The sequence below is a fragment of the Pyxicephalus adspersus genome, chromosome Z, assembly GCF_032062135.1.
Source record: "Pyxicephalus adspersus chromosome Z, UCB_Pads_2.0, whole genome shotgun sequence".
Lineage (NCBI taxonomy): Eukaryota > Metazoa > Chordata > Amphibia > Anura > Pyxicephalidae > Pyxicephalus > Pyxicephalus adspersus.
In genome coordinates, this window is record NC_092871.1 from 21,021,093 (window position 1) to 21,093,181 (window position 72,089).

Sequence of the window (72,089 nt, forward strand, 5' to 3'; positions counted from 1 at the left end):
CTCTGTGGAACTTGTTTATGTAGTTTAGTCATAGTGTATATGTAAAACAGACCACAGTATTCTTGCTGTGTGTTAGATACATTGAATATCAATTTCTTAAAGTGGACCTGTCATCTGATATATGTTTTCATGATTTGTGCATTCTTGTGTAGGTATAAAACTAACAGAGATTATAGCACACCAATTAGCAATAATTTTATTGCCATTCTCTCTGTATGGAGCCATCTTTGTTCAGGTATCATCCAAGCTCAGCATTTACTTTCTGGATTTAGAGATGATAAATCATGCAACTCCTGTTTTTTCTGCAGATCCCAGCTGTTTTCACAAAAGAATAAGGCCCATTTCACACTCCTGGTATACAACCGTGTAGTTTCATGGAAGAGGCAAACCATACTGCAGATAATCAAATTTGTACACAACTGTCAGCGTGGTGCAAATATTCAAATAACTATGTGGCTTAAAGTGACTTGGCCACCCGCATGCAAAAAATGGTTCCCAACCACTCCCATTCATTTGAATTAGAGAAGTTGAGACTGTGATGCGACTAACTGTGGGTTTGAAATGGGCCTGACATGGATCACCCCCTATTTACAGCTTTGTTACAGCTATCTGTACTCTCTTAAATTGTTGTAGTCTGTTAATTAGGGAAGAGAAGACTAAAGCAATGCTCCCTCTTGCCTGCAACAGAGCAATTACATAATCTCAATCTAGGAAAAAGTCTTTGATGTTAGCTAAAGATGAGATATGTATTAGTAAAGTGTGGATATTTTATTAAAAAAAAGTATATTATTGATGCTGTATATTGTGAACTTTTATGTATTTATAAATGCAAATCATTTACTGAAGGTCTACTTTAACCTGTTCATAGATATCAGAGAATGGTCAGAAGTCAATGTGAAATTTAGATGTGAAACAACTTTTTTGGCACCAAAAAAGTTCCCCAAAGGAAGGAATAGTCAGAAGCCTGCGTGCTTAGCCTGTGCAGGAAAATCCATTAAAACCATTAAAGTGGAACTTCCTTTCCCTTCAGTGATGTGCCATCTACCATCCTACTTGCTGGTGCTGATACCTTTGCCCAGTTCTCATCTAGGTTCAGAATATTTGGCCAAGCCAGAATAGTGTAAATCATACCTCCAAACTTTTGGGGATAAGGAGGAAGGACACAATCCTGACACCCCACCTTTTTCCGACCACCAGAGTGCAGTGCCTCTATATCCGGGACAACTGAGTGGTACCTGCATGTGTTGGAGTTCGCTCAGATGGTGGAGTTGTCCGTGTGCATCCCAGTGTAAAATTATAATAAAAACCTGCTTTTCCTAATTTGTTATTTCTAGGTAAATTTCTACTTTAAATAATAAACTTTAAGGAAAGTTTAAACATTTTGACCTTTGATACTCTTTAACTTCCTCAACTATACGTCACCAGTTCCTCTGCACATTTACACACCCATAGTAAGTATTGATATGCATGTAGTTTTTATAATAGTGGCACCATTTACCTCTTATGACATATTGTTCAGGGTACAGGGCAGACACAAAGAAGAAAATGAGGGTGCCAAGGCTACGAAGTATCAATATTCATAATAATATTCATAACAGGATTATCAATAATGTGATAATTCATGTATAGTGCAGCCATTGCCATCCGATGGTCTGTGAGAAAATTTTGGTGGTCCATGACACATGGCTCCCCATGAATGCGCAGTCCGGATTCCGTGGATTTAGCGGTCCTTGAAGTCCGAAAGATTGGCAACCACTGGTATAGTGTTTTCATGTATATAGTGATAAGGTTTTCCTTACACACTGAATAATTCAGAGTAGTCTGTGCTTCTGAAAAAGCTGAAAATCTAATGTTTCTGCCAATCATATGGACACACACATTTGATGGAAGTTGAATAACATATCAGTATAATCAAATATAAAACTGAAAGTGAGAGTCACCACACTCACATATTAAAACAGGACTTTTTATGTGGCATAAAAAAACTTATTCATGAAATACAAGATAATTCTTACAATACCTTAATTAGACATTCATTAAAACTTAAAATCAAAAGTGACCAAACACGCACATAAGAGATATGTACAGTTAAGCACCCCAGACATGTAGTATATTTAGTAGTAATAGCAGAAGCAATAATAAATCATATAGATCTTCCACATTTATTTCGTAGATAGTCAGTGGGGGTTTGTTAGTCGACGCGTTTCACGGTGGAATATTGCTGCTTCATCAGGAAATTTAGTACATAAACAGTGGAAATAGTAAAAGAGCAATTCAAGTTCAATTTAGATGTACATTTAGTACTCTTGCCAACGATCCCATATTATCCAAGCAATACTCACATCAATAAATGATCCCAAGGATGAAAAATATAATAACCCAGCAGGATATGAGGAAGACGAGGGACAGGGGACAGTGTTGTGACAAACTTCCGGGGTGCATTGGGACCTGAATTAGCAACATGCTGTGTTATTTTATTTTATATTTTTTTATTGAGGTTTCACAATAGTTAACAATGGTACATAGAAATTGGAATAAGGGTTGCTGTACAGAAACACTTTAAATAACAATTAACAGTACATTGGTATCAATACACAATTAAATTTTAAACAAACAATTATTATCATACATGATAGACGCACAGAACAGGGTTTACTCGACATCTATAGGAGGAATGTTTTCCATTTCTCTGCCTAACGTGTTTTATTGCACCCGTCTCTTTCTGCAATAAAGGCCTTTGTGATTCCAATTTATTAAACTTGAACTTCTGCTTTGCACTTGAAGTTGGACTTTAAATCCATTTCCTCATTATTAATAACTTGTATTTATATAGCAAAAAACCCATAGTCATGTCACTCATAGGAGCTCACAATCTAAAGTCCCTAGAAGTGTCATATGTCCTTAACACAGTCTATGGCCAATTTTGAGGAGAAGTTAACTATCCTAACTGTATGTTTTTGGGATGTGGGAGGACACTGAGAGCATTTTATTATTTAATTATTATTTTAATTATTAAATACATACAAACTCTATGCAAATAAATCCCTTGCCATAAATTCTGCATTGCTCCAGTTTTAACAACATTGTAACTCTTCTCCCTGTCGAATAATAATTTGTTGGATTATGGGAAAATTTGCAGTTATGATTTTGGTCACTAGAGGGAGCCCCTCCACCAGCCTGCCTTCAGACACCTGTTCATAGCACTGGGAGAAGAGCATCACAGGCTTTGCCATTGTGTGCATTCACCTGCCATGAATTGACACAGGATGGAGCTGCTTCATTCCCAGGCCTGCCCATCACCACCCACTGCACAGTGCAATCACAGCCAAGACTACACCTCCCAGAAGTCCTTGCTGTGTCAGGGGAGGATCCAGCTCTCTGCCTGTTCCTGAGCAAAGGTTGGGCATTAGGGAAGCAGGTTTATGTTGAGAATAACCAGGGTTACACATTAAATCATTTTCAGCATGCACAGATAGGAGAAGAGCTGCCTGGCTACCAAAGGCTTGGCTGTCACAAATCCTAAGCCACCTTCCAGAAGAGGGAAGGGCCAATTGCATGTCTAATGAGACTTTTTTGGGTCATTGCAATTATCTGTTCAAGCTGATAGGGAACTACAGTTTATTTGCATGCCTGTTCAGGTGAGATAGTTTCCTGAGTTAACCCTTAGCATGCCAAGTGTCCATAAGCAGTGCAAAGTTTTGTCCCTGGATTTTTTATTAGTAAATGAATGATCATGCTATTTACAGTGATTATTTTGCCTTGTGTATGTATGTGTTATGGAATGTTGTCACCTTTTCTGTGGCTGTTTTGGTGTATTGAAGGAGAAGTCTTGAGAGTTGTGTAGGCAGACTTCTTTTTGAAAATGCTTGTTGCCTGGCTGGAATTGTATTTGTCTTGCTTTAGTACCTTACAAAGTCAATGCTTGTTTCAACTTTTGGTGTGCTTTACTAAATGTACATGCATTGCTATTTGTGTTGAAATGTGCTGAGTTTCGCAGCCTATTTGCATCACACAAAAATGTAGTGCACATTGCATTTTTAAAGCCCACAGTATGGCAATGCTGAGTCACATGCTGCCCAATGCATTTTAATTACTAAGTATGTCTATTGAGATATTAAACAAATGTGCTTTGGGTTGTTTGCAGGAAGTATGGTCAAGAGTTCCAATCAGAACACTCGTGTTAATTTGCAATGGTGTTGTTACCACTGTGCATTATAATGCATTTAATGCGCAGAACATACTTTTCTGTATTTGGGGTTTCATAACCAAAGAATGCAATGTTAGGTCACTAAGGTCTTGTTTCCATTTTTGCAATAAAATGCATGAATGCAAAAAATGGAAACAAGACCATAGTGACCTAACACAAATGTTAGTGTGATCAGGACCCTTGACTACACTTCCATGTAAATGACCCCAGAGTATTAAAGCTAGAATGGGTACCAATAGCCCTTTTCAAAATTTAGGTTAGCAAATTTAGTTTATGTCTTTCCTTAGAGCAGAGATTCCCAGCCAGGGTTCCTCCAGAGGATACTAGAGGTTCCTCAAGCCACAAGCAACGTGGACCTTTCAGGTCATTTTAAGCAGTGCCAATGGTCTTTTTGGCTGTAAGGATCTGTAAGGGCAATATCCGTTCCAATAGTCAGCAATGTAAAAGTCATTCTTCCTACTGACCACCCCAATAATGTACTGTAAGTGTAGAAGGGGTTCCCTAAAAACCTGAATGGTATTTCATAGGGCCCCATAATAAAATGGTCAAGAAAAAAATAAGGTGACTGTTATGGATAACAGAAAATATTTTTTATTTATTTTTACTAAATTTTATGTATTTAGTAAACAAACACAATTGTTTTAGTAGCTCAATACAAATACTTAAAGTATTTAGTAATTAAAATAAAACACCCAGCCTGCTCCTTAAGCTATGTACACATGTGCAATAATTATCGTTGGAAAGGAACTATCCAAACGCCCGATAATCGTTAACAAAAAAAGTGAACAATGACAGGCCGATGAATGAGAAATGTCCCTGGAAACGAGCAACCGTGCCAGCAGATTCGTTTGGGGCGACGATCGCTCGTTATCTATTGTGTGTACGGTCGTTCGGTGACCGTGCATGTATCTGGGATACACTTTCGCCCTTACATGTCACTTCCTGCATCGTTCAAACGATCGTATCTAGTATGTGTACATTATTGGTGGATTATATTTGAACGATTGTATCGTTACAGCATGTACAGAATTGTGCAGAATACAACTGTTCAAAATAATAGTTGATTGGTTGTTAATCGTTCGTTTTCTAACATTAATTATTGCACAGTGTACGTAGCCATAGCATTACCTTGCACATTCACCCCCAGCAAAGTGCATACTCAATACTCAATGTGTAGGCTGTCATTGCTGATCTCTTTTTTTCCCCTCCTGCTATTTTTCTGGTTGTCATACTGCTACAATGGTTTTAATACCTAAAACAAGTATGTAGGTCAGGAGTTCTGACCTCACCCAGCAAAACATACATGCGAAAAACAAAGTATTTATACAATGCCATAGTGTGAATACAATGTTATTGTACGTAGTTATACTCAGAAGTGATTAATAGCACATACTTGCTGTATGATAAATTGCTGCTACATGATGAATGTGTTTGTGACCTTATGCTGCTCTTCCATGTTTAATCGTAAGCAATATTACTGGCATGATTTATTATTATCTTGTATTTTTATAGCGCCATCATATTACGCAACGCTGTACAAAGCCCAAGCACAGGGGAAGAACCTGCAACTCCATGCAGATAGTGTCCTTGCTCAAATCTGAACCTGGGACTTGAAAAGTTGGCTATTGAACAATTTATCAATTTTAACGTCATTTTGGTTGCAAAAAACAATACTTGATTGCTGATGCCATGAAGCAGATTTGGTTTCTTGAAGAGTAAAATTGCCAGCAGAATCTTTATATCCAACATCTCCGGCGGTGTCAAATGCCCGCTATTTGCTGTGGTTCAATTCAGTCACTATGTTAATTATAATGACTAAGAGACCACATAAGACTGATTCAGTTATACCGCATAAGCCCCATACAGACATGTGACAATTGTTGCTGGAAACAAGTGACAGATGAATGAATGAGCACTGTACACACAGCTGCATTATGTTCTTTGGAAGGAATGCCCTATTCCATAGGAGTGTCCAGCTGTTGTTCATCAGTCCGATAACATGTCAGATTTTATTATTATACAGTGCCAACATATTGCACAGCACTGTACAAAGTCTATAGTCATGTCACTAGCTGTTCTTCGGAGGGGCTCACAAACTAATGTCCCTACCATAGTCATTTGCCTATAATATAGTCTAAGATCAATTTTTGGGGAAACCAATAAACATAACTGTTATTGGAATGTGTGAGGAAACTGGATAACCTGGAGGAAAACCACACAGACACAGGGAGAACCTGCAAACTCCATGCAGATGTGTCCTGTCCGAGATTCGAATCTGGGACCTAGCACTGCAAAGGCCAATGTGCTAACCTCTGAGCCACCGTGCTGCTCTTGGATTTTCACCCAAGATGATCCGTGACAATTGTCTGACATATGTACAAACTTGTTTTAGGGCTCATTCCTAATATAGGGGGATGTGGTGTCTATAGGGATGTATGTACATACTATATATATGCAATGTAATGCTCTGCATTCAACACACAAATATAGTGCATGGTATTAACAACGAATGGCAACCCAGCCCACCGATTCATGTTATATTATTAGTAAACAGGATTTATATAGCGCCAAAATATTATGCAGCACTGAATATTAAATAGGGGTTGCATATGACAGACAGTGACACAGGAGGAGGAGAGGACCTGCCCCGAAGAGCTTACAATCTCGGAGGTGGAGGAAGTAAGACACAATATTGCTGCACATGGCATTAACATTAATGATGTGCTTCCGCATAGCACTAGTGTAAATGAGAACAAACTGTTAAAGGCAATAACCCCTATTCTTAATATATAGTAATGAAGGTATAATATATATTTAAATAAGCTGTATTTTTATATATTATTGTATAATGTATGCTCTAAAACAGGGGTGTCAAACTCTGGCCCAGGGGCCAAATCTGTCCCGCAACGTCCATTTTTTTTGCCCCCTAAAGGAATCCTAAATATGAATTGCAGCTGGCCCACGGCTGCATAAAAATAGCGCTGCTACTACAATACCCGGCATTATTCGGGTCCATAGCCCAGCGGGCTCTCTGCCTGCGTGGCCCTGCATTGGACGCATTTTATTGACGCAAGTAATGCAGGGAATTGTAGTAGCGGTGCTATTTCAATGAAGAGGGAGTTCCAGCTGTGGGCCCCTCATAAGATTTAGCCCACCTTAATTTTTTCAATAAATTTCAAGGTTGGCCCGCAACTTTGTCTAAGTTTTTAATTTTGGCCCTCTGTGTATTTGAGTTTGACACCCCTGCTCTAAAATAATATATTGCAGATAGGTCTCCTAGATTGTAAGCTCTTTGGGGCAGGGTCCTCCCCTCCTGTGTCACTATCTGTATTTGTCTGTGCGCTGCGTAATATGTTGATTAATTATTAATAATGAAAGTCTAGGATATAAGCATATCAATTCTGTAACAAATCCCATAAATTCCAGCAGGTGACTTTGACATTGTTTTTTTTTTTAATTGAATACTTCCTGGGTCTGCAGAGACCGCATGGCACAGCCTGCTGGTCACAATGTGCAATTGTCTGGTTGCACCACTGACAAAACTACAACTCCCACAATGCCGCACGGCAGAAGCAGGGAGGTGAGGGGGGTGGCTGTGTATCTGTTCTGCTTGGAACAGCTGACAGCCTGTGTAAGGTGAATGGAAACCATTACCCCAGAGAAAGGGGCTGAATTCCTGCAGGTAATGGGGGTGACATCTCCCATCTTCACCTTGTCCAGGATGGGATACTGTCCATGATGCTACATTCCATAAGACAACTGTGCTGATATTTTTTACAGGCGAGAAACCGGCTCCTATTGCTGATCCTTACATGCTGCATCTCTCTGTAGACTGGTGTGCCAGGCGTTTAGAATGGACCTAGCAGGTGAGCCTTCATCACAATTATGTATATTGTTGTTACCTTTTTATTTATAGTATAGCTCGGGGCTGAAAAGGGAAAATGATGTGAACCTATTCTGTAATAATAATAAATTCTAATATTATTGTCAGACACAAGATCTGTTTATATTGGCTGCAGAAGCCGTCACGGTCTTATTTTGCTCTGATTATATTAGGCAGAGGTTATCTCCCTATATGAAATACAATCGGCATCACATGTCAGCGTATTAGATTGGTAAACCAAATCAATAATCCTCAGCCAGGAGATGTTCTAATATAAGATCTATGAAGCAGCACTGATAACATCCAGATATCACTAAAGGATATAGAAGCTGCTGTGATAAAACTAACTAATCAAGAAATCTCTCCGTATAAGATATCGGAACCAGCACTGGATGATCCTGATGGTTGGAAGTTCTTCTGTGTTAGATCCTTTTGGGTATATTTTTTAATGTTTGCTCACCAGACTGTTAATAGTAATATTTAAGGCTACCAGAAGATCTTCATGTTTGGCATCTTACAAATGTAACCCTAATCCCTTAACTAGAAGCTGTGTGACAGGTAGACCCGCCAGTGTCACACACCAGCATCGTATTTCTTTAGATCAAATAAACACAGACATGGCGTTAACTCTTTCACAAGGTTGATTTGTACACAAGCTTACAGGTAAACACAGGCACAGGTAAATTGGTGAACTTGATACTTATGCTGAGGATTTACCTTATGATTTTCTTATTCCCCACACAGTACCTGTTTGAAGCTCAAGGTTTGCTGCTCCGGGATTTATGGACCATTTGAACTACGTTTATTAGTCTTTTTTTTTTTTTTTTTTGACATTGACCCTGCTGAGAAGTTTGGACCAAGTGACCTGGACATGTTCATCGATTAAACAAATTTTTTCAGCAGAATGTTTTTATTTAGAAGTAGATAGTGAGATGACCGATGGAGGCCTTTTGCGGGTTGTTCGGGAACCATTTCATGGACAACTGGTCTTGGACGTCTTTAAATGTTTTTATGATGGACGTATGGTCTTTGTCCACGCTTGGGATTAAGATGGAGTGAAGTGGTATCCTACCTTGAATGGCAGGTATGGATGGCCTTCCGAAACCTGAACCTATGTTGTGGCAAAATTCTAAAGACCCAAAGGAAAATGGGATGTGGCATGATGTACAGAGTTTTGGGGTGTCCAACCCTTTGTGGACCGCCGTTTTTGACTATGAGGCCACGGCAGAGGAGGAATTGACATTACGGAGGGGTGACCTGGTGGAGATCCTCTCCAAGGACTCTACAGTCTCCGGAGATGAAGGATGGTGGACAGGAAAGGTTAAAGACAAGGTGGGCATATTTCCCAGTAACTATGTGGTCAGTGACCTGAAGTATACAACTTTGAGGAATGCCCCAAAGGATTTCCCTCACCCGCTTCAGATAAAATTTGAAGAGCTGGAGTTGGAGGAGATCATTGGCGTAGGAGGATTTGGGAAAGTCTACAAGGGAATATGGAGAGAAGAAGAGGTGGCAGTAAAAGCAGTACGCCATGACCCCGATGAAGACATCAATGTCACAGCTGAAAATGTCAGGCAGGAGGCCAAGCTCTTTTGCATGCTACGACACCCCAACATTATAGCTTTGAAAGGGGTGTGCTTGACGCCCCCTCATCTATGCCTAGTCATGGAGTATGCCCGAGGCGGACCATTACACCGGGCTCTGGCAGGAAAAAAGGTCCCAGCTCATGTATTGGTCAACTGGGCAGTGCAGATTGCTCGAGGCATGAAGTATCTCCACGATGAAGCAATCGTACCTGTCATTCACAGAGACTTGAAGTCCAGCAACAGTAAGTATTGATTAAGAATAACGCTTTTTAGTATCCTAAATGGTATTTTGCATGGGGGCAAATACTGCCACTCCCTGTGCACAAAGACAATCAGGTAAAATGTTTCTATTGAAATGGTTCAGGCAACATTCTTTAAAGGGCACGTAAATACATTTGCCAAACAATGTTTTGGTTTGTACAATTGGTATGTGACCGCTGTCCTATGGTATCTAAGTTACCATATATACTTCCCTATGGCAGTGAAAAGAGGACCCAGAGCTTTGATAGGTTTGCAGAGGCTAGCTTTGCATCTTTGTGCTGCCATAGGGTGGAATAAATCCACATCTCTATGCCCACTACAGTAATGGACACTAACCAGTTGTATGTGTGCATTGTCATTCACTTTGAATATCACCCCAGTGCACATATATAGTAACAACAAACACACCTGCACTATAGAACACAGCAATGCTTTGGGGTGTGCTGACAACCTCAAAGTGAATGGAATGCTTTAACGCAATTTACATAAACTTGCTGTGGATTAAAGCGAAGCAATGATGAGAGCGGGACAGGGTAAAATGTAGCCATGACATGTCAAGCACAGCAGCTTACACCTGTGTAACCAATCATTATTGAGCCTGGTGCTCTTGTGGGCAGTGTTGTAAACTCAGTACAGTTCTTAGGTCTTGTTGCAAACTTTTAAGAGCTCCACTCGGTCTTATGTATCATTCAGGCCCAATCCACAAACTTTACCTTTTCAAATCCTTTTGAATTAATCCAAAAGTACTCACATTTTTTAAAATTTGGATCTCTAGTTTGAATATTTAACCTATAGTGTAACAAATGAGATCTGACTTTTTCACCTTATCTGCCAGAAAGATTCACACTTGCACTTGAAAATCACAGATTGAATATAAAACTAACAATTTGATTGATGGCTGTGATAAAAAATATAGTTCTTAAGTGAACTATAAACATAGTATAAAAGTGAACATAAAATACCTCTTGTTACAAAAGCTTCTTCTTTGTCCATCTTTCTCTGATTGTTTTTGTTTTTATATGTTACTGGGTCTCAATTCTGCAGATCCTAAGGCTAAGTTCTGACAATTGTCAATCAACTGTCCAGGAGGCAGTCTCAGTGGTCAGTATAGAACAGAATTTCCCAGCCTTATTATTTGTCAAGACTTAGGGCACCCCAGCTAAAACTAATTTTTATGTCCGTGAGAAAATTATCCCCACAATGGTGATTGGAGCACCACCCTTACAGACAGCTAAAAATATCACTGGTGTCATGCAGGTGGCTTTGACAAGTGGCATTGGACCCAGAACTAGGCAGGCATCATCAGATGGAAGATAAATCAGCTGCAGGTTAAGGAACCTTTGGAAGTCTCAGGAGGAACCTTAGGGTTCCATGAAAGCCTAGCTGAGAATAGCTGGTATAGACACTGTCCCTTTACAGGGGATGCAAAATGGCAAATGTCTGTAAAAGAACGCCTCGACCCACTGATACTTACCTTTCTAACTCTCATCCTCTGCTCCTCCTTTGTGCTGCCAGCACTGTGTGTCAGTTAGGGTCAGACACTACGAGGATCAGTGATTTTATTCCTTTGGTGATGTGATGGTGTTCTGTCCTAGTGATTGGCTGTAAGATGCAAATTCTGTTATATCAGAGGACGTGCTTTCCCCTGAAGTGCCAGTTGTTGACACCTGCTAAAACGTCAGAAGAAGCGCGGAGGAACACTGGCAGTAGAACAGTAGGGGGCCTTAGACAAAGTTAATTACTTTTTTCTATGAGTCCAGACTTCCATTTCTAAGTTCCTTGTTAAATTATTAGTTAGCCTACCAATTCAATAGTTTTAATACGGGAAAAAGCTGGCAGTAAGTAATATCAGAGTATAATTACTGTTCCTGCATGCTTAATAAAAAATCCTATTACAAAAATTCTAAAGCCACTGGATGAGCATGACATCCAGACAACTACATATTAAAAATGAGAGGGTGACGTGCAGTTTCCTAATAATAACACATTCTGTGCCAACTAAGCAGGCCACAGATAGCCAGGCACAGTGGCCCTTGTGGCAAAAGCGACAAATGGCTAGTTTGGGTCATAGACTTGCCATTTGCTGCCTCAACCATTGCTGTATCATTTTTTCTTTTTTCCTGCTGTAAGGGGAGAACAGGCATTCTTTTAGTTTAAGGACAATATACGTCCTTAATATTTATAGAACCTCTGCCCCAGAATACGTACATACCGAAATAAAATGCATAGGTCGAGTTTGTTATTCATCAGCTGTACTCGAGTCTTTTACTTCCTTTTTACAAAATTACGCTCTGATTTCTTTATGGGATGCAATGTATACAATGTTGGTTTCATTGTAATATACTAAACACAGAAACACACTACTATGTATATATTTTTTATTATCTGTAGACATAGATGTATTTTAAAACAGCCATCTCGAAGCATGAACTGGCATTCTCAGAACTGTAACCTGTTAAACATAAACTTCATAGTCAAGTTTGTTATTCCCTTGAAAATAATTTATTCCTACATACAACAGCCTACCTAATTTGATGTCAATTTCCTGCAAAGCAACACTCATATTGGGAGATGGAGGTGCAGCTCTGGAAACCAATTAGACTTTATAGCTATTTGCACATAGGGGAATATGTGATAGGGAACATGCTGATAGGAGGACAAAGAAGAGCTAGCAGTGTTGATGGTTTATTAGTTTGTTTCTGCTCCTTCCTTGTCCAATCAGGTGGCAGAAAGGAAGATGACACCACAGTATTCCATAATTCTAAGGATTAAAAAATCTGTACGGTGCAGTAACATGTAGTAATAGTTGCCTGGCTATAATTCTGACATGCATTTGGCTTTATATATATATTTAGATATGAAATTCTGCTATTTTGTGTAACACTCATGTTCAGCTTTTTCTGGGTCTGCTAGACACTGACATACAGCTAGAATTTTTTTAGAATGCAAACAGCAATGTAAGCCCCCCTTTATCACAGCTACGATTTGTTGGTTGTAATGGCAGAATAGAAATACTCCCCCCTGAACAGCATGGATGTGGAGGGGAAGGTCTGCAAATAGGTTTACTAATTTTTTTTCCTAAATGTTTAAAATTTGGTCTGTAGTGCTTATTAGGGCAGAAAACCCTCTGCCAGCTCTTAGATATAATTGACCTTTATGAACTCGATCAACTGTCTGTGTTCTGTATGTATCTCATGCGGAATGGTGAGCAGGATTTTTTCCAAATGATGCTTTCGCTTTGTTCTATTTAGTTAAAGTTACTTTGAGGTACTTTTACTTAAGAATTTTTACTCATTTTTTTAGCTCATTTTTTAATACCCAGTCATTTATTTTCATTGCACATCCATGGGTATTCAAACTGAACACAAGTTTATCCTATATATTATCATTATTTAGTATTACCTGGTATTTATATAGCACCAACGTATTACATAGCGATTTAGGATATCAGTATTCATATCACAAACTCTGTCTCCAAGGGGCTCACAATCTAATGTCCCATCCATATGCTTATGTCAATACCACAAGATAAGGCCAATTTAGAGGAGAAGCCAAATAACCAAACTGCATATTGTTGGGATGTGGTAGGAACCCACGCATACATGGTGAGAACATAAAAACTCTGTGCGGATAGTGTTCTGGCTGAGATATGAACCTGGGACCCAGGTGCTGCAATTGCATTATTTACTACCCTTTTCTAGTGCTTTAGTAGATTGGTCCGATATTGGTGTATATTGAAAGGGTAATATTTAAGTACACGTAAATCCAATCATTAATAGGCTTAAACATGCTTGTCATTTCAAGAGGCAATTTTCATAATTTTTAAATCTGCAGCTTTCATTAAAAAAAATATCTGATGGCAACATTCTGTCCCCGTCTTTCAAATGTGCTCCTACATTGCCCCAAAGTCACAGGTTTCCAACAGAGACCTTTGGCTGGTTCAAACACATTGAGCCTGGTTTATCAAAGCTTTTCAAGACTGGAAAAGATAGACCAGTGTTTCTTTACCTTTTTTTGTTTTTTTGGGAGGTGGGGACCCTCAAAATAACTTTCAGGTCCTCAGGGACCCCATGCCATAACTATTATATCCAAAGATCACAGCAGATTGGTTACAATTACATTGCTGGCTGGTGGGAAAAATTCCATTGTTACAGAGATCATTTGCATCAGTCAACCTGACCTGAGATGCATAAATTGTTCAAAGAACCCCTAGCAACCTCTGATTGAGAAACACTGAGATCTGAGTCTATCACGGCAGAACTTGTAGAAGAACAGGTAGAACCTGGAATGAGTTTTTATAAAAATTATGTGTTGGAATGTTTTTAATCCTGTACCAGCAAACCTGGAATTAATCTGGTCCATGATTGCAAACATTCCAACAAATCATTTTTGAGAAACCCATTTCAGGTTCTACCATCATAGTCTGTCTTCTCTAGTTAATAGGAGCTTTAATAATTCAGGGTCATTATGTTGGCATGGTCCACTCTTGCCCTGAGAAATGCCATTGCTGGAGTGTATGCATGTAAAAATGAAGTGGCTGAACAATGGCTAAATGAGATTTAGAACTAAATTGAAAGCATGAAAATGAAGAATACAAATAATAACACTTTGAATGTGTTGTTGTTTTGCAAGATAACTATTGTTTGAACTTCAAAAAATCTTTGAAATACAAAAATAACATCCCTTGTTTATGATGCTCAGGAAAGTAAAATAATTTATATGTACAGAGTTTTCATCTACTATAAGTGTCTGACCCAATATCATTACGCCCCCATAGTGTAGCTATAAGGGGTTGGGTTGTGAAGAGTTTAGTGTCTGTTTTATTCTGAGATCCTAAAAGACAGCTGAGCCTATCACACCTATCACTCCCACATCTTATCCCTGCTTTGTTGTCATGGAAACAGTCAAACAGTAGAGTTGCTCAGGCCTCCAATATAATACTTATATATACATAATACTGTACTTCAAAAATGCCACTGCAAGTAATATAGTCCTCATGTCCTCATTATAACAATATATTTACCATATTTTCCTGAAGTGCTGCTTTTAAAACTGCAGAGCTTTTACAATATATCATTGTACAGACCATGTATACATATTCTATAAGTTGCTTTGTGATTTGTGTCACACCATAACAAAGTGTTATAGTGTGATTTGTGTATATATATTTTTTCCTATGTGCGTACTATATGTTTGGTAATTAATTAGCTCATAAATGACATTCCTAATGAGGTGTTAGGCGACATTCTCTGAAAGACAAATTGGCTTTTCAAAATGGCCACTCGCACTTTGTGGGAATGACAGATGTACCTAAAGACTATTGGCCTGTTGTGGAGTCGTGTATAAATCATTAACAGCGTTTGATATACATGTGGTGATTGTGTACGGATGGTATTTAAAGCCCACCACCAGGCAATATTCTTTTTAGAGGTATAGCGGTAGTCTTTTATCGGTGTAGAGCCGTGTTTCTTGACCTTTTTAACATGGGGTAACCCTTGAAATAACGTTCAAGTCTTGGGTAATGTCTGGTTTTGGTTGCTGGGGGGGAATGCGGAAGTTAATACTAAAGAGCAGGCTGGTTGTTTTATTTTATTCACTAAATATTTTAGGTATTTATATTGAGCTACTAAAAGAACTGTTTTGTGTTTTATTTTGTTTACTAAATACATGTAAATATTTTCTTTGCATTCTATGGCAGTGTTTCTTGACCTTTTTAACATGGGGAACCCATAAATTACCTTTAAGATGTTTAGGGAACCCCTGCTACAATTACTAAATCCACAACTTACAATACATTAGTGTGGTGGTCAGTGGGAAGGATGTCTCTTACATTACTGGCCAGTGGGACGAATGTCACCTTTACAGATGGGCAAAAATATAATTGGTGTCACCTAAACTGACCTGGGATGCACAAATTGCTCATTGCTCAAGGAACCCCCAGCAAACTCTGGAGAACCAGAGGTGTAGAGGTTTGTGTTGTAGTGATTTTGTGTTTGTTTTCTTCTAACAGCCCTTATTATTATTATTTTTATTTTACAGTGTTTATATAGCACCGACATACTGTGCAGCGCTGTACAGTATTTGTAGTAATTTACCTAGCTGTCCCTCAAAGGGGTTCACAGTCTAATGTCCCTACCTTAGTCATATGTCATTACCACAGTTCAAGGTCAATTGTCGAGGGAAGCCAATTAACCTAACGGCATGTTTTTGGAATGTGGGAGGAAACCGGTGTGCCCAAAGGAAACCCACACAAGCACAGGGAGAGCATGCAAACTCCATGCAGATAGTGTCCCGGCCGAGATTCCTTAAAGGATGCTTTTGGATTTGATAGTACCCATTCTACCATTCTTCTGGCCCCCCACCAACACCAGTGATGGAGTCATGTCCCTGCCCCATCTGTGCTTAGCCATCAAAAATGAGGTCTGTGATGACACTGTGGCTCTGTGTGTTGTGAATGACCAAGTGTTGATGTGGTTAGGGACACAACACCAGCATTGGTGTCTATCGTACATCTTTGATATCTGTGGGGGGCACATTTTAAGGTGAAACCTATGAAAAAAATGATTTCAATGTATAATAGAAGCAAGCCTACAAGACAAAGGAAAACTGCTCCTAAGCTCTTTACACCTAAGGATACTGTGGTGAACAGTAGGCAGGATCCCTAAAGAAAGAACCATTTCTCAACATGGCATCCTGCGGTGCAGGCTATGGAAAGTAATCAGTTTTATTGTACAGATTTTAAGTGGCTTTTGAATGGGGACAAGGTCTTTTTATTACTCATATGTAGTTACTGCAGCATATACTGCTGTGTATTTGGAGTTTACAGCACCTAATGTGTATAAGACTCATTTTCGCTGCATATATCCCTTTAACTTTCTTATCTTAAATCTATCTTTTATGGAAATTACTAATGTGTAAATGTTGGGGGAGTGCTGCAGTGTGAAACTCTTGCAGTCTGACCAGAAATAAATCCAAGGCTTTCTTTTCACCTCTACTGTTTTGATATTCTAAGTATTGTATGTTCAGCTGACGTCCATTTTTTGTTGTGCTTGGCGTGCACCCGTGTAATAATTGCATTCCTGTGTCCCTATTATAGTAAACATTTGCACTGCACTGATTTAGTGTTTATTATGGCTGAAGGGCCTGTGCCAGCTCTCAGGTGTGACTTTCTGATATCGATCAACCTTCTGTTCATTGTACACGTGTCGCGTTCACTAGTGTGAGCACGAGTCGTTTCCTGATAGGCACAGGTAATGTAATAAGACAGCTGGCTTCTTGTTAAAAATTATGCAAGCACCAAAGAACACTTAAAATTTCCAGTTGCAATTAAATTCACCGAAACCTGAAAAGTACCAGTTGTGTTGTTAGGGGTAACCTAACTTGTTGTTCTCTCTATTCTAATAAATAATCCGTGTTCATGCTTTTAACAAGTTTCCAACTCTGGCTTGTAGGTGGATTCCCAAATAGCACTTCCAGGTACAACAAAGTTGTTTGGACTAGTTTGCCATTCCACTGAAGCAATAAATGTCAAGGCTGTTCAGGTTTTTGGAACCTGTTTCCAGAAAGTTCTAGATATACATACCCTAGCAAGTCTAGTAAACTGGAGATTAAAATTTGCAGATCTTAAACTTCTGGTGGTCTACTACTTTCCTCATTCCCCTATATGGTATCTTCATTTCATTCCACTGTAGTAGCAAGGTCTTGATATGGAGAGAACTCTCCCTACCTTATGCTTCATTTCACTTCTCTTTTAGGTGCTTTATGGGAACTGTGTATTAAAAAAATGCATTTTTGTAATATCTTTTAACGCAGTTACCATAAAAAAAAAGAAAATGCTTGTTCTTAGTCTTCATTAGTAACACGTGTAAAATGCACATGCATACAATGCACTACACCTACATTTTACAGAGGTATATTTAACCTTAGGCCCCTCTCACTTTAAACCTAATTTAACCCTCATACTAACTCATATTTTAACACTAATACTTACCATACTTTGTCTACACTGCCAGTACCCTAGTTCACTGTACCACTATAGGACACCACAGCTATGTAGGGTTTGGAGAATGGAACTACAATGTGCACTAGTGAACCTTTTTGGAATTGTAGAATACTAAAGAGTCTGATGGAAATTGTTCTGTCCAAACAATGCGAAGGTATGAGACACAGGCTGCTGGAGAGGAAAATATCTCTTTTTCTGCAGGGACCTGTTGTTAAGATTTTTGGGGCAATAACTGTATCGTTTTATACCTCCCTGCACTAGGCTCACCTTCCTGCAAAGGTAGATACAAGTTCTGAGTGCTTTCCTAATTTTAAATTAGTGATCTACAATGAAAAGTTAATCTTTAGTTGACTGCCTGTGGGCACTGAGCTGTACCATACAATTATCTCTGTATGACGGTATTTGGTAAGTCTCAATACACTGCACATGGGTTTAAGTTCTTGAAATAGATTCTGTCCAAATCACTAAAAACATAAATGTGACAATAATAGGCATGATCCACTGTTGTCTTTAATAAAAAAAACAGTATTTTGCTGAAATTGCTTACTTTGATCTCACTAGACACATGGAGCTTCTCACAGTGTGCAATAGAAGATGCAACAAGTTGGATATGGAAGCCCCATTTTCTGGCTGGAGGACATCCAGTATTGCCCAACTCTTTCCTCCTCAGCTTGACTGTCACTGGCCCACCTCTTTCATTTACTGGAATTTACTTCTTTCAATCGTGGATGCTTAGCTTTCCATATTCCTGTTCTGAAAGTTATGTATGGAACCCTGTTTGCCATGATCTTTCTACATTGCAAGCACAAAGAGCCATTGGTGTCACTGGCTCCTAAATATGTTATGTAGTCAAATAATTGCATGTTAATGAGGGGGGAGACAAGGACGAACAAAGGCAAAATATAAGCAGATTAAAATTCATCTTCCTTGGCTATCTCCATTCTGCACATTGCAGGGAATTCATGTCAAGGTGTAGTAGTATGAGGGGGAGGTGTGTCCTCTGGCCTGTTCTAGTATCAGTACAAGCTGACCTTTCACACACTCCTTTCTACTGAAACCTGTTTGACTTTCTCCTTTGTAGTCTGTCCCAGCATTAACCTCTTCAGTGCTGTAGTTTTCATTATTTTATTGGCATTCTGCATGGCTTTCTTCTGTCGGAGTGTGTAAACAAATTGGATGTTTATTGTTTGATCAGAAGAAGCAGAAGCCAGTTCAGAAACAGTCGCTGATTTTAATACTCTGCCAACAAGGGTTAATGGTCTTCCTGTCATTTGTGTATATCTATCCAGTATTTTGCATGAATGTTCTACACAGCTGTGTATGTGTGTGTCTGTTAGTGTGCCTGAACATGAACAACCTGAATATCTGGATATGAATGGCAGGGCTAAAATTGGAAAGGCTTTGTTTTGGACTGTAGGTAAGGGCCAAAAAAGCCAACTAAAACAAATCTTGGCTTATTCAGTAAAAACAATGAGCACTGGTGATTTGTTGAGTGTGGTAACACATAGGCCCTGATTTATTAAAGCTCTAGGCTGGAGAGGATACACTTTCATCAGCGAAGCTGGGTGATCCAGCAAAACTGGAATAGATCTGGTCCAAGATTGAAAACATTTGCTAACAAATAGCTAATCCCTTTTAGGAAATCCATTCCAGGTTTGCTGAATCACCCAGCTTTACTGAATAAAGTGTATACTCTCCAGCATTTGAGAGCTTTAATAAATCAGGGCCATTGTAACCAATCAGTTTACTCACAAAGTGTAGTTTTTTTGGAAGCTGGGTGACATTGACTTGAAATCCAGTAATCTGATGACTGTTGACGTGTATCATGCAAACTACAAAATATTTTGCCAACTCTAAAAATATTATTACACTATTACAGCAATCTGCATTATTTTTACATGCTGGCAGAAGAAGATAAAACAAGAGTTGTGCTACAAACAATACTGTCAAACAAAGTTGGATACATTTTGTGGGTAAATTTTAAAGGAAAATTTCAGCTAATAATCCACTGTCTGGAAATTTTATAAACTGCCAATACTATTAAGAAATTGCAAGTGGGTGAGAGAAATTCTAGATCGGTATGTCAGCACATTTTCGGCACAATGCCATTGGTGTCACTGGGTTGGAAAATTAAGGGTAATCTCCCAATTGGTGACAAAGTCTAACTTAGGTCCCGTTTTCCTGTTTTCTCTTTCAGTCCTAATACTTGAGAAGATCGAGAACAATGACTTATTTAATAAAACCTTGAAGATAACGGACTTTGGTCTAGCCAGGGAATGGCAAAAGACCACGAAGATGAGTGCTGCTGGCACCTATGCTTGGATGGCCCCGGAAGTGATTCGTCTGTCTCTCTTCTCCAAGAGTAGTGATGTGTGGAGGTAATGGAGCTTGCCATTATTACTCATATACGCTATGAATGCTACCATAATGTCTATGTTCTTTCACTGTATTTATTGCATTTACCATTTTGTGCATTCTTGTGAATATTTCAAGATTCAGAGAGACCAACAGATAGAAAGCTCAATGTGCCAAATGCAGAAATCAATAGCAATCTTTTTTATTGATTTGTCTTTTCTAAATTGATACCCTATTGATTGATATAGGTCAATCCAGTTAATGCCACATCATGGCTCATGGCAGTGTCTTTTCAAATAAGCATGGGTTGTACAATACTTAAAGCCCAACTCGACCTATTTTCAATATAAATAGGAAAGGGTAGGAACATCCATTATTATTTGCTATCTCTGTTCCAATAACTACTTCTCCATTCATTTCTTGTCTAGCTTATCATAAACACAGAGACTGGAAGGGAGAAGAAACCTTCCTAACAGAGTCAGCGTAGAAGTAAAAACTTGACAGAAATATTTTCTCTACCAAAGTCTATGTAGAAGAAATAACTTTGACTGGAGTTGGTCTTTAACAATATCATATAAGTATAAGACCAAAATTCACCTTTCTATACTTGACAATAAATAAATGAGAAAGCTGTAACCTAATATATGTTGCCAGTTAGTCACTCCCTGGTCCTAATTTGATGAATTGAACGTACCAAGGACACAGTTGTCTTAAAAGATTCATTATCTCGAGAAAGAAACAGGATGACTGAAACCAAACCCTGTTCTATAGTACCTAAAGCATGCCGTGGTGCAGTTTAAAAACATAAAAATCTGACTTTTACATGCATTACCACTGTGAAATGTAGTACAAAGTGTATATTTATGAATAGGCAATTTAGGTACATATATTCTTATTTACAAATCATTGTGGTACATGCAACATTAATAACCAGTCCATATTACCTTAAATCAGAGCCTTGAGCCATTTTAAACATTTAAAATCCAGCAACACAGCAGGCACTATACGGATATATCACCCTAAATCACTAACTAGAGACTAATTTGTTGGGCCCTCTAAATTGATTTTGCATTGTAACCAAGGACTTTACTTCTGAACCTTGGGGTAAAACCCTCACTGTGTAGCTAGGTAAGGCATGTCCAATGACTTCTGAGTAACAAACTGCACTCAGGATCAGAGTGAAATATTAGGCTTATCTGGTTAACCAAGTTAATGACATATGCAGTTAAGCAGGAGTTTTCTTTTAAAAGTTCATAAATGGCTATCTAATTTACGTTAAGGTCATGGAAAGAAATGCTCAGCTTTCTTTTCTCAATGCTGAGTAGACATTTATTGATTATCAGATATATGCAGCACTCATAGTTTCTGTCCTTCACTGAAATGTTTTTCAAGCTAGGAAATGAAACCCTGCAATTTTTGTATGGTCCTAAAGTTCAGTACTATATTCACTTTGAACAATAGCAATGCTTTTTTTTTAACATTTTCATTTTCACAATTTGCAGTTCCAATTTTAGAATACATGGATACCTGACCTTCACACTGTATGTGCACACTCCTGAAAATTGAGTTTAGCTCTTTCCACATAAGGATAACGTTCCTGCTAGAATATACAAAGATGTTTTAGGACGCTTGGACTCTTCTACCTTTGTGATAAAAATTTTCTATTCCAGTGTGACTGTTCCCCTGTACACAATGCTAGGTTCATGATGAGTTTGGTGTGGAGGAACTTGAGAGTTTTGTACAAAGCCCAGTACTCAACCTAACTGAACACCTTTGAGATGAATTGGAACATTGATTATGAGCCAAGTCTTTTCATCTAACACCAGTACCTGATCTTGCAAATGCTCTTATGTGTGAAATAGACACAAATTCCCACAGACTTGCTACAAAAACGTCTGGAAATCCTTCTCTCAGCAGTGGAAGCTGTTATAACTGTTAGAGTGGTTGGGGGATAAAAACTACACAATAATGGTTATGACATTGGATGTCCAGCAAGACAAAAAGGTGTGACAGACTGGTATCCTGAAATGTTTGGTCATATAGTAAAGGAAGGACGCTGAGCAGAATATGGAGCCATCAATTAATGTTGCACAAGCTCATTAATATTCATCATTGCAAGGCATTAAAAATCCAGCTTCTTTGGAAGAAGGCTTATGGGGCACTTATACAGAACAGTCATTAAACCTATTTATATGTCAACAGACAACAAACTTAAACAACCCTAATGACAAACATTTTTCCACTAAAAAATACAGTGAAGTATGCTGTGTGTTGTGTAACATGTAAATACCTAGCTTTACTTTTTGTCTTTCAGTTTTGGTGTTCTCCTCTGGGAACTGCTGACTGGGGAAGTTCCATACCGGGAAATTGATGCTCTAGCTGTTGCCTATGGGGTTGCAATGAACAAACTGACACTTCCGATTCCATCAACTTGCCCAGACCCATTTGTTAGGATCCTAGAAGGTAAAAGGATTTTATTACTTTAATGAACATAGAATGATAGCCCTCAGACATATGTCTGCTTCCAGACATGCCTATCTGTTTGTTATGTGGCTAACCACATTGCCATGCAGTTGTTGTCATTTGCTGGCCACCAGATTCTGCAGGTGTAACTTCATATATTTCTAAAAGGGTGGCCAATCTCCCCTGTAAACCACTTGCAGTGGGTAATACAGCCAGTGCAAGGGAGGATAAGATATTTTAAAAGTCCCCGAATTCTTCCTATTATCACATAGTTTTACTTTAAAGCAAAGAACAAAATACAGAGACCCAAAGCAGCAAATCAAAAATTATCTTTCATTGATTTGACTGTAGTAAAAAAAAAAAATATATGTTTGCTGTGGTTCAATTTATTTTTATTGAATTAAAATGTTTGATTTGACAACTGAACTGTTTTTTAAGCATTATTAGAATTATCATGTCCGTAGTGCTGTAATCATAATGGCCTTAGAAAATCTATTTGACATTTGGCTTATCCAGGAATGTCAGATGCCTGATGTGTCCCCCGCCATGCACCGTGGTTCCATTCTTCAACCCCCACTGTAAAACAAAACTAAGCAGTGATGTAGAGGTTGGAGGATGGAAACACGTCAGGATAGACAAGCATCCAATATTCTGATGTGTTGCATACTGAAGACACTGATGGTAGCTACAGGGCTAGATCCAATGGGGGATAGGACATGCAGATGGCCAGATTATACTCTCTTTTTTTCTTCACTTGTTTCTTTAAAGACCAGAAGGTATATTTAGGGTAGCCTAAATATATTATTAAATAAATTTGTTGGTTTATGTAATGGTATTGCCAATATTTTATTTTGGTTACAGCATGCTGGGACCCAGATCCTCACAGCCGCCCCTCCTTCTCCATCATTTTGGATCAGCTGACCACTATAGAGCAGTCAGCCATGTTCCAGATGCCCTTGGAATCCTTCCATTCTCTGCAGGAAGATTGGAGACTGGAGATTCAGCAGATGTTTGATGAACTTAGAACCAAAGAGAAGGTGTTTGGAGTTGTATATCTTGCATGTATTTCAGATGTTTAGATTAAAAATAAAATGTAAATGTTTGCTGTGTGATTCCTCAAATTCTGAAACAAAGACATGGTAGTTAACTCAGCTTTTGTAAAAAATATATATTTTTTGCATTTGCCTCATTTCCGTTTTTGATTTATGAAATGGTTTTTGAAATGGCGAAAAACATTATTTTTAGCAAGCACAAATATATACATATTACTTTATTCATACAAACCCCACACTAGGCACACGTAAATGATGGCAACCATTACAATCTTTTGCCCCTTATATCAATTTGCATTTATGTTAGTAAAAACTTATGCAAGAATGCAGTTTTGGAAAGTGAGTTGTGATCTTGACTCCCATGACTTCTTTGCATTGCCAGGTCACTAAGAACTGCTCTTTAAATTCTGATAACCTTGCTTCTTGTTAGGAGCTGCGTAGCCGGGAAGAGGAGCTGGTGCGTGCAGCCGAGGAGCAGAGGAACTTAGAAGAAATGCTTCGCAGAAGGGAGCAGGAGCTGGCAGAGAGGGAGTTTGACATTGTGGAGCGGGAGCTGAACATCATCATGTACCAAATGTACCAGGAGAAACCCAAGGTGAAGAAACGGAAAGGCAACTTCAAGAAGAGTCGCCTAAAACACAAGGATGGCAATCGGATCAGCTTACCCTCAGGTAAACCCACATCTAAGGGGTGTTTGTTTAACAATTCCTAATAGTTCATATTTTGCAATCATTGAAAGTATCTGTAAGTCCCTTCCCACTGGTGTGTTATGGCAACGCATACTAAGACATGTTACCAAGGAGCATGGCAACATTCCTGCTCTAAATCAAATGTCATTTATTGTGAACATACCTAAATGCACTGTACAATGGAGCCCGATGCATAATTCACTTAAAAACATAATTTTTTTGATTCTCTGCCATGTCATGGTAAATCCTTGCCTACTTCACTTGTCCAGTGAACTGTACTCTGTGACACTACCCATCAAGTAAAGCCTTTTTCCCAAAAATCTTTAGCTCACACAATGTGGCCTGTTCATTCTATCTATTGATCTATATTCCAGCTGTCCTATATTACTTGTACATTTGAGATATTCTCCAATGTACTGCATTATTGTTGGTTCTTAAAAGTTATTAAAAGAAGATGAGATTAAACAACCTCTTGATCTCTAGAAACAATACAGTTACACACCTGTCAATGCATGAAGTAACTATGTGCTATCATCTACCTGTGCCTTAAAAAATATCCATGAGCTCTTTCCATTTTGGCTGTGGGTTGCGTTTCTCACAATGCATATGTGTTTCTATGATAATTTTGATAATTTTAATTTGACTGGACACAGATATGTAGTGCATAGTTTACTTTCGACCGCAATTCATTGTGCTGATATTGTGCACAAGGGTGGAAACCTTCTCCACACTGCCCAAAAAATGTTTGGCATCAGACGTAACTATGGTAAAGTCATATCAGATTACTTGTAATATGGCATTTTACACATTCTCTTTGCACATGCATTTACTTACTGACTTGTTTTGTGTTTCTTTAAATAATTTTATAACCAAATATCACAGTGATGCTGCACTAGTAATTGTTTCATTTTTTATTCATACCAAAGCTGCCACTGCTTCAGAAGTAAAATATAGGCGGGTGATGGGTAAATAATGATTTTTCTTTTCACTGGTGGATAGAGCGAAATATAACCACTTGTCCTTGTGTACATGGGCATTTGTGGCTTTTCACCTCAAACAAGTCAAAGGGAATGAAAATCAGCTAAATGAATCAGCTGAATCAGCTTTAAAGCAAGTCAGAAGCCTCCCTGAAGAAACTCAGAGGCATCTCAAACCTCTTGCGTCTGACAGCACATTGCATTTGCCCATTTACAGAAGACCTGGAGTATGATAGAAGTTGGATCTCAAAGTTCCTTCACTAAGCACAGTTTTATCTGCTCACACATATGTTCCCCTGCACCCCACCCCTGTGTCTACCCACTGCACATTGGCCTCTATGCATGTAACACTTATCAGTACATGTAATCCTAAAGTACATTTAATGTGCATTTTTTAGCAGCAGTCTTTTATTCCAATGTGTAGGGTCATTCAGGTTCAGTTATATCATCTCAAGAAATAAAATTACTATTTAAGCCAGTGGCATGGGTTTAAAGTAGGGTTTCCTTTACCATAAGTATTAAAGCTGATCTCTGGGTAGAGCAAATATAGTCTTAGTACAAGAGACGTGCTGCATTTTGGGTGGTCATTGGATTCCACCAAAATAACCACCAAACAATGAGAACATAGCTAATATGTACCTTGGTAACTGGTGGGTTTTATTTTATACTGATGGCATATTTTTATTTATACTGGTTGGATAACAATTTTTATACATGTCTTTTCTGAGTGTGCAAGTCTTGTATTCTTGCAGTGCAAAGGCTAATGGCATGGTAATGGCACAACTTTATTATTATTGATACTGTACTTGAAGCAGGCGTCATTGTTCCATATATGCTGCTGTATATGAAGCAACAATAGTAGCCTGGAATTCCATACATGCGTTATCTTGATGAGAAAGCCTCTGCCAACATCCACAGAAAAGTTGTGTGAAAACACTTAACAACATGGCTTTATGAAGGATATTATACAAAGCAGTTTTGCTGAAATTTGGTCACAGAGGTGCTGATCCAGCGATCTAAAATTTTAAGTCTGTACTTTTCTTCTGGCATATAGCAATGGCTTTGTAACCTGTGGCATTGGAAAATTCTTTTTTATATTTATTTACCTTTAAAAAAAAAATAACAGCCTCAAGCTTTTTGCTATAGGTCCATACTTGTAAAATGCTTCTGAATAGCCTATGGATTGGAGGAATGAAGAGTGCACCCCTTTAATTTAGGTAGTTCAGGTGTTTCCAGTGAAGAATACTGTTAATGCTGTGTGATCCTGGTCATTTGACCATAATTTTTAGAGCCCTAACTCCCTATTGAACACCTTTGGGGTGACTTTCACTGGGAATTTCAATTGTGAGCTAGGTCTTCTCAATCAGTCCCCGACCTCATAAATCATATGCCTTTTCTCTGGTAAATGTAGTGGCAACACAGTTGAACTAATTTTACGTACAGTCTTTTTAAAAAATGTACATAAAGATTGTTCATTAAACTTAAAATGCAAGGAAATGTTGTGCACATGAATGTTAGCCTTCTATCTTATTCTAATATGTTTAGTGACAGAGCATAGATAAAAATGATACCCATTCACATAATTTAAAGACACATATGGCTTCTGAAACTAAGACCGAGACATGCATCATTCTCCATTAGTGGTGGGGGAATATGAGAAAGAGTTTCATCTCTTCTCTTTCTGTAAATTACCAGGAGATAAAAAACTATACAAAAACATGTACACATGAATGAATAGTAAAGTAATAGGTTGTACTATGAAATATATGGATTTTTGTAAGTGCTTTATCTATTTTGCTTCAATCTACAGGGTTTGAACATAAGATTACGGTACAGGCATCACCGACTCTGGACAAGTGCAAAGGGCAGGGATCAAGCAGCTACAGCCCACCAGGGAGCCCTCTGATTATCCCCAGACTCCGAGCCATTCGATGTGAGTTTTTATCCATACACCTATTAGTCTGTCATTTGCAATCCCTATTTAATGTACAGCGCTGCGTAATATGTTGACGCTATATAAATCCTGTTTATTAATAATAATAATAATAATAATAATAATAATATATATATATGTTAAATATATGCACTTTTTATCCACTCTACCTGTCTAGATGACAAATTAATGTTTCTAAAAAACTACAATTACCAAAGCAGTCAGTCATTTACCCGTACTGCATGGTAAAACATATTGGAAATGAATGAATATGTCAGCACCTCTAATACATAGAAAAGCAACTTGTCAATAATATCTGCAATTTATTACAAATCTATAGAAACATTATATAGTGTAAAAACATTCTTTATCTGATTTTATGGTTCGGTAATCCTAGGGTTATTCTAAATCCTAGGTGTGACTGGAGTGCTGGTACCTTATATTTTTTTAATATGAATATATTGGCACAATCATATTTATTTTTTCACTTGCTAACAACCAACAGGCATGGTTGTAATGAGTGTGAAGTGGGGATTTATACATTAACTCTAGTTATGCAGCTATGTTATGTGACAATTTGGGAAACTGACGTAATAGTAGAATTTTGTGTCTATATATAATGTGGTCACTTGCATTGATTCTGTGCGTTAAGGCTTTCCATGTCCTCCCCATAGGCTGAAGGCACTTGGAGAAGGCAGCAAACAGTGGTCCAGCAGTGCACCCAACCTTGGAAAATCGCCTAAGCATACGCCCATGAGTGTGGGTTTTGCAAGTCTGACAGAAATGGGTAAGATTCATGGATTGAATGAAAAAATTATGCTGAATAAATTAGCCATTTTTTAACCATGGAACTATAGGATACCTCCAAACATTACCAGGGGTTTCTTGAGCTATGGCTGCCTGTCCTCTCCCCTGATGGTACTTGCATAGTTGGGGGTCCTAGAACACAAACATGACCCCACTTTTTATCTATCTATGTGCTCGGAATTCAGACTACCACGGTAAGACATTTTTCACATGTCTCACATTGGACTGCAGGGGCATTTTTTCAGTGAATTTATTTTTCCAATGAATTTATTTTTCCAGTTAATTTATTTTAGGACATTATTTTAGGGTTCCTCTAGGATAAAAGTTTGAGTAATGCTGGATTAAACATCACACCATGTAGAACAGGTGCATAGGGTGAATTTATTTCACATTCAAACAAATATAATAGCTTGCAATTTCTTTAATAAGTGCTCCCTCTAGTGGTCAGTTTGAATTATGCATCTAATCATCAGAACAATTCACAAAGCTATTAGCATTTACCTGTCTCAGATTTGTATATAAGATTGTCACTAAAAATGTTTGTTTTTAGTCTGTTTATGCCAGTCATTCAGTCTACCTAGCCAGAAATATGGATGTTTGGAAGGTCCCTGGGGCTGAAAAAGGAGCCTATTTGTCTGGCAGTATGTGTACAGTTAAAATGGCCTGTATGCTGAAATTTAGATCATGAGAACACTTCCATGGTTCATGCTATAAGACTGCTGTCTTTACTATTTGGCGGTAAACATGGTAGCATTTCAGGTGCACCATTTACCACAGAATTTACAGGGACTTTGTACAGTTTAGTAGTTTTAGTAGTAGTAGGAATTAGAGTAGTGTTTATATAAGATAGGAATAGACAGCAGATCAGTGTATTCTGGAGTCTTGACTGCATTGCATTTAGTTATTTGGTTAGCAACACTAGGAAATGTAAAGTAAACATCCACATTAACCCAATTTTTAATGTGTCTCTTCTAATAAATTCTAATGTCACATTAAGGTAATCATGTTTTCTTTTTTTATTTTTGTCAGTGCACCACACTGAAATTAGATTCTGAAAATCTTTTAACCAAGTCCATTTAGTCCTTTAATACCATTGCAATAACTGTTAGATGTGCATATACACAGTGATGGAGAGAAGCTTTAAAATAATATTAGATAAAAAAAAGTGCTGGTGTGTTTTCACTAATGATTCACACAACTTTAGTTTACTTGAGTGTATTGGAAAAAAGTAAAAACTCCACATTTTTTTTAAAATCCTGGGTGAAAGGATTTATAAATAGTGTAAAGGGGGGGGGGGGTTCCATCATGTTCTCTTTTTGTATTTGCACATTAAAGTAAACAGGTCAATACCATCCCCATCCCCTAGCAGTATATATTCATCTATCTTTGCTCCCAAGCTTCTTCCTTCAGCTCCCTTGTTGGAAATCACACAGGGCTATGGACTCCTTTTCTCCTTTTCTGCCTTAATGTGACTGTATCAATCACTGTAACATGGGGGAAGGGGGTGAGTCCCATGATCACTCATGCCTGAAGGGTGGAGATAAGTGTTTCACCTTACCCTGACAAATGAAAAGTTCACTTTAAGCCAAAAAGTAACTTTACAACCTTACTGATAAGTCAGTACTAGTAGCGCCTACACATCTGCTTTAGCCAGTTGGTTATAACATTTTATTTTTCTCTTTCCAGAGGAATATGCAGATAATGAAGGCTCAGTTCCCCAATCCCCATACTCCACGCAGTCCTACCTCACCCTGCCCCTCCAGTCTGATACCAGGAGTAACAATGAAGATTCAAGTCTTTCTGCAGCATCATCTTCAGACAGCCCCAAGCGCAACTCCCAGTCCCGAAGAAAAAGTGAACTGGTGTTGTTGGGATGTGCATCTCTTCTGGCAGCTGTAGCACTTGGCACTGACTTGGCAGAGTTGGTCCCGCAAGAAGAGAAAAGAAAGGGCATTTTTCAGTGGGCTGCAAGGGGCATCAAGCGTAGTGGTAATTCTCCAAGCCACTCTATGTCTAAGGAGGAGCCAGTCATTCCACCCAGTTCAGTTACACTCATCTCATTGTCTTCCATCTCAGACTGTAACTCCACCAAGTCCCTTATACGCTCAGATAGTGATGACACTGGACTGGCCAGTGATAACGTGCCCTGTGGGCAGCTTGCGGACGAGGAGCCCAGTAGGGATCAGGCTCTCCTTGGCCGAAATCCCCTAGTGGACTACAAAGTGGAGAGTTTTAAAAGGGACCCCAGGCAGTCCTTGACGCCCACTCACGTCACAGCCACCAGAGCCAATTCTACAGCAGCCAGGGGTCACAGAAGGACTCCATCTGATGGGGCCATAAGGCAGGTAACACCGGGTCATAGACGTTCACCTTCAGATGGCAGCACACCCCCACAACTATGTGACGCAGGTCAGTTTGAAATCCTATGGCACCAATGTTAAACAACTGCTTGTAATTTTGCTTGAATTTGCCAGGAATAATATAACAGCCAGGCAGCCAGCTTTTGCAGAAAAAAAGGTCTGCAGCTTCCATATTTTCCTAAATCACATTATTAGGTATTTTAATAAATACACAAAAGACACCCAATTTACATTGTCTGTACTGGTACTATCTGCTTCCTTGGACACCAATTAAGATATGGCCTGGTTAGCTACAGGCATGTGAAAAACAGTGACGATGTTGATAGCCAAGCCCCCCCATGTATCATTTTTTCTTTCCACCTTAGTGCAATAGGACAATGCCTACATGAGATCATGACAACCAATTCTGCTCTGAATTTAAGGCAAGTGTAGAATAGCATTCACATCACATGAAGCTGCATGAGGTGGACTTCACTGGCCGGAAAAACAGTTATTTGTGAGATTTTGCAGGAGGAAAACAGAAAAAACAGCAAGTGCACATGAACTTATAACTAATGCAGTAGCAGGCACTGTGTCAGGGAATGTATTTATACAAAGGATTCAGTGCCCAGTAGCCCTTAATATGCCTTGTTCATTTGTCTTTTATGCTATGTATGTACACAGACTGTACACAGTGTTCTCCCTGAATAGTACCTTTTAATAAAACTTATGAAGGTGCTGAAAGGTCCATATTAAACCCGGAGTTTTTATATAAATAATTTGTTTTGTCTTCCTGTCCCATAGGTTCCAAAGAGCACACTCCGTTTCCACGTTTGCCGGATCCCCACTTCATATTCCCACCTCCAGCAAGGCGTAAAACCCAAGACAAAGATTCAGCAGTTGAAAGACCGACCACCCTAGAGTTTGCTCCCAGGCCTCGCCCTTCTGCTGGCCGCCCAAGACTAGACCCTTGGAAATTTGTGTCCCTTTCTCGGACTCACAGCTCATCTCCACCCGGCAGCGGAGGGGATGGCAGCTCCAGTGGATCTGCAGATGGTGTTCAGGTTGGAGGAGCTGAGGAGACCCTTCTAGACATGGAGGTGGAAGGACAAAGATTGGACAACACTGTCCCGCTGTGTGGGGGTGGGTTCCTGCCACAGACTGACCCTTATTTTAATTTGGGGGCAGATATTTCCTAATGCAAAAGTCTGCTGGATCAGAGCATTATTTGAAGGAAAGAAGCACCCTTTTTGAATGTATTTTGAAGTTGTAAACCAACGGGTATAAACAATACTCATAACTGATTAAACCAAGTGGGGTACCCCTACCTAGTTCTGTAGTCAGTTAAAACTGAAGGTGTCCGTAAGCAAATTTTTAACTGCAGGTTTAAGAAATTACCAATTAGTCTTATGGCTGTGTTCCTCATGGTGATTCTATTGGCCCCTCTTTAGATGAGGATTTGATTTTTATTTCTGTGAAAGCGACTGAGCCTCTGCTTGCCTCACCTATGTTTACAGCTTATCCTTACCACCTGCCTCGTTTTGGGGGGGGGGCTTGTTAGATCTTTCTGGACCCTAGGATATCACTGGTTTAATCTGCCTGTAGCACGGCAATAGATAAGGGTCCTGTCAGTTCCAGTAACTTAAAAGGTATCAGACCTGCCATGACCTGCTCCATTAATGTCTTAATGGTGACCGAAGTATTAATAAAGAATTTGACCACTCTTGCAGTGTATTTGACATAATTGTTTGTACAGTAGTGCTATGCAGTTACTCTACAGATTCCAGATTATTTTATTTACATGGTTTAGAAATATGCCAGTATTCAAGTGCCAATGTGTATAAGAAAGAAAATATACCATGTCTTCTATTGTGGCTTCCAACCTTTGAGCTACCTTTGAAATAGTTTTTAATGGTCTCTTAGTGGTTTACCCTAAAATACCTAAGGGAGATTTTTAAACGTCATCTTTTTTAGTTTTGAATAGAACTTGAAGTAGTTAGAACCTTATCAAAATTTTTTTGATTGACTCCAGTTGGCGAATTCACCAAATGTGGTGGATCTGCGCAGCCTTTCACCTTTTTTTTTTTTTTTTTAACATGAATGAACCCTTGAAATAACTTTCAGGTCTTAGGGAACCCCTGCTATAGTTACTATATCCATAGCTCTCAGAACATTACAGTAGTGTGGTGGTCAGTAGGAAGAAGAGACAAAATATACTTAGACTGAAATGGTTTGCACACAAATCCTTAGGGATTAGGAGGGAGCCTTAAAACAGAACTCAACTTTATAAACAAAGAATTGCATGCAGGCATGTTCTTTATTGCAGGGACTTGCTGTGAGATAAACTTTATAGGAACCCAGTACTGAGAGAAAGTTAGATGCTGCAAGTGCAAACTGCATTCCGAAGGTACAAACTGTTTGGCTACCTCCAACTCCATTCACATTGAGTTAGGTCTTGTCTCCATTGGCTTTGAGCAAGCTTCAGGCTGTGTAGTAAGAAAAGCACAGCATGCTTTAGTTTCAGAAACGAATAGGGCAACATGGTTTTGATACTATACAAAGCATCATACTGCGTGGAAATGCTCAGTTGCTTTTAATGGATGGCTTTTGCGGTGTGTTTCAAATGACTTAGAAAATGGGTATGCCAATAGCAATGGAGACCAGGCCTTACTCATTTAGATATGGAGACTACTCACAAGTCATAAGAATTATTCTTTAAACCTTGGCCACATCAGAAACCCAAAAATATGAAGGTTTTAGACCATTATGGCAGCCAGGAAACTGGAATGATTGAAAAGAGAGAACAGCTGCGACATTCTACTTACGTTTTTCTGTTCAGATTTATTTTATAGTTTCCATTGCTGCACAGCTCATAAGTTTGTAACCAGTCAAATGTAATTTATTTGTGTTTCTAAACCAATTTCATAGTATTTTTAACAAACATTATTTAAGGGCTATATTTCAGGACTTGTGTGACCGATTGCCGTGTATGGTTATATTTTAATGTAGCCCACAAGCTAAAATAGGTCAGAGAACTCTGGTCTGTTTGCATTCTGATTCATTTTGAAAATATCTAGATAAGCTTGGAGTAACTGAGTGTTTCATTTTGTTTTTTTAACTTTTAGTGCCGAAATGATCATATTAATGCCTACTGGTTCCATTGTGATTGTAACTAGACCCAGAATTATCTCCTGTAAGTTCCACAACATCTACAAATCTGCCAGTATGACTTGTATAAAGGATCTGTAGACGGCTGTTTTTATAAAATATTTTGTTGATGGACACTGATGTCCATTTATTCAGCATTCCTTAAACAAAACTGCACATACACTTTTACATACCCATTTTCCAATTCCAAAATGTGATGAGCCACTATATATGTTTTTTGGAAAGCTTTTTACAAAACCATGGGCATGGAGTGTGTCACCTCTTCTCTGGGAAGGCTTTGCCCATGCTTTCAGTGAGCCTCTATGGGGATTTGTGCCCACTAACAACAAAGGATAAAAAAAAAGGATATTTGTAATGTCAGTTACTGATGACGAAAAAGAAGACCTGTTTACAACTGATGTCCCAATGATGTTTAATAGGCTTTAGGACAGGGCTCCTTGTAGACCACTCGGATTTTTCAATACCAAACTCAATAAACCATGTCTTTGTGGGACTTGCTTTGTACATGGTCTTGCTGGAACAGAAAAGGTCTCTCCCAAATTGTTGCCATACCGTTGGAAATAAAAAATTGTCTATAATGACTGGAATTCTGTAGTATTATGGTTAGGTTCATGGAATTGTGCTGCAGTAATGCATGTTATGAACAATGCACTGATGAAAAAGCTGCATGTGCTGCCTTAACACAATACATGTTCATGCACGGCATAATGCAAAGTCAATTACTATGTACTAATTGTAATTGGCCCTGTTGTATCCTTTTCCAGAAATACCTGAATTTGATAAATGAAATCCACATACTTTTGGCTATAGTTTAAGACGCCTGTACAAAGTAGGTTGGAGGGTCATGTAATAACTGTGAAGAATATGACGGTATAACTGCTCTCTCTCGTGTCTTGTTCAGTCATTGTTGGCCTTTTTATTACAGGCCTTTTTAAACCTTTGGGCTGTCATGCAGATCATTTAAAAATTACTATTTACAACGTGAATGACTCTATTACCTCCATTAACTATATCAAAATTGTCAAAACTATGTGATTAAATTTGAGAGATGGAAAAATTGTAAAGTGCTTATAATTTTATGGTTTTGATGGTGAGGCTGGGAACATTGCTGTTTTTTTTCCAATCTTCTGTACATATTACTATCCCTGTATGCAATTGTTCATATAAGAAAATTAACTTATTGCATTTTGAAATATTAAATATTCTGAACCATGTGCTACATGTTCCCTCTATGAACTCTTTGATGATTTTTTTGATTTGGTAAAATATTTGAATTGTGGCTACTTCTGTACTTTCAAGACCTTATTTCCACTTATTTTCCATATGTTCTGGTATAGAGACCCTGTTGGGTCTCTAAGAATTCAATCCAGCACACAAATGTAACATACTCGCCTCTCTAGCAACCTAGTTGTCATGCCTTCTCTCTGTTTCAGTGGTACAGCCTCTGCCAGTCACCTTGGCATTCAACCCATCTAGAAGTCTTGGAATTTTTTGTCTTCTGCCACAAGTCATAGTTCCTTCCTTGTATCTCATGTGTACCATCTTAGAGCTGTAATGACAAAAAGGTCAAAGGAAGTAACCATGGCGTGCGGCACAGGACATAAGCATTGGACTCTCTCAATATAATGCTGAAGACACTATGTATGTTGGGAGGTAGGAGACACCGGCCTTCATAGAGGTGAGTATACCACATATAGCAATGAATTTTCTATATGAATACTATAAAGAGTTCATAGGGTCTCTTAAAAATGAAAGGCAATCCATCGCCACAAAACTGACCATGATTCAACAAACGTAAAAAGTATTCCTTTGTCTAAAGTGGTGGGTGGAACCATTCAAATAATTCCTATCTGCCCCTATGGCTAATGGTTTAGTAGCATTTTGTCCTATATAACAGAAATATATGGAACACAACTATACGCTATGTGGATTAGGGATACATAAAAATACAGATAAAACTTGTATCACAATAATGGTAACCTGGGATCAGTTTTGCTTTGCATTGGTATCTGGGGTTTGCCATTTCATTTCATTTTTATGACTATAGACATCACAAGCAATTGAAGTTCATGCATTTGTCTCAGGAGCACAGGGGAACTCCTGTTTGAAAATCTGACAAACTATAACATTTCTTTTTATCTATAGCAACCGATCATTTTCCAGGTGTCATTTCTGCAGCTAACAATGAAACAACAATTGTAACTGTCACGGCACAAGAACTGTTATTTGGCATTGCGGAGGGCCTAACTTATCAATGTGTACTTACATAGAATGGATAACGTCTATACCAATCAGCATCAGATACGTCCAGAAAGTTTGGATCTGATTGGTGGCTGCAGGGAAATAACTTCAGTTTTTAAACCAAACAATTTATATTGTTATATATATGATATATATATTTCTTCTTAATATTATTACAAAGTATTTATATAGCGCCAACATATTAAGCAGTGCTGTAAAGGTCTATTGTCATGTCACTAAATGTCCCTCAAAAGGGCTTACAATCTATTGTCCCTACCATAGCGCAGAGAGTGTCCTGGCTGGAATTTGAACCTGGGACCTAATGGTGCATAGGCCAGAGTGCTATCCTCTGAGCCAGAGTTTGTAATTCTCACCTACCAACCAACAAGTCCCTCTCCTTTTTATTGTTAACTGAACTCATAATGAAGACATGGGAGAAAGAATGAGAGTTCTTTTGTATGATAACCCCATACATGAGACCTTGGGTGATTAAAAACAGTTACTTATAGCTTCTTGCATAAATAACAGAGGGAAGAACATGAGATCCTTAAAACCCTTACATCCTATTTACATCGTCCTTTGTTAATGTATGTTGCATTAGGCAGCCTATTCATTTGGCTGCCAATGCTCAACAGTGGGCAAAAACCTAAACATGCACCATTATTTGTTACACTGCGCACTATGACGCATGGTGTATGGGTCATTGCAGTACTGTACGTGTTACTGCAGTCCTTAGGTGTGAATGATTCTTAAAAACACATTTATATACCCTAACTAGGTGACGTTTTGTGTTGAAGAATTGCGTAAGGTATTCAGCTATAATGGTTTTCCTTTTTTTCTATTTCAGTGATTCTGATTTCATACAGCCTTGAGAATAGTCTCCAACTATCTCTCTACATGCAAGCGTGCTGCACCATGTACTAAGGGACCCCATTTCTTCCTAAATATCAATCAAATACAGACACAAGTTTTGTTTATCATTTATTTACAAAAAAGAAAGTCCTACACAACATCCTTATATTCTGAGACCCAAGAACGAGCTACAATTTCACTTAGTATGGCGTGGGGAGCATGTCTGTCTGAATATGGTTCCTGGTGATGCTGAAAGTGCAGAGCGTTCAATGCGGCAGTCTTAAGGTGCGGAGGCGATATATTGGATCAGGCATCACATGTGCATCCACTTTTCTGCAAAGGTCTTCATCATTCCTATGAGAAACCTTGAATGTGAAGTTGATGTGATATTTCATTGAGTTCTCCAAGCACACATTTGAGTATGCATGATGGATTCTGAATCATTATATTGGTTTACAATTGGTATTACACTCTCCAGATCACATATTCAGAATTATAACTCATCGGCATCCATAATGCTATGATGGCAGGGACCAGCAGGGGTTGATGTGTCACTGTGGGGCAGTTCCTTTTTTTCAATAGGCTGATAGGAAGTATGACAGCATAAAGTTTGGGCGTTCTTTAAATCAACATGCTGCATCCAGAGCAATACTGAGCATGACCCGTTCTCTCCAATTATGAGTATGTCTATATATATATGTGTTCTAGATACATATATACACATACATGTGCTGCATGCATTGACACATTATAGGTAGTTGATAGGCAAATATATAAAATGATTTATATAATTTATATAAAGTGCCAGAGCTGCATTGTTATTATTTTTCTATATTGCCGTCTCCTTGTTAGATGAAGACTGGTGAGGTTTGTACCGGGCAATGCTCAGTATCAGCCACCATCCCTTGGCTTACAGTATCGTGAGATACGAGTCTGGTGGAGGACAGGATCGGGTACCAGGTTGCGCTATCCAATCACCTCCTTAAAACTTTTCCTCTCCCTTTGGCATGACCGCTGGACTTTCATCTCTGTCAACTGGATGTAACGGAGAACGTTGGTATCTGGTAGAAAAGAAAAAGATTTAGTTTAGTTACTGTGTTGTAAAATGAGTTAAAATTTCATTATTTATATATGAAAGCAAAAAATGGGTAGGAAACAGTTCTTATGTGGAGGTTTAGTTGTTATGAATATGGGAAATCTAAGGAAGAAATTAATTATCTGGCTTTAGCCATGACACATGCTTTAGTAGTTTGCGGTGGCTGTCCTGCCACTGGACTAATACAAATAAACTCTCATTGAGAATTAAGAGACTGTAGGTGACATGGTAGTGTATAATTTCCTGCCACAGGAAAATTTTAGAAGTTGAAATAGACAAAATGAACAGTAAAAAGCACTAATATGTGTGTTTCATAATAGGAATTGAGATCGAAGATCACACAGTGGTGTAAAACTGGGCAGCAGCAGGACAATTTTTAATAGCAAAGCACGACCCAAATTTACTAGACAGAAAGTATAGAATGAAGCTTTACTGCAAGGATTAAGAAGATGTATTGAACACAGCATATTAAAATTGTCCAGTAATATGACAATAATAATCAGAGGATAATCAAAAATGTACTACAGACAGGTGTTTTGCAACACAAATTAGGTGACTACAGGCAATATAGTAGTGTAAAAATGCCAGCAGCAGGACAATTTTAATGATGAAGGCTAAGCCCAAATTTACTAGAGACAAGGAACAATGGTCAGCATTTTACTGCAAGGTTTATACTGCAAAGGGCATGGCCGTGTAATATCATCTAGCAGTAGGACAGATTTAATCAGACAAAATAGGCCTAACCAGTGTATGCCTTATTTTTATTTTGGCTAAAAGCATATGGGAAGGAAGTGAATGTGAGTGATATATTGTGAAATGGTTGCAGTATGCGTACCTCCGTATAGGCTCTCGGGCTCGCCATGGATAGCCTTCACTATTACCGTGCCCCCTCTTCTTTATTTATGACTACACCCCTGCACTAATTCCCGGGGCCCAAATACATTTCAGCTCCCTGCATATACTGACATGCTATCACTTGTGGCCCTAGAGGGGGAAGGTGAGGGCCCTGGGCAATTGCCCACTTTGCCATTCCTTGCTGCCTGTTGAATGAATAAACAGTACATGATCCTATTTCTGCTGCATGCCCAAGCGGATGACAGGAAAACCTTTTAAGCAGGAAACCCTTTGACCTTTGTTTTCCGAACACAAATGACCCAAAGGCCTTTTCCAATTCTCCTTCGGCAGACCCTCTTGATATTCTTTCAGCGATGGTACTACCAGTTGTATTACCTGTTGGTTCTCGGCTCCTCGCTTCTTTGAGATACAGCAGGGCATTGCCATAATCCCCCAGGTGATAGAAGGCGATGCCAGCTCGGTACGTGGCTTTGAAGTTGCTATTCTGTTTCTCCAACACCTTCAGGCAGTATTCCTTCACTCGCTCATAATTCACCAGCTCTGACTGCAATAAACAGGCTGAGGAGACAGCAATTGTCAGGGGGGAATGAGACAAATACAGAGCTTCATCATTTCATAAAGGAACAAACACAGAGGGATAACTAAGCCGCCAAACCCCCTCCTACCAGGTGAGCGGCGGCACAGACAAAAGAATATTTATATGATATGATGTCAGTACCCAGCACCAGCCAGCCCTCACCAGTCCCATGGACATTATAACATGCACAAATAAACAGATGGATGCACTGTAAAAAAAAAAAAGTCTAAACCAAGAAATGAACTGATCACATCTCCCTAAGCAATCATTTGATTTACTAATGTTATGTAAGAAAAACAAATCATACACCTTGCAAGGATTTCTGCTAAGTATACTGCAGATCTTACCTGCTATTGTTCTGGAGGTGTCATGCCTTCCTAAGCTTTATTATAATCACATGATCAGTCTCAGGGGTGTAATGAGAAAATCTGCTGCACCAGTGTTCCCTTTATGCTTGAATGGACTAAAATGATCTCAGCAAGGATGAAAACCATTTTGCAAGGGGGATGGGTGTTCTGGGATCACCCATTAGCTAATGTGAGAATTAGTGTGGCTGCAGGACCAGGGGGATAGTAAAAGAGGTCATTCTAGTTAGGTTAGATTTGGGGAAATGGATTTAAGGGTAAATGTTAGAATTCCGTCATATTATGTATGTCTTATCCTATTTTTTAAATAGGCTGGCAGTGCAACTCAACATAAAAATCATGCAACACTGGTGTGGTGTAGTGCATGTACATTGGCTACTACTACATGCGTGTGTTGGGGTGTCATTCATGTAATACACACAACTGAATGCTTTGCAGTAACATGCGTGTTTTCCTGCGATGCACCATGACACTATGGCCATTGTTAGGGATAGGGTAAGGTTTTGTGGGAGGGTATGGAGAAAAACAATTGGTGGCGGTCAGCAAAATGCCTGGCAGTGCCAATTTGATGGCAATGGGCATCACATTGGAAGCAGACTTTCTGCATGGGACAGCTCTGGAGAGGAGAAAGTATGGCAGAGGAATCTGTATCGGGAGAGCAGCCCAATTTCAGTGTCCCTAATATGAAAGCTGAACAGGAATTTTTTCACAGGGATAATTCTGGTGTTGGACTCCTAGCAGATATAACAAATGTATTGTTTTCTTAAGGAAAGAGGTGTAAGTACCTAAATTCGCCTTGAAGGTAATAAGGTTCTTTAATATAACATATTGGGTATTTGCAGTACAGAAGAGCTTAGACTGGGGGATGGACATGCAGCACAAAGAGCCAATCAGTTGTGTTGCTAACAGGAAATATTCTGATAGGAGGATAGGGCAGAGTGAGAAACATGAGCTCAACAGTTTGCTGCATCTCCTTCATTAGTTACAGAGCTGTCCTCTATGACAAAGCTATATAGATTTCAAAAATGTATGGACAGTAAAACAAATCCTTATCAATAAACACATTTCAGTATGAAAAATAAAACTAACCTTTAAAGCAAACCTGTTATTAGAGAAACACAGAAGCTGTATGCTCTCGCCTATTCTAGTTGTCTGGATGCTTAGCCATTACTTTGCCGCTGACCCAACAAGCATGATGATCAGAAATGTTTAAACCAGGGGATGACCATGACATGGGCTTGGAACAGAAGCTGGGGACAGGTGGCTCTGCCATTCCTAGGATGATGATTTTTTGAAATGAGGATGTAGTCTTTTGTCATAACCAAATGATTAATAAAAAGAAGAGCTGCCACCTGCTAAAGCTGAACTCCAGGTACAAGAACTAATTTCAAGGGATTGCTTATTAGCTCATAAAGGAATTTATTTGTGAGCAACCAATGCCCTTACAAACCCAGATATTACCTTGTAAAAGTAGTGATGACCTTATGTGCATGGAGCAGCATCTCACTCCCTGTTCTGACTTCCTTCGCCTAGAAAGGATGTGATAGTAACTTTCTATCAGGTCAGAAAGGTAAATGGGACAAGAACTGTGGAGGGATTTGAAGGCAAAGCACAGGAGACCGTTGTCACCCCATTACAGGAAGTATCCGACAAGGCAATTCTGCATTTTGGGGTCACTTTATGTTATTTTGGAACAACTTTTGTAAATACATTAAAGTGTTAAAGCTAATATAAAATTTCAGTGAATGAGCTTATAAAATCTCTTATACCAGCCTATTTTATCTCGTATATTTTTACATTAGTATGATTTTAAGTAATTTTTTTTTTTAAATCTACAGCTTTCTTTCTGCAGCTTGTGACTCACCATGAAAGTCTTGTTCAGGCATATGAGTGTTGGGGGGTGAAATGGCATTTAGTTGTTGCTGGTGCGCATGCTTGTAGCTTATAAAATTTAGAATAAAAAAGGTACATATAGGCACACATAGAGGAGCCTTTCTCTGCCAAGGTTCTTAAAGGTCCTAGGGTTCCTGCAGAAGTTACTTAAGTGAGGAGCAATGTCTGCTTTCAGATAAGTAACCACTGAGACCTTTTTAGCCTTCTCGAAGGGGCATCCTTCCCTTAAAAAACATCAATGTAAGAAGCAATTTTCCCACTGACCACATGTATTGTTGCCCCTTTTATTACTGACCATCAGTGTTAGAGCTTTTTCCTAATCAACACCAAAGTAAGGTGGTCATTGTGTCACTGACCATCAAACAGGGGAATATCTTCACTAACTACTAATGTAAAGTGCTCCCTTCTGGCACCAACCATCATTAAAAGGGGTCCCTTCTTCAATGAATACTAATGTAAGGTGCTGACCACCAGTGGGAAATGAGAAGCCACTGATGTAAGATGGTATTTTTGCCACTGACCAGCAATCGAAGGGAACCGTTGTTCATTGACCATCAATGAACAGTAGTCTTTCTGACACTGACCATTAAAAGGGGCCTTTCTTCACTGACCGCAGTGCAAGTTGGTTCTTCCGCCATTGACCATCAAGAGGGATCCTTCTTCCATGGTCACCAGTATAAGGTGGTCTTTCTGCCACTGACCACCAGTGAAAGGGGCTCTTTTTCAATGACCACCAAAGTAAGGCGCTTCCTCTGACACTGACCAACATAGGGGGCCTTTCTTCACCAACCACTAATGTAAGATGCTCCTTCTGACACTGACCACAAAGGGGCCCTTCTTTACTGACCACCATTGTACGGTGGTCCTCCTGGTAATGACCACAAATTGAAGCCGTTTTCACTAACCCCCACTGTAAGGGGAACCTTTTACCACTGTCCATCAAGAGGGGTCCTTTCTGCCACTGACCACCAATCAAAGGGGCCTCTTTTACAATGACCGCAAACGTAAGGTTTTCCAACAAAGGGGACCTGTCTTTACCAACCACCAATGTAAGATGCTCCTTCTTTAATGACCACCAATAAATGGTGGCTCTTCTTCAATCACCACCATTTTAAGGGGGTCATTTTGGTAATGACCACAAATTGAAGTCAGCCCTTCTTCACTGACCACCAATGTGATCCTTCTGCCAATGACCATCAAGAGGGGTCCTTCTTCACTGACCAGCATTGTAAAGTAATCCTTCTGTCACTGACCACCAATCAAAGGGAGTTCTTTTTTAATGACCACCAAAGTAAGGTGCTCCTTCTGCCACTGACCAACAAAGCTGGCCTTTCTTCACCAATCACCAATGTAAGATGCTCCTTTTGCCACTGACCAACAAGGGGCGCCCTTCTGATCACCAATTGAAGAGAGCCCTTCTCACTACAGCTCCATTGGCTGTAGATTTTTTCAGATTTATTTATTAGTTGGGGTTCTTTAATTCCCTTATACTATTTTCCAGATTCCCTTGTGCTAAAATGCTTGGGAAGGACAATCCTGAAATAGAGAAATGTATAGATATGGGGTCTGTGCATCCCCCAGCATGGTAAAATAATGGCACACAAATGTTCATGTCTTAATATGATGCAGTGATGTGCAGTAACCCACAGCAGCCATCAGATAAGTGTATCCAGGGGAAATTCTGGGAGCTGGGGGTCATTACAATTTTCCAATTGTACCTTTGCTCAGTCAGCTAAGACCCACATTGCCTAAATATTTTATTGCGATACAGATGATGCAATAAGTCAGTAACCAATCAAAATGTAAATGATATAGTTATGGTTCTGCTTGGTTGCTATAGATTACTGCACGTTGCAAAGGCTTTTTATGGTTATGCTTGGTCCAAACTGATGAACCCTGCATCTGGTTGTCTGCATTGTGTTCCTCTTGTTGTGGGGGGATATAGACTGAAAGATACTGAAATACGATGGCTATAATGGTGCATGTATGTAGTGATATGCAGTATATTGTAGCTCATGGCTACCAATCATGAGATCACTGGAAGATGAATTCTGCTGCATGTTACTATTCAGTTTTTGGAATATACCTATTATAGTCTTTCCTTCCCTTTAAAGGGTGTTATATCAGAAATAATATTCTCTATAATAAAGATGAATTTGAAGCCCCTTCCAATGAAGGGCGTCAAAAAATCAGATATGTAGAGAAAGCGTCTACCCACACTGAGGCATGTGTTTGGGTTACAATGCGGTCGCCCGCGTGATTTAACCCCAGCTGACCATCAGTGCATTGCAATGTAATAATTATCCCTAGCTGCAAGGACTTACCCATTAGTATTTGCAGTCAGGGCTAGCTGGGGTTACTTCTCACGCATCACTGACCTGTAACACAACGTCATACCTAGAAGTGGCTGACAGGGAAACTGACCAAGAGATGTTACATGAACGTCTGAAAACTGCAAATCTACTGCTGCTCTTTAATGCCCGAAAAATGCCAAAAATGCCAAAATGTCTATTTTTAGTATAATAGAAAAGCTTGGCATTTTTAGTCTAATACACAGTGTTTCTCAACCAAGGTTCCTCCAAAGATTGCTAGGGTTCCTTGAGCAATGAGCAATTTGTGACTCTTGAGGTTAAATGACTCTAATGATCTTTTTGGCTATCTGTAAGGGGGACATTCTTCCCAATGGCCACCAATGTAAAAAGGAATTCTTCCTGCTGACCACTACACTAATATACTGTGAGCTGTGGATATAGTAATTATAGCCGGGGTTTCCTGAAGACCTGAAAGTTCCGCTGTGGGTTGAGACTCGGTAAGTTTGTTGAGCCCGGAGTGCAACCAATCTAAATGCCCTCTGCCTAGTCAGACTGGTACAGGAGGGGTTCCAACTGGTCCCTACATTAGTTCTATACTGAGGGACTATATAGAGGTAGCCATTGCTGACCTTTTTTTTGCCTGATATTGATCCAAAGGCATGATTGCTTTGTGCACCACAGACCAACATGTAGATCACCAGTTTGAACTTCACCTACTGCATACTTGTTCTTAAAGAATCGATGCCAGAGACAGCCAGGCAAATAGTCTTTTCCTATCAAGTCCAGCAATGGCACCTATGTGTCTATCAGTACATAAAGCCAATGATGTCCGCTCTTCTTACAGCAGGGAACACACAAGGGTGTCCATTCCATGGACAGGTTTCATAGAAACTGGAACATTACAGGAGCAATATCCATATGTGTAGAAAGCTAAATTTATTTTTTACCTGTTTCCAATAAACTGAAACATGTTAGGTTGCCAGGGCTTACGGCATCCAAGCCTAAACTCTCCATACACTTTACAAAGCTCCGTTGCATGGAGTCTGTCTACTGCAGGATGGAGCTATGGGACATTTGTTGCAATTTGTTGGTCAAAGTGCAACATGCAACTGCATTAACCCGCAGCAGCCAATCAGAAATCATCTTTGGTTCTTCTAATAGACTCTCGTTAAATATCAGAAAGCTGAATGTCATGGCTGGCTTGGGGCTCTTCCATAAAAAGAAGCCCCATGGAGAATTCTCCTCCCATTGCAGGGTGACCCAGACGGCTGTGAACATGGGTTGGGCCCCTTCCTCTGCAGGGCCACAAAGTAAAACCCTATGGGACGTGCAATTTGTACTACACAGTGGGCCAGGCAGCAGTGGGCTTTGAGTCATGATATGTTTGCCTTTTTTGCTGCAGGGTGGTACATGCACCGACAGATCACCAGGCGATGACATTTTTCTGGTCTAGGTTGGGGCAAAGAGGGTTAATGACCGTGCAGGACCCCCGATACCCCCAGCCACCTCCAATACCAATTCACAGGGTTAATCTCTGTTACTTCCACATCAGTGATCCCTCCACCCCCGCCTCTCCACCACTGCATCCCTCTTCCATGCCTTCACCACCTACCAGTCAGGCTGTCATAACATTCGATCTCTGTGGCCTCCACCCGCACCTTCTGAGCCTCCGTCAACCTGGTACCAGCACCGCCATTGGCCTTCCTCTCTTCTCCATCTTCATGGACCCCCTTGAGCACCAGCAGGGCCCGGTGATACTTGCCTATGGCATCCCTGAATTTTTTGTCCTTGTAGCAGCGGTTACCCTCTGTCTTGAACTCCACCGCTTTTTGGATCCTGGCTTCCACCTCGGGTTCAGGGGCGGCCGGTTGTCTCCCACCACCCACACTGCTCTGGTCTCCCATTGCCCTCACAGCTGGTCCATGCTGGGGGTATCCCAGCGGCTGTTCTCTCTGGATGTACGTTCTGTGCATAGGGGATGAATGGCAGAGATGCTGAGGATGCTGTAGGAGGAGGAGGAGAAGGAGGAGAGAGGAAAAAGAGCTCCAGCATCAGTCCATCCCCCGCTGCATTCTGGGTACCACACAGCTGAGTTCCTCTCCTTAACCCCTTGAGCTTTGCTCCAAGTCGGGGATTTCCAGCATGGAAGCGTCATGGTGAATATGATAGGTCTACAGAGAGGGATCTGTCACGCTTTAACATCTCCTGCATCCGTTCTATTGATGGAGACAATCATCTCATTATACAAAGGGCAATGATACTCCTTTATTTTACATACACACAAAGTGAATTACTGATGAAGAAAGTCAAGAAGTCAAGTCCCTCTTTCAATCAATTCGATTTTTCATTTTCCATAGGAGAACGGAAAGGTTGTAATAATTGCTCATAACAACTATTTAAGTTTCATGGTTCAAACAAACAAGGGCCAAAAAAGTCATGCTGCTGTTTGATACTTGGATATCTTTTAGCTTTGATTGGCTTGCTGTGTACACACTTCTAATAATTACCGTTAGAAAACGAACGTTTACGACCAATCAGCGATTATATTTGAACGATCGTATTGAGCACAATTCTGTACATGCTGTAACGATACGATCAATCAAATATATTCCACCAATAGTGTACACACATTGGATACAATCGTTTGAATGATGCAGGGAGGGACAAAAAAAGGAAAAAGTGTATTGCAGAAACATGCACGATCACTGAACAACCGTACACACGATAGATAGCGAACAATCGTCAACCAATCAGATCCGCTGTGACGGTCGTTCATTTCCAACGACAATCCTCGTTTGCCACCGTTCGTTTCCAATGATAATTATTGGAAGTGTGCACGCAGCTTCCTATCCAGATCTGCATTATTTTCCCCATTATCTATTGATGGAAACAATCATCTCATTATACAAAGGACAAAGATGCCAAGTCCCTCTTTCTTTTAGCAATCAATTAGATTTTTCATTTTCCATAGGGGAACAGAAAGGTTTTAATAATTGCCCATAACAACTACTCAAGTTTCATGGTTCAAACAAACAAGAGCCAAAAAAAGTAATGCTGATGTTTAATATTTGGATATATTTTAGCTTTGAATGGCTTGGTATCAATAGGTTTATGCTGTGTCACATTGTTATTTCCTATCTAGATCTGCATTAATTTTCCCCCAAGATCTTGTATAGATGATGGGAAAGTCAGACCGCTACATAAAGTCTTCTCCAGCACAACCCAAAGACTCTCCTTGGGGTTTGGACTCTAATCCATGTGTGAAAATGTCTAATTCTCCATGAACCACTTTTTCACAATTTAAAGCCCAATGAATTCTGCCATTGTCGTTAGGGAATATGCCCATTAACCTGGTCATTTAGTATATCCAGGTAGTCAGTTGACCTCCTTTTGGGGCTTTTAATTACTGAACCTAGATCTGACCACATGAAGCAACCCCAGATCATAACACTGCCCCCTAGGCTTGGGGACGTTTTTGCCCATTTTTTGCCGGATTTCCTACATTGAATGATCAGCCAGTCATACCACTTGGGTCACATTTAAAGCCCATGTCATTATAGTGTAATATAACAAGCCAGAGATTTGCCTGGTGCTCACTACAAATATTCTTCAGAAGAGTGCTGTTATTTTTCTTTCCTGCAAACATCACATTAAACAAACGTCTGATTGTAATAAGAATTGCAACCATGGGATGATTCACCAACATACACCCAATTCAGATTGTACAAATCTGCCATCATTTATAACTGTACAATTGTTATAAGATTAAATTATTTTCTAGCTTAATGATATTTTTTATACAATTGTTAAAATGGAATTTTTTTTTCTCTCCACAAGCTAACATTTCAATATAAATCAAGTAAAATATAACGATTAGTACTTTGAGATCATTAACTGTGGGCACCTTTATAGCACATCATACAGGGTCTATTTATAAAGCAGTGAATATGACAATCACTGAAGCATTCCCTGGTGTAGAATCTTCCAGGTTCATGTGTTTCAATGGCAATCATTGATCCTCCATTAGGGAATGTCAGATTGACTTGTTTTAAAATAGACCCTGTAAATAAATAATAAATGTAGTCATAGTATTGTTAAATAAAAAATTGCCTGAAAAAACAAAACAAAAAAACAAGTAGCTGTTGTTCATATCAACCAATACAACTTATGTAGGGGTATGAATGCTTCCACATCCTGAAATGGTTTTGGTTATACATGCACCTTCAATCCTTCATACCAAGGTTGTGTCACTCTATTTTGGTTCACCTCCAACAAAAAAACCTACAAAACACATGGCTGCATGTGATAAGTGAACCTGAGTATAAAAAGGTTGTTTAAATCGGAATAGTCATCCATACCTGTAGGAATACAAGAAACTTTGGCACTTCTGACCAGAACTCATAGATTCAGACTCATGGGACACCATGTGTGCCAGCTTCAATGCCCCAGATGCTAAAAGAGCAGGCTCAATCAATGCACCATCCGCCTCAAGAAGCGTCAGCTCCATAAAATACATGGCCAGATACAGAACCTATGATTGTGGGAAAAAATGTATTATATTCTTGACTGACTTTTTCACAATGCAAATACACTTCTAATGTAGCTACTGAGAAGCCAGTAATATTGAGCATTTTATTCTCTAGTTGTCAGTTTGCAAGATCACATTAAATTCTATTGGCTGCCAATCTTGCTCCAGACCTTTGCCCAATAGACCATATTACCTTATACAGGTATTCCCCCGATTACATACGAGATAGAGATTGTAGGTTTGTTCTTAAGTTGAATTTGTATGCAAGTCAGAACAGGTACCATCACTTGGGGACATCCTGTACCCAACTTCTCTGCTACAAGGTCCAGACTTTACATACAGTTCCAATGACCCTATTGACTTCCATTGGGAGCTTAAACTACAACAGTCAAACTCACCACCCTTAACATACATGCTTTATATTATATATTTTTTTTTATTGCGTGAATACAAATTATGCTTATGAAATACTCACAAAAATAAGGAAAATTACACAAGAGAACTCCATAAGCTGCTTATTACTAACCTCATAGCAAACATGGTTGTTGCCTAGTCTCTGGTTTCAACTACCTTCATTACTGACCAGGTACATATACAGTATAAGGAATGTTGGCTTATTTATTCAGGTAAGAAGACGAATCAGCATTACAGCCAGATAACAAGCATTTTCAATATGAGGTCAGCCTATAAATTCATTCTATGAAAAGTTTCCTGGAAATAATTTGTTTTTTTGTGTTATACACACCTTTTCTGGATACTTGCCAACAATAGACAGGATGCGTAGGAAGTACAAGGGCTGTGTGTAATGCAGCTCAAAATTCAGTCTTTTGAGGACTTTCTTCTCCAATTTTAGAAGTTCCTTCTTGCTGAAGGCATCTTCCATCATGAAGCAGAGCTCTGCTGGCTGTGGAAATTAGCATTGGAGGAATTGCCACTCGGTTAGATTTCTTTAACCAAGGAAGTGCAACAGACACTATAATATTATATATTTATATACAGGGCTAGATTTATAGTTCTTGTCACCTAGGAATATTGGTCTATGCCCCCCCCTACCTACCCTAGTAGTAAACTATCCTTAGTTTCACAGCAACTAGATGAGTGCCGAATCTGGAAGTGGAGAGGATGCAAGAGACACTTTCTTTTGGGACACCTAGAACCAATGACTAACAAAGTGGTGCATATCATTATCACGGCCGGGTTACAGAATGGTTCTAGGTGATAGGTCAAGTTGGTGAGCTAAAAAAAAAAAAAAAACCCTTGGTACAATATTTTACCAAAACAAATACACAAACTGTGCAGGGATAGTAACAGAAAGGACACCCACTACATTCCCACTACACTTGCTCCAATGTTAGAACACAGATTGTTTGTAGTGCATCCTGTATCCAGAACACTTGGTAACTCTGGGCAAATCCAACAGCAATGGTACCCCAAGTCATAGCCTATATGACTTAATGGCTAATACATACATGCTCTGAAATAAAAAGAATAATTACTGATGGCTAATATGTCCTCATGCCCATCATAAAACCCTTAAAACTGTCCTAAACACTCAAATAATAATTATTATTAATATTATCAAGTATTTTATATAGTGTCAACATATTATGCAGCTCTTTACAAAGTCTATAGTCATGTCACTTGCTATCCCTCAAAGGGGCTCACAATCTAATGAATCTAATCTAAAGGATATTAAAGAGTTGTACACTAACTACAGAACTGACTTTCTGGGTAATGTATGACCCAGGTGTTTGGCGTTACGCCTGAAGCTGGACCACAAAACACCTTCAGATGGTCAGCTCTTGATATTGATGGCTATATTGATCTTAACAACACACTCCTTATCCTAAGCTTATGTTACTACAGATGGCCAAAATAATTTGGAATGTGGAAGGTCCAAGTCCCTTAAATCTAGGAGCCCCATCTACCACCCACTTGGTTCCTTTACCATATTGTTGCCCTTTGATAAAGCGGTTTTGTCATTCAGTTCCTAATGTTAACCCACCTCAGGGATAAGTGTCTCTTCTATCTTGCAGGCAATGAAGAGGCAGGTGGCTGCCAGGAGTTGGAGTAGAGATGTTTGGATTTTGTGAACCTTCATGTAGGAATTCATTAAAAAGATTGTGAGGTAGAGTGTCTCATCTTGTAGGCCCAAATATTCCTATGCCAAGACACAATGGATGAATCAATATCAAAGATAATGACACCTAAAATCAACAGGTGGAAAAGTTTAAAAAAATGGTAACGGAATTTCATTCCTCAATGCTATGGCTTAGGATTCACAAGCTTACATTCATTGTAAAGATAACCTTTAGAACTGGCCGAAGAAGCTCTCTCCTTTATCTTATTCCTCCAGTTATACATTTAAATGGTGGTTGTCATTCTTATTGTCAATGATTTTGTTGCATTGCAAATAGTTTAATAAACAAAAGAAAACTTGGTATAAGAGAAAGAAAGCGGTAACCATTGCTGAACTTCACCTCTGAGCCCAGAAGATCACCCAAGCAATTAGTCAGCCAAGAAACTTTTCAAAGGATCCAAGAAATACTAGGATACTTATTAAATCATTGAAGTTAAGATAATACTCACATGAACTTGGACAAGCCAGTCTACTAGCATGGTCCTCATCTCTGAAGTGACTGACTTTGGAATGTCAGCAGTCTGAAAGACATACTTGCACTGATTCTTCTGGGGAAGTACAGACATGGCAGTGTTAGTAGATGTGGAGGAGACATTGGGATCATCACTATAGTGGTTCAAAATGCAATGACAGCGGGCAGTAAGAAGCCACCAACAGATCTATGTTTATTATAATAATTACATGGTGAAATCTGGTTGCTGTGTGCAAATACCACGCTGTCATTGTCTAAGACTGAGTTAACATGGATGGACCTTTAGCAGCTCTTAAGTGTCTGACAGCCTGCCAACTACTGCCACAAGAGTGGTTTTGATGGGCAGTTAGTGTGTGAATGTCAACCACCCCAATTATTTCAAATGGGGAGACGCTGCCTGGAGTATCCCCGATTACCAATAATTTGGAATCTGTAGCTCTTGACCACCCATGTGAACTAACCCTTCCAAATAAGCCAGAGGGTGTCTGACCACCCTGGGCGATTTCCTTACCATCATGGTGGAGAAGATGTCAGTGGCATACTCTTGCTCCACAACCATGTCCAGCTCCAGCATGGACTGCGTCACACTTTCTCTCCATTGATCAACCAGTGAGGGGCCAGAAGAGATGTCTATCAGAGGAATCTGACTGACTGCAACATCTGGAGCAGCTGTGAATATATTTACAGACTCAGATATTCCGTTTTTTACATTTAGCAATGTAACTTTTATAAAGTAGATCTTTCTATACCTAATACAGAAGCCATTTTATTAATAACATCCAAAAGGAATTATTATATTAGATATAAAAGCAATACAACGAACATCAATTATGGTGGCTGCCATGGCTAATCCATTTCTGAAAACGATAGTTGCCTGGTTGGTATACTGACCAAGTCCTGTAAGCACTCAATCAAGGATTGAGATCAGGATCTAATTTGAATACTAAATCAAATTCAGGTACGTACACCGCTTTAGGTTAATGATGTATTAATATACCCTCACACACATGCATAGCCTGGCCCAAAAAAAAAGACCCCAAGGCTGTGGGTACAGTGTTATGGTCTGGGGTTGCTTCAGTTGGTCAGGACCTAGGTCCAAATGACCAAATTTTTCCATCAATTATGTTTTTCTTCCTGGATAGCACAAGCATTTTCCAAGGTGACAATGCCAAGATTTATCAGGTTCAAATTGTAAAATAGAGGTTTAGGGAGCATGAGACATCATTATCATACATGGATTGGCCACCACAGGATCCAGACCTGAACCTTTTTGAGAATCTTTGTGGATTGTGCTGGAGAGGAATTTACACAGAGGTCTTTCTCTCCCATCAGGGTCAGGGCATGTACAGGAATTCTCCTTCTGTGATCTCAGGGAATTAGGTGAGCAAATATCTATAGTAGTTGCATTAATACAGTGCCGCATAATATGTTGGCACTATATAAATACTGTTTATTAATAATAATAATTGCATATATTGACTTCTAGATCACATGCACACTGCTGGATTTTGTATGGGATGAACGTGCCACCCTCCAATCATCCCCATGCTCTTCCTATACCTAGAACATGCATAGATTATTGCAGGTATTTCTCTATGTATTAAATATGAAACTCTGCCATGTAATGAGAAATAACATTTCTTACCTTTTTTAGTAATGGAGATGGAGTTAATGACAGCAGAGGCTACTTTATCAGTCAGCGATATTGTGGATGATAGTAGACTTTTTTTCTGTTGGTGAGAAGCAGAACAGATCTACATAATAGTTTAGATATAATCATTTTCATGCAGATCTAGATAAGAAAGCAAGAGAGCACAGAGGGACACAATTCCACCTTATTAAGTTCCACCAGATATAGCACTATTCATATCTGTCTTAGATCAGTGACTGTGAAAGTATTGAAGCCAAAGACATCAAGGAAAAATGTATTCTTAGAAGGAGGTTAGCAATAGCATTCCTATATATTCAGATACATTCAGCCCAGTTATCTACATTCTCAAAATACAGAATCTCACCTTCTTCTCTTCTTTCTTGCATAGAATTCTGTTGCTGTCTTTAGTTTTAAATGGTTCTCTTTTTCCTTCCATCTGAAAGTAGTAAAGATGACATTAATGTGATTCTTTTATCTTTTCATTTAATTGGATTCCCTTATACCCCATATACTGTATTGTACACAGATTTTATCAATATTGCTAACAAATCAACCTGGGCAGACACTGCTGGCAGCTGGTGGTAGCAATGGATGCTCTCCTGCATCAGATACGGTATACACAAGTTATTTTCATGTACTTTTGGAATTGTTTACATTAGTCTAAACAATTGCATTAGATAAAGAAGACCTACCAGTAAATGTCACACTTTATATTACTAAAAGTCACTGATCCTTTGTGACAGCGCCAGAATTTTGGACCTAGGTCAGGAAGGAACCACTTGGAAACCAATGGCTATTCTTGCTCCCACTGACACCAACCATTTGGCATTCATTTTGCTCCCATTGACACCAACTTCACAGGACAGTACTTGGACACAGTGCCAGAATATGGATCTTCTATGGGGTTTATTTTACTGCCACTCTCCCCAGGTATTTATAAAAGATGGTAATTATACATGAACCAGTATGACATGACACCAGAATAAATAATTTTTAGTACAAAAAGTACCACTTGTTCATCATGTGTGATGTTGGAAGGTCCCAGCCTCCTTCAATTTACATCTATTACCCATTACATTTTTTTTCACTGATTGCGCAGCCATTTTTGGCACATTTACAACTCAACTCTGCTAATTCGGGAAGAAGAATCTAAAGACTGAATTATCCACATTGATATCACATTTTAACATGATACAGCAAAAGGCTACCATTGACATTTGTTTTTTCAACCAATACCATGAGATTGATTTTCTAAAGTCAAGGAAACTTACTTTGTGAAGTGTTTGTTAGCAGAGACACTAGTCACTTCAATTACTTTAATGATGTTAACATTGATAAAGGGCAACAACATGGTTGTCAGCTGCCGTGTGTTGTAATAAGACCTATAATGTACCTCAGTGAACCAAAAATCTGACTTGCAGCAATTTTTAGCATAAACTGAAGCATAGGTGCTGTTTATGACACTACAACACACAACATGTATGCAGTGCTATCACATTGTACTGGTGTGATCAGCTGCTGCTCTTATGGCAATCAAGCCCTATGTCTGGCAATGCTGCAGCAAATGTAAGGCACTCCCATTGCTTAGCATTAATAAACAGAATACAGAGCCAATGCAAAATGCCTCCGTTAATGCATATCATTACAAACTATACACAGAAAAGTCTAAATCATGTTGGTATGATTATTGTGATGATTACAGGTCTATACCTCTGTCCTAAATCAAAAGATTAGTGGGCCAGGGAGGCCTTGTGTCCATGAAAAGGGACAGAGCTTTACACATGTGTTCTGGCTCAGGGGGAACCTTAATGCACATTTGTGTGCAGGCAAATAATCCACGTCACACAAAACAAAAAATAAGTGAATGTCTTGTCTATCTACATTTCTTTATCCACAATCTTACCTGTGCTGTGGGTCTGACTTCAACAAATTTGCTCATTAGGTTGTATGGCTGGGTATTCTGGGTAACCTTTTAGCTGCTCTGGATAAACTGTGGAATGGACTGCATGCAAAAGGCTGAATAATGGCAAATGGAAAAAAAGTGTCTGCATTGTCTAAACAAAATATTAACAAACTACTGTCTTTTTCTTTTAAATCTGACCAGGCACATTTCAGTCTGATTGTACACTTTCCTCTAGACTCCGAGGACCTGTCTGCTTAGACACATCAATATTTTTGGTGCACTATATCATTTAAAGAAAATTCAGACTGCAAAATAAGTAAGCATGTGTAGCTTTCTGAACAATGTATAGAGTGCAATAATCCACAACAATAACCCTAATTGGATTTACTGTAGTCATATCAGTAGGACAAGTTCTAGTTAGCGCCTGTGAGATAATGAACTTTGCGCAATCTATGTGTTGTGCTAAATCCTAATTGTCCAGTTCTTGATTGTTCATTAAAGTGTTGCTTAACTTCAACAACAACAACAAACATGACATTTATTTTAGCTTAGAAATCCCTAGATTTGGTGGGAACATCAAGGCTGGGCCGCTCTGACCGCTGCAAAATCTTTACTTACAAGTCATTTGTCTGCCACTGTTGGTTTCTCGCATTTATTTGAACACTATTAATGAGTGGCAACAAGCTCTGACACATTGCAGCAGTCGATTATCGCTCCAAGTCCCAACCATAGTGTGTAATGAATGACTATACCACTGCTGTCACATTGTTACAAACTTCTATGTATAGGGTGCTGCCTACAATCCATGCATCTGAGGTTGGCATTAAATAGGGTATAGTATACCTATTAATGTGTTTATAGTAACATACTGTATACAAAGTAGTAAAGTTTTGACAACTTCTGCAGCATGACCTATCATAAACATATTCTATGTGTAGCTATACAGCATAGGAGGCACAGCAATTGTTAAAATATATCACCTTACCTATGCTTCAACAATTCATTTCAAATCTGACAACATTCAATTCTGACCTAAATTGCTGCTTACAATAGTAATCTTTTGCTTTTGAATCTGTGCATTTATCACATTGTCCAATACAAAGTAACAGGTTCAAAGTAACCCCCCCCCCCAAACACAGTGCAGCATTTACTTTGCCTTCTCTACATTCAGTACAGCACTGATCGAGGCTGCTGTTATGTTTTGGTATAGTACTGACTGTATTGCTGTAGAGGTTTTGTATCAGTATGGTGCTTTTTATGTCTTAATTGCATTACTTATGGTTTAACGTGGTGTGTCTAAACCTTTTTAACAAGGGGTAACCCTTACTATAATTACTGTACCCACAGCTCAGTTTGGTGGTTGGTAGAAAAAAATGCCTCTTGCATTGCTGGCCACTGGAAATATTGTTACTTCTACAGATAGCCAATATGATCACTGGTATCAGTTAAAATAACTGGAGAGGTACAAAATGCTCAAAGATCTGGAGGAATCCTGGTTGAGAAATATTGGTTTAACATCTGTAGGTATGATCATTCTGCTACTTTTATAACATTGTAATTTTTGCTGAATTTGTTTTCCTTATTTATACTGTATATTTAAGGGGTACAAGACAGCTGCAGCTTATTTTGGCTGAAAAAATAGAATAGCAATACAATATACTCCCAACTAACCCATAATGCAGTATAAATACCTTTGTACCTTACGAAAGAATAGTTGAAAAGTCCACTTGAAGTCTTAAGCTATGTACACACGTGCAATAATTGTCGTTAGAAAGGATCTTTCACTATCCTTTTCAACGACAAAGGAATACACGATGCAAGATCGAGTGCTGTACATACATCACCGTTCTTCTCTATGGAGAGGGGAGGCCGGAGAACGACAGAGCGGCACCCCTTATGCGCGCGCTCTCCCTTCACTCCCATTACGATTGTTCGACGTCCATCGTCTGTGGATCCACCAGAACGTTCGTTCGGCATGAGCCGATTATCAGACAAGAACCATTGGACGTGTGTACGCAGCCTAAAAGAAGGAGGCTCGCCAGTGAGAGGATAGACACCTCTCACCTAAATCAGGGCCATTTTCTAGGCACAATTAACATAGATGAGGTGCCTGGGGGTGACACCTAGTGGTGGGGCACTGTTTTGGTTTCACCCATGACCGCCAGTTACCCTGTATAACAAAGGCCCTCAACCTCATTAATTTGCAGAGAACAATGGAAAAGTGTGGCATCGCTTGGCTGTTCCAGTGCCCTGTCAGTTGTGAGGTGAATCCTAATATTGACACTTAATCCAATCTCACTGTTAAACCCTGGGATTGGACCTGACAGCCAAATCTGCTGGGCTCCGAAACTGGTAACTTGTGGCTAATATGCCACTCTTTCCTGTGCTATAGGGGGAAGGATAAACAGCTTTGTTATATAGGGTGTCCAGGTGTGCCTAAGGATGCCAAACTACCTAGAAAAGCCCTGAGTTGTTCTACCTGCCCTGAACCCTCATACCATAATTTGGTGGCCATCACATAAAATGTAAGTGAATCCTAGACTTTAGAAAATTATCCAGCCTTCCACCAGTAGATTGTAATAACATCGGAATCATTGCGTTGCATTTCACTGCCCAAAAGACAGTTATCCAGTGTCAAATCTTGAGAACCTTGGACGGTCAGGTCAGAAAAGTTCTATTATTCATGCAATTATTTGAGGCTGCTGCTTGAAGATGAAATTCCATTTACTCAAATTTTGAAAAAACATGCACTTAATCCATAACTTCTTTGAGCTTTTCTCCTGTTGGACTGCAAATCAGTAATTGTTTTTTGATTGACACATCAAACTGAATATTGAAAAAAATCGATTTATGTATAGCTAGCATAACTGATTATTCAACAATACCCAAAACAACCGGAGCAAAGCAAGCAAATCTCCAGGGAGAACAATGTTTTTAGTAAGAGGGTAAGTTCCTGTTTTATGATCAGCGTTGTATTCTCTTTGTAGGTTATGTGAAATGTAGTATTTGGCAGGCTTGCTTGGACAAATGAAAGTAATATTTATAAAAGTCAGCTGGTTTTATTGGTCAAATTTGCTACAAGGAACCGTCAGCCTTTTTATTAAGACCTTAGCAGAGATGTAAACTTTAAACTTTGGCTCAGAGGTTAGTGCTCTAGCCTTTGCAGCGCTGGGTCCCAGGTTCAAATTTTGGCCAGGACACTATCTGCATGGAGTTTGCATTTTCCCCCCATGTTTGCGTGCATTCCTCCGGTACTCTGGTTTCCTCCTAAAAACATGCAGTTAGTGTCATTGGCAACCACCCCAAAATTGACCTTAGACTCTATTATGACATATGACTATGGTAGGGGCATTAGATTGTGAGCCCACTTGAGGGAGAGCTCATGACATGACTATGGACTTTGTACAGCGCTGAGTAATATGATGCCGCTATATAAATACTGTGTAATAATATTAACTGGACCTATCACCAAAATGTTTACTTTACATAAACGGGTAGATAGAATGTGAGCGCAGCGGAGTCTTGCTCCATCACAGATCCCAGATGGCTTCCGGTTGCTCCTTCTGCGCATGCCCAATATCAGACATGCAACAGAAGGGGCTTTTTCTTGCAATGGGAAAAAATGCCAATATCACACATGTGCAGAAGGAAGAAGATGGCGGCACTCAGTACTTTTTCTGTGCTGGGACAAAGATGGATTCCAGGACGGCGTGGGACCCAAACAAGGACAACGCCATAGAAATCGAGGGCTCTGTGGATGTAAAAGGGAGTGTTTTCTTTTTTTTTTTTTTGTTTAGTTCCGCTAAACAGCCATCACAATAATTGCCACTTTTTTATCTTGATTTTGTGTCTCCGTTTGAGTAGTAAAATCTGATCTAGGAATGGCTTGATGTACTAGTTACTTGGATCCGTTGTCAGAGAAGTAGTGTCAAACCATAAGGTACTGGTACGATCTACTAAAAATGTTGCCGTCACGAAGACATGAAAGTAAACAATCAGCTTTGGTAATGAGACGTTTTCAAGTTAACAAGAAGTCCGGAAAATGAGTCAGTTATCTGCCCTGGTATTAAACAGGAGGGCTAACACTAACACCAAGCTGAAAGGTTTGCTTAAACAGGGAGAAAATACAATTAATAACAGCATATATACACACAAGGAAACACATCTTACTGCTGTTCTTACCAAGAGAAAATTTCCTCTTTGTGCCATATCACTTCATCTCAACAACTCAGTGATTGCTGCATTTAACTTGGTGTGAATGTAGTGAGAACATGGGACTTGATTTTAGAAGACTTTAATTTATGAGATGCTCATCCCTCTGATGTAAGGTTGTGTTATTTTAAAAAAGAATGGAGAATCCAGTCCTAACTAGTTCTCTTACAACCATTTTTAGGAGTCTTTCAGGCCCAATTTACATGGATTGTTAACCCCATATTTAAACATTTATGCGACATCTAACTTTTTTCAATGTTTGTGGGGAGAAGGCAGACTGCAGCATTTGGTAAAATTAAAAAATGTAGTAGTAACTTTTTCTCTGTTACCGTACAGCTAGTAAAATATAGAAAAGGTTACAATCCATGTCATTTTTTTTTGTATCTGGTTTTTTAAAAGGTTTTATGCTTCTGTATTGTTTTATTTTTTGGTAACAGTAGTTACCAAGAGCAAACTGAAAGGAATTCTAAAACTGTACAGCTGTCAACGTTAGGACACATCTACCACTGGGGACACGGAATGCAGGGTATGACAGATCTCCACTCGTTAGAGCTCTGGAACAAAAATCTTTCCAATAAGAAAAGAAAATTCATTTAATCAATCCCTCTTCTACACACAAAAAAAGGTTTTGGATTTAAGTGGAACACAACCTACATATTACAAATCTGCTAGCAAGCAGTTTTTGCAGGCAATGTCCCTTGTGCAATAAAACATTTACCTGTCTGTTGGCAATCTTCTTTTCCAAACACAGAGACGATACCGGGATATGTCAGTTATATACTGAATGAGCCTGTCATCCAGCCTACCAGAAACAATGCCAGCAAAAGGAGCAGAGGAAAATGGTAACACCAGAACTGGAATGAGCACATTTAGGTGAAAATAAAAAATTGTGTTCAGCTATATTTATTTTTATTGCAGAAGGGAAATCGCCAGCAATAAACAACCTGCCTGATCGTGATTTTATATTTTTGCATTTAGTTCAGTTTTAAAGGAAAGAAATCAAGACAGTAATGTCAAGGCTGCTACTGCTGACCTGAAACTTACAGGATCTAAATTGGAAGAAATAGCAGCCACCATAAGCCTCTGTATAGAGTAGCTTTGCACCAATCAGCCTTTATGTACTGTTATGACCTGCCATTCCTTTCAAAACCTCCTAAAACTAACTTTTTGGATAATTCATGTCCATACACCAAACAAATGTAAATTTTCACCATTAGAACAATGGCAAACAATACACACAGTAATACACAATATAAAAAGTGTAAATGATCCCTAAATTGTAACTGCTATTCATGTGCACAAGATACTATTTTGTCAGGAGGAGAGATCAGCAATGACTGCCTCCATTATTCATTTCATGATCATTTTCCTGTCATTTCTAAATACAGTAGCGCTGTACCCTTGAATTTATTGCACATTTTTCTTATTTCACCGACACAAACACAAAGAGGGGATTTTTTTTTTTTATCCAGAAGAAGAAAAAAAAAAAAAAAAAAAAAAAGACAGTAGATGAGAAATTGTATTTTTTTATCTCAAATGTCTACAAAAGTTAATTTCTGAGATAAACATTCATCTCATACAGCATTAGGTTTAAAGAGCCAGTCCCAATAACAGATTTTCTTGGGAACTTTCCCATGTTGTAATGACGAGTAGCCATTTGTTTGCAGTCTTTGAGTTTCACTGTATGCTGTAACCAAGTCTGCAGATAAATATATGAAAACAGGCATTCCTAAAGCTCTGTTACACAGCAGGTATTCAAAAAATAGAGGTATGGGATATTCTGAACCAAAGTGTGGGACTGCCCCTTTAAACCTGAGTTCTGCAAAATCGCAGAAGAAAAGAAAAAAAATTGCAACATTCAGAAATTCTGTAAAATAAGAAATTCTATTATTGCTCCACAAACTCCTGCTGCTTTCATCTACCTTTGTTTGGTGGCGGCATCTTTTTTTTTAATAACCAAGCCTATATGGGGCATTCATTTAGGTCTTAAAGCAATTATATAACCTAATCCCCCCAAAATATCCAAGGTTTCCCAGAAAATGGTACATCCTACAAAGGTTGGGGAGAAGGTGGGACATTTTACATTTAGCTGAGTCTTTGACCAATTAGTTTTTTTTGCCAGAATCTTTTGTGCTAGTCATACCAGTTCTTCTGAAAAAAAGAAAAAAGGGGAAAAAAAAAACATACGTCTGTGGGATTTCTAATACATTAACATGAAAATAGAAATAGCAAAAATTATTGCTTTTGACCCGGAAATCCATTTTTGAAAAAAGAAATTCTTGTGAATACATTCAGTTGTTGAAGCTAGGCCACTTACATGCCCTTTGGGAAGCAGGAGGTACATGGCACCCCCCACTGGAACAAAGTGTCAAAGGTCAGCTATGGAGGCCAGTGATGGCAAACGTAATGCAGCACACCCTATCCATCAATTCATAGGCAAACACCATGGATAGGTGACTAAGGGAGTAGAAGATAAGCATAACTGTTTCCTGCTTGTACCGACCAAGTGGAAAAAGCACCGGTAAATTAAATTGCCCATTCTAAATTTCCTAGCACAGCATGCACAAATGGAGACTTGCGTTTGATGCTTGGTTTTCCACCTGCGTTGAAGACCATGGTACCGTTATGAGGACAAGATGATGCTCAGGAGAGAGTGAGCCCTACGGAAGAGGCGGTTATAGTTAAGAACCGCATTTTTAGGATGGTTTGCCCCTGTTTTTTTTTTTCCAGCGTTATGGCTTAGAATCCTGTTACTGCCCCAGCAGCACAAGGCAATTAAAAAGATATGAACATAAATTTCATTCCATGATGAAAGACCGCATTATATAGCAAATTGTCTCTAAGTAAATTCTGCTCAATTACGAAGTCTCTTAATTAAGTTTTGGGGACGGTAGAACGAATATAGAGTTCCTGCCCCATTTCAGAAAGGGACAGGGATCTTCTGCACGTCTTTCAGTAGAAAGTCTCTTTTGCCTGTTGTGTCCCTTCATATTGTAGGTCTACTCCCGAATGCTGGCTGAGTATGAGAACTGAGGGAAATGAGTGCGCTGGTCAGGTTCTAAGGCATCCAGGTTGTCGTCTGCAATAGAGAGTCATAGGGTCAGGATAAATAACAGCTGGGACCCCAGCAGAACAAAAAAATAAAATGAAAGTCAAGGTAATAAAATCTAACTCCAGCTACAAAGCAATTTGACAGTTTTTTTTTTTTGATGTGCATCACAATTACAATTTATCAGGTTTTTATATGTCCAAAAGATTTATTTCTGATGCAACCTTTGGTAACATCTGAATCATGTGGCTTCAGTGGGACCAATTCATATATGTGCAAAGAAGAAAGTGAACCACCAAAAGGCATTAAAAAGGACATTCTGGCAGTTTTCTCTGTTAGCTAAAATGCAAGAGTTCATTATTAATTTAAAAGACATATTTTATGTTGAACAGGTTATAAATGAAGGATTTGGCTGTAATATTATGTTATGTCTGTGATTAAGTGGCTCTGGTCTAAACTAAGAGATTGAGGTCCTTCAGCCCAGTATTATGTAGGCATGACCATGCAATAAAATTGCATTGGGGTAGGTCATCCATGCATTATAGGTTGCTAATGCCATGCCAAATTCAGTGCTTTCACAGTGTATATTTAATTTCTGTGTCACGTGGCTCAACAAAATGCAGGCCATATGTGAACATGTGACACACATTTTAAAGAGAATATTTTCCTTTTTTTGTTTTTACATCCGCTAACTTTGTTGCTTTGACTCCTCTTTTTTAAACCAATAAAATAATTAACTGGCAATATCTACTTACATCTGTCAGGAGGTGTTATCGTTATGGACTGAGCTGTAAATTCATCATCAAAGTATCTGGTGTCGATTTCTGAGGTGACTTGTGGCTTGAAGGGAGGGGTCAGCTAATCAAAGACAAAATACAAAAATTCATAATCAAGAACATGCAGTTGATACACTTGCTTTGCTCAGTCTGCCCACATGATAGGAAGTATTAGTAAAGTGCAGAAACACAAAGACACAGGTATTTGTAAGTTACCTTTCTGTCATTAACATCTTGCCAGTTGATACAAGAAAAGAAACGATGATCTTTTACTTCTTGGGCATCATTGGGTCCACCTCCAAGCCTGCAATATGCCATATAAATAATGAATAATCTTGCAATAGGTCAGTTGTAAACAGTCTTAGTGAGCCCAGTCACGCTGACTCTTCTTAATCATTGCAGAAAGCGCTACTCACTTCAACAAAACACACGCACTTCTAAGTTACTGCTTTCATATAATACGAGGTAGAGGTATTGAGGTAATGGGGTAAAATATGGGGTATTTTGGTAGAAGTGGCTTTATGACACGTAAGGAAACAAAAGGTTACATAAAACTTTATATGCTTTGCAAAGAGAAGAAAAGCAGGGCAGAGAACCTGCACAATAAAAAGGATTGTAAGTAGTTTTTTTTGTTGCACAAGATTTATGCAGCAAAAAAACTATATTTTCAGTAACAGAAAAATACAAACATTTTTATGGCACACAAAACACAATATAGCATGAGATGAGAATGAAATTCAAGCCAAAAAAATTATGAAGGCACAGAATGGTAAAAAAAAACCAAAAACTTGAAACTCAAAATATGCTGTAAAGGTCTATTTTACAAACCTTTACAGCTTGTTAATTTATGTGTGTAGAGATATCCAATATATGATGCAATTTCCATATAAGCATATATATGTATCCCACAAGCACATCTGCATTTGTGGTGGAGGCAGTGGAATATCACATATATGAATAAATATTAAACTTACACACTCAAACTTTTTGTCCTCAAACAGCAGGGTCTACCACCTGGCTGCTCCAAGCTAACGAATGGCAGGCGACAATGACGCAAGTGTAATGCAAGGAAATAAACGTATCCAATAGAGTAAACTAAACCTATTACTTTGCTCAATAGCTATGTATTGCAATATATAGAAAACAGGCGCACTTTGTCAAATGATATCAGACACAAATGCAAACATCCTTATTAAGTCTTTACCTTTGTTTAGGATCCTTTTTAAGAAGGCCACTTAACAGAGACTTGGCTTCAGGACTGAGTGTTCGTGGGAAGCGGATTTCTTCCATGAGGATGAGTTCAAATAGCCTTTCATGATCCTGGTTGTAGAAGGGTAATCGGCCACACATCATCTCGTACATCACTACTCCCAGCCCCCACCAATCAACGGCCCTACCATAGTCGTTGTCTTCTAGCACCTAAGGAAACATCAGTTTTATTTAGGTTTAGCACCAGCCAAAAAATAAAAAAAAAAGGTAAATACACAGATGAAGGGTAATCTAAAAAATGTTGAAATTTTGTGATCCAACTGCCCCTGATGTATGAGGGATATGGACAACACTTTCAGACAATCAAAGGCCTTTACTGCTTGGGATACTTAATGTTGGGAGCTCCCATGCTTTTTGTGCATCTAAGTAGTCAAATTAGAAAAGGCTCAACCCCCTGCAAGTTTAACTTAGGCCTTGTCCCCAGTATGTGAGGTGCAGTGCTGTGCAAATAGTATGTGATTCTCAAGGACATCAGACTTTGCATAGAGAGCAATGTCTGATGTTTCCACTTATGCAATGTGCTGAAGGATGTTTTGTCAACACACTGCTGCACATATTTTTGTTTGTTTTGTGCTGCCCTATTCAATGTAATAAATGGGACCAGCATCAAAATGAACAACCACACAGATACAGCTGTGCAATGCCATGTGTTGCAATATAGGGCACAAAAATTAACTTTCTTATATTTGGAGGAAACCCTTAAGCTTTTAGCTCGCATGTAGCAGATTAATTTCAGGCAAGTACACTAGCGCTAATGGTAAGCTTTTTAAATTACTTTTTATTAATACAGATATTAATTAAATTTAGAATTAATGATTTACTATATATCTACCTGGGGTCCTATTTTATTTATCTTATGTTTGTGCACTTATCATTTACAAATAGATTTCTTCTATGGTCGGTAGGTTGGGTTACATGTTAAGTGTACCTTATAATATCTAGCCACCATTTTATATTAGATTAATAAAAGACAGTTACCTCTGGGGCCAGGTATTCTGGGGTTCCACAAAACGTTCTCATGGTAGCGCCGTCTGTGATGCCTTCCTTACAAAGTCCAAAATCTGTAATTTTTACATGACCATCTTTATCCAGCATAAGGTTCTCCAACTTTAAGGAAAAACAGAAAATTAACAGGTTTTCTACAACACCAATTTTGGCAACACATTGAAAATAGAATTGCTGCAATGCAGTGAACTCAGATTTTTAAGTCATGGAACTCAGAGCAAAAATGTATTATGTCGAAATCTTACTAATGCTTGGATGTGGTGGATGCATTAGTCTTTCAGGCTTTAGGATTTAATGCTTTATTTTCGAAGTAAAGCTGCAAAAAAAAAACACTTCCCGTTCTAGGGTAACAATGCTGACCCTATATCTTTTATTAAAAAGCAGAATATGTCAGCCTAGGACATATAGTATATTAGAACTACTATAAAATTCTAGGCTCCAAAAAGGATAGGGAAGCATTATTTTTACTTGCTGGCAGAGACAGCCAATCAACATTCTTTTTCTCTACTTTAATCAGCTTTTTGTGTAAATAAAAAGTTCACTGGGCTGATATAAGCCAACTGCACAGTAAGTGCCTAAAGTTTCCTCTTTATAGCTTAGAGGTTTGATATATGAAACAAGTACCTTTGCAGATGCATATAACGACTGCAATGTGGACCTTGCACTAAAATGTAAGGCCCAATTATGTGACAGTTCCCCAGCAACTTCTGTCCAATTGCTGCATAGTACTAAAATATAAACAGATTAGAAGAAATTTATAACACAAGACTTGCCTTACTTAAGGCTGCGAGCAGCCCCACCTAGACGAGGCAACATCAGACTTCTTGCTGTATCCTGGGAAAGTTGAGGATCCCAAATTCTGAGGGAAACACTCCTATACCATGCAGTAGTATGTAGTATACTCTTGCAAGGACTAGGATCCTAAGCTTTCACAGAATCCATATGCGAGGCCCATTGATGTCAGCATAATGAAGTGGCTGAAGCTTAAGTAAAGTGAGTATTTCTAAAAGATTTTGCTTAAAAGTGTGTAAGTCAGAACAACATAACATTTGACTTGCCTTTATATCCCTGTACACCACATTCCTGGAGTGGAGATATTCCAGGGCAGACACAATTTCTGCACCGTAAAATCGTGCCCTCTCTTCTGTAAAAACTCGCTCACGAGACAAGTGAAAGAATAGCTGCGTGGAAAAATAGACAAATCTATTTTATAATCAACATGCAGAACAGAAAGATGACCTATACAAAGAAAATGTATGGGAACACATTACGAGGATGCCCCCATTTCAGCCAGAAGCTAAGCTTTTTTTTTTATTAGAGATTTTCAGATAGCTGGTTTGCTAGTGGGCAGGCCTGAACAGAAAAAAACTCTCTATACAATACACACGCCAGACTCCTTGAATGATGCAAAGCAGGGAGAGCAGAGATTTTCTCCAACTCCTGTTGTCTTTATAGATTTCTCCAGAGCAGTCAATAAGCACAAAAATAGTGGCTGTAATCTTACTACGCAGCTCAATATGTGCTACAAACATATGAGAAAATAATAAATAAATATTTTCTCCCTGGAAAAATAATTTTTTTTTGTAACAACTATCTTCTGTCCTTCTGTGACAGCTGGAAGCTGACTGGTTGACAAAGGCAATGCAGAATTTTTACTTACAGGAGGCATGTGTACTAAACAACTTGAAAACATGCACCAAACCACACACATACACAAAAAAAAAACATTTCACACCTCTCCACCATTGGCATACTCCATAACAAAGCAGAGACGGTCACTCGTCTGAAATGCATATTTCAAAGCCTAAAAGAAAGAGTTAAAAATCAGTGCACAATGTTACAGGGACAACACCGTAAATGTCATTCTGGCCTGTCTAATCAAGGTGGCTGAAGGTCCACATTAAAAGGACCAGATAAAAATGTTAATGCTGGTGAAGTAACAAAGGGAGGTGAGTTGGGTTTTCCTTTAAGGGCTTGAAGCACAATGGGAAAAGAATATTTCAAGACCTCTCGAACTCTGCTTTTTGGTCACTTTTAGAATTGCAGAAGTCAATTTCCCCCAAAATAACAATAAACTATGAATCCAGCAAAGAAGGTGAGATCTTTCAACACACGTCTGGTAGTTGTGCAAAACTGGGAATTCTGAAGAAAAATTGTGCACTGGTACAACAAATTCTCCAGCATGGGTTAACAATGAAGATTTTCAGTTTACGATAAACCGATCCTTGGGTGGGCATAGGCAGCAAGATATCGACTTTAGATAGAGCAGCAAGATTGCCCTCGGATTACAAACAGTATACATACCGTTAAAAAGGGATGTCTTGTATTCTGCAAGACTCTACTTTCTGTAACTGTATGCGCCACTTCATCCTGGAATTAAGAATACATGTTCCACAATCATTAATAATTACAAATTTAACATGAATAACAAAGAAAATGGATTTTAGAGACTTTTTTTCTGTGTTTCAAATTTTTGGTTTGATCTATTATAAATGCTGCAGGACAATTACCAATTCCTTGTTGTTGATGGATTCTTTTATCCAATCAAGTAATAGGCTAATGGATTTTATATTATCTCCTGGTGATGGGCAGTTCTAAATGAGGTCCACATCACTACATTGTTACTGTGAACACAGTTGGGATACCCTGCATTCACAGGATGTCCTCAAGAGGCAAAAGTAATTCACAATCTTAGTCTGGAGTTGATCTGTGGCATTCAAATATTGCTCAGTTGGTGAATATTGCTGCTAATCGTTCACATCCTTTTATGTGTAAAAGATAGGTATATGGAATAAAGTGGTCATTGGTTTAATATATAGCTGGCCAAACCACCTATGGACCCAGAGCACTCACCTTGGCGATGATTACTTCTTTGCGTAAAATTTTCATAGCATAATAACGACCTGATGCCTTCTCCCGTACCAGGATCACTTTTCCAAATGTTCCTTTCCCCAACAGCTTGAGATAGTCAAAATCATTCATAGTCTAGGTAAGAGTTTACAATTTAAAATTTTAACTGAGGAGGTTTTAGCAAAACAGTAAATGTTTACTTTTATTTAACTATAGCTTAGCTAAAAATAGGAACACAAATGAAATGAAAATTGCATTTCGGTCAATGTTACATTAACAATAAATATTTCTTCAATACAAAAAACATCATAATAGCCACTGTTTGTACTTCCTCAAAAACCAACAGTGACATTAAGAATCTGACTAACTGCTTTACATTCAAAGTAATGCCATGTCATGAGGAAATTTGGAAGTCTGATCTTTTTTTTTGGCTGTTACCCTGACCCACTAGACTAGCATTTGATCTTCTAAATCTTTTGAATAGGTAAGCTATAAAGGAAAGTTGAAGAAGTCTCAAAGTCTTTTTCTTTTTGGGTTAATTTTCAGTACTAAAAGTGGTAAGCCACACTCTGGGTGGACTTGCCTCGCGTCCCCAGCATGATCAATAGGACATGCAAGTGTGCAGGGGTGGTGCGCTGGGCGGCATGATCGGGTGGGAAATTAAAACAGAATGTACCTCTTTGAAATTCAAAATTACTGATTATAATCAGATAGCAAGGGAGGTTAAAATAAATTACCCTCCCCTCATCCTCCAACCTGCTGATATCTACCTAAGGCTTAGTCTACATGGAAGTTTTCCCCAGCGTTTAACCTAAGGCTTTTAAGGCCCATGTTTGAAATCCCCATGCATTCCAATGGGCTAATCTACACCAGGACGTATCCTTGAGGCATGTTTATGAGCTTTATCTTAAACGTTGTTTGCAACTTTTAAAAAATTAAAAAGCTGTGTTAAAGCAGATAAACGCTTCTTTTGACGTTTACCAGCGTTTTCCGGCATTTATAAGCGCCTAAAACACAAATGCGTCAAAAAAAACACGAGAAAACTCAAAAAACGCCCATAGGCGTTTTTTGGCTTTTTAAAGGCAAGTTTTAAAACGCTAATAAAAGTGCATAAAACGCAACAGGAATGTTTATATGCATTTTAAAAACCCGCCATGTAGACCCCGCCTTAACCACTGCTGTGTAGCAGTGCTATTTTCTAACGTGAACAGGCTTAATGTTGAACCCTATAACTTTTCTTACTGGTCAGATGGCAATGTTCTGCTGACATGCCAGAACATCAGTTTTGGTTTGAGAAAAACTCATCTAAACTTGGAAAAAGTATGTAGAAGGGGCTCCAAACAGAGCAGAGATTAAAACATCAGGGGGTTAGAAATGGTGGTGTGTGGGAAAATGTACAAAATCCCTTTAAAGAAAGAGAAATGGCAGCTCCAAATTTCTCTTATGAAATGTTTCTTCCAGAAAACAGTTCAGAATGAAGTGATGCATCTTTTTAGAGCTACTCCCACTTACTACTTTGGATCGTCCCTTTGATATTGCCACATCCATATCCTCTGGACTGGTTGCATCACTAGGAGAGCTACACTTGAAGTCCATGGTCTCTTCCTCCTCTATTTCATTCTCTCTGTTCTTCAAGCTGTTGGCAACGGTTTGGATTGCTCTCATCCATTCCTCTCTGTCATATTCCAAAACAAAATATTATCATTGCTATGCCTCTACCATTAATTTTAACTTCAATAAATCAGTTGAAGTCAACAAATCATTCAGTCAAACCACTGTGTAAACCCCCAGCGTCCTGATACCTTTCCTCCGGTGTGTCAACATGAAACGTGCGCTCAATAACCGTTGTCCATTGTAAGCATCGTATGACAAAGGTATTGGGTCGGGGACGCTCTGTCTTCATCAGCTGGCATTCTGGAAAGAAAGAATATTGTAAATTGTAGGTAAAGATATAACTCAAAACCTGTAAGTTTCTGAAGGAACCGGGGGCTTACCTCCCACAGAGAAGTTGTTAAGAGGCGGCAATGATAAACTGTGTTCTGAAGAATCTGGCTTTTCCTTATACCCAATGAACGAGCCATCGCTCTTCAATAGGAAGTACCTAGGCCTCCATGTCTTTATATATTCACCTGCAAACAGAGGATAACGTCAGATGTCTGCATACATGAACCTCTGTATTAAAAGTATTCAAATTTATTATACACGTAAATCATCACCATAGTATGAACCTGTTTCAATAACATGTATAGCTTATAATAAATACACATTGAGTAGCCATAATTGTTAAATGAGCTGGCTCTGCTTTCTGCAAGTATACCAGCTTCCCCAGGAGATCTTTATATTTTATTTATAACTAGTTATCAATACTATCATTACACTGATATGTAGAAATATTATATCGTAATAATATGAAGCTAATATACATAAGTTAGAATTAGGGGAAACATTTATTGAACTGTGGGAGCAAACCTAAATCTGTTGGCCAGTTGCACTTAACTGTAATAGCATCTCATCTGCCTGCAGCAAATATCTTGTATGGCTGGTAACCAGTAGAGGGAGCGTGCTGATTTCAGCTGCATACAGGAAGCATTTACTTCTATTACCATGTTCTGGTTTTAATTACCAAGGCAGCAAACTAACCCCATCATGATAATCATTACCAGTGACAAGTCTCCCACGTTGAGAAACACTGCATTGCATTTTTCTTGTATAAATATGATGTCACTAGAGTATGGTATACAGTGTCTAAATACTAAGAAATGTGCACTGATGACACAGCAAAGCTCGACATAACGTCCTATTAATAAAATGTATTTCTATAGCGCCAACATATTATGCAGCACTGCACATTAACTAGGGGTTGCAACTGACAGATACAATCGATGACACAGGAGGAGGACAGCTTACAGTCTAAGAGATACCACAAAGTGTATATGCAAAGTAAATTGTATACACACACACACATACATACACACTAGCTGACCTACCCATAAATAAAGAAAAACTTGGAAAAAAAATTCTGTAGCCACTACAACTAAGTTCTGTTTTATGGAGAGGGAAAGATGAGCAGGACAACCCTGACTGGTCTAACACTGTCACATGGCAGTGCTAGGGCAGAAATAATAGTTATGCGCATGCAAATATATATATACTTGGGTTGTGTTTTGGGTCCAATTATGAGTTTTGGAGTGTTACCTGGAGTATTTCCTGGAGTATTTCCTGCAGCATTTAGGGACCCCCCCCCTCACCCTCTTACATTTAGAATAGGTGAGACAAAAAGGGAAAAGTGATCAGGATGACGTATGGGTAATGCACATGATTTAGTTCCAATATTTATATGTAAATAATGTTTTTTTTCTTCATTGTTTTTTTTAATGTTCAACCCACAAATTTTTTTTGAGCTGGGTGGAAATTGAAGGCGGTGGCAGCCCCTGTATTGTGACCCAGCTCCTCAGTAACCACCCAGAAACAGCGGGGTGGTTACTGAAAAGTGTCGTGTTGTGCGCCCATCTAAAAAGAAGAAGAGAACTGTAGTTATGTTTCAATTTATATGCAAAAATTACATATTCTGATAAAGAAACATCTAAAATTAATCATTCTGGAGATTAGAATGCCACTGTGCAATTGACAAATCAACTTTTACTTTCTGGTCTAAAAATGAAATCAAAATGCCAAATGGTTACTATGGATAAAATGTTTGTACATCAGCCCCATAGTGCAAACAGTTGTGTTGCTACAGACATCCAACTTTCATCCACTTTGCTAAATATATTCCCCTGCAGAAGTGCAAAGCCACACAACTTCCTACAAAGCTTTGCACATTAAAATATCACACACAGACAGAGCGGCTCAGGAGTGAAAGGCCAATGTGCTCTTTGGGATATTTTCCATTATAACATTTGTCTTGAAGCAACTTTCCTTTCCGTGCCGCAGGTGGAGAAGAAGGAAAAGGTTAATGTTACAGAAGGTAATCCAACACAGCTTTCCAGAAATAGCATCTAATCGGGGAGCTAATTTTACCAGCTGTCAGGCACTATGGAGCACACTTTCCCCTACAACTTGTTCATCTGCACAAGGAGCCTTGCCAGAACATAATGCACTTACTATTACATTGGACTAAATGCTGCAAACTATGGCAATATATTATAGGAAAGTGGTGCTTATCAATAGTGTCGTGGAAGTTTGGTCGCAACAATCAGCTTATTTCTTACAAGTAACATTACTGTAATAAAAAAAATACGCCAACAAGGAAGCTTTTTATTGCAGGAGGGAATGTAGAATGTCTCTTCTGTGATAAATGCTCTACTCCGAGCTAACAGAC

General features: G+C 38.9%; 4 protein-coding genes across 4 annotated transcripts in view; 1 reads left to right on the plus strand and 3 right to left on the minus strand.

Moving 5' to 3' along the window:
* The first annotated feature begins 6,869 nt into the window (after positions 1–6,869).
* Positions 6,870–34,958, plus strand: MAP3K10 (mitogen-activated protein kinase kinase kinase 10). The gene is made up of 10 exons (XM_072430887.1): positions 6,870–8,073; positions 8,835–9,918; positions 20,137–20,317; positions 22,609–22,757; positions 23,619–23,794; positions 24,240–24,480; positions 27,286–27,408; positions 28,061–28,195; positions 29,902–30,624; positions 31,359–34,958. The coding sequence occupies exons 2-10, from the start codon at positions 9,168–9,170 to the stop codon at positions 31,751–31,753; spliced, it is 2,874 nt and encodes a 957-aa protein (XP_072286988.1). The 5' UTR covers positions 6,870–8,073; positions 8,835–9,167; the 3' UTR covers positions 31,754–34,958.
* Positions 34,959–36,931: 1,973 nt separating this feature from the next.
* TTC9B (tetratricopeptide repeat domain 9B) lies at positions 36,932–46,033 on the minus strand. Its single transcript, XM_072430742.1, has 3 exons — positions 45,526–46,033; positions 39,142–39,324; positions 36,932–37,876 (listed from the first exon to the last, which is right to left on the minus strand). The coding sequence occupies exons 1-3, from the start codon at positions 45,884–45,886 to the stop codon at positions 37,782–37,784; spliced, it is 639 nt and encodes a 212-aa protein (XP_072286843.1). The 5' UTR covers positions 45,887–46,033; the 3' UTR covers positions 36,932–37,781.
* A 2,055-nt stretch (positions 46,034–48,088) lies between these two features.
* Positions 48,089–60,216, minus strand: CCNP (cyclin P). The gene is made up of 7 exons (XM_072430998.1): positions 53,069–60,216; positions 52,699–52,783; positions 51,565–51,722; positions 51,031–51,129; positions 50,447–50,602; positions 49,187–49,345; positions 48,089–48,444 (listed from the first exon to the last, which is right to left on the minus strand). Exons 1-7 carry the CDS (start codon positions 53,138–53,140, stop codon positions 48,262–48,264), a joined length of 912 nt encoding a protein of 303 aa, XP_072287099.1. The 5' UTR covers positions 53,141–60,216; the 3' UTR covers positions 48,089–48,261.
* A 111-nt stretch (positions 60,217–60,327) lies between these two features.
* The window catches only part of AKT2 (AKT serine/threonine kinase 2), a 27,505-nt gene continuing 15,743 nt past the window's right edge, over positions 60,328–72,089 (minus strand). The window contains exons 3-14 of the mRNA XM_072430996.1: positions 69,763–69,897; positions 69,571–69,682; positions 69,281–69,443; positions 67,772–67,903; positions 67,223–67,288; positions 66,654–66,722; positions 65,977–66,099; positions 64,892–65,020; positions 63,849–64,063; positions 62,861–62,948; positions 62,624–62,726; positions 60,328–61,898 (exon numbers count right to left, since the gene is read on the minus strand). Of these exons, the coding sequence (XP_072287097.1) occupies positions 61,819–61,898; positions 62,624–62,726; positions 62,861–62,948; positions 63,849–64,063; positions 64,892–65,020; positions 65,977–66,099; positions 66,654–66,722; positions 67,223–67,288; positions 67,772–67,903; positions 69,281–69,443; positions 69,571–69,682; positions 69,763–69,897 (1,415 nt within the window). The 3' untranslated portion in view covers positions 60,328–61,818. The remainder of the gene's footprint in view (positions 61,899–62,623; positions 62,727–62,860; positions 62,949–63,848; positions 64,064–64,891; positions 65,021–65,976; positions 66,100–66,653; positions 66,723–67,222; positions 67,289–67,771; positions 67,904–69,280; positions 69,444–69,570; positions 69,683–69,762; positions 69,898–72,089) is intronic.

Bases quoted from the DNA above. Each gene is read 5' to 3' on its own strand.
- MAP3K10 (XM_072430887.1), top strand. From the start codon at position 9,168: ATGGCAGGTATGGATGGCCTTCCGAAACCTGAACCTATGTTGTGGCAA. The intron at 9,919-20,136 runs GTAAGTATTGAT...TTTCTCTTTCAG, and splicing joins AGACTTGAAGTCCAGCAACA to TCCTAATACTTGAGAAGATC. The intron at 20,318-22,608 runs GTAATGGAGCTT...TTTGTCTTTCAG, and splicing joins AAGAGTAGTGATGTGTGGAG to TTTTGGTGTTCTCCTCTGGG.
- CCNP (XM_072430998.1), bottom strand. From the start codon at position 53,140: ATGGAAGGAAAAAGAGAACCATTTAAAACTAAAGACAGCAACAGAATT. The intron at 51,723-52,698 runs GTAAGAAATGTT...ATATATTCACAG, and splicing joins CATCTCCATTACTAAAAAAG to CTGCTCCAGATGTTGCAGTC. The intron at 50,603-51,030 runs GTGAGTATTATC...GTCTTGGCATAG, and splicing joins ACTGGCTTGTCCAAGTTCAT to GAATATTTGGGCCTACAAGA.
- TTC9B (XM_072430742.1), bottom strand. From the start codon at position 45,886: ATGCACAGAACGTACATCCAGAGAGAACAGCCGCTGGGATACCCCCAG. The intron at 39,325-45,525 runs GTAGGTGGTGAA...CTGTCTCCTCAG, and splicing joins ATGTTATGACAGCCTGACTG to CCTGTTTATTGCAGTCAGAG. The intron at 37,877-39,141 runs GTAATACAACTG...CTTTTCTACCAG, and splicing joins GAGGAGCCGAGAACCAACAG to ATACCAACGTTCTCCGTTAC.